General features: G+C 48.8%; 2 protein-coding genes across 2 annotated transcripts; both read left to right on the forward strand.

Moving 5' to 3' along the window:
* Positions 1–9510: 9510 nt before the first annotated feature.
* On the forward strand, positions 9511–24711 carry RNF114 (ring finger protein 114). The gene is made up of 6 exons (XM_082857752.1): positions 9511–9656; positions 13733–13883; positions 15977–16083; positions 16403–16517; positions 22058–22165; positions 22899–24711. Exons 1-6 carry the CDS (start codon positions 9517–9519, stop codon positions 22962–22964), a joined length of 687 nt encoding a protein of 228 aa, XP_082713878.1. The 5' UTR covers positions 9511–9516; the 3' UTR covers positions 22965–24711.
* Positions 24712–36591: 11880 nt separating this feature from the next.
* Positions 36592–42400, forward strand: SNAI1 (snail family transcriptional repressor 1). The gene is made up of 3 exons (XM_082856903.1): positions 36592–36695; positions 37440–37967; positions 42047–42400. The coding sequence occupies exons 1-3, from the start codon at positions 36614–36616 to the stop codon at positions 42229–42231; spliced, it is 795 nt and encodes a 264-aa protein (XP_082713029.1). The 5' UTR covers positions 36592–36613; the 3' UTR covers positions 42232–42400.
* The last annotated feature ends 28189 nt before the right edge of the window (positions 42401–70589 follow it).

The following is a 70589-nucleotide window of genomic DNA, read 5'->3' on the forward strand; positions in this document are numbered from 1 at the left end:
AGTGCCTAGCACATACTCAAGACTTTATTGAACATATTTACCATTGAACCACTCATTCTATCTCTCTAACTTACCCCAGACTCAGAGCCCACTCCGTGCCAAGTTCTCTTTCTCCAACATGGTCTTGGCTGTCTGTACCTACCATACTCTTCCTCCCCTCTGGCCTCTATGCCTCTATATTGCTGTTTCCTGGGTTTGAATGTTCTTCCTTTCGCCTCTTCTCTTCCTTGTTTTCTTGGCTTCCAGCCCCAGCTCAGTCCTCACATCCTTTCTGAAGCTTTCTCTGATTTCTCCAGGCAAAGACCCACCTTCCTCTGGTTTCCCACCCCATAACACTGTCTTTCAATATTTTATCTCAGCTCTTACTATAAATAAGTATATATATATATATATATATATATATATATATACACGCTTAAACCTGACACCCCCCACAAGACCTGGAGCTTCTTATTTATCTGTGTTTCCTGTGAGCTCTGCACATGATCAGAAGGTGCCCAACAGATGTTGCTTGATTGCAGGATTCTCTCTCAGCCTTGGGGTCCCCAGCTAAAGTCAGTGGGTCTTGTCTCAGGAGTCAATGACATAATACATGGGAGAGCATTTAGAGAACCAACAACCAGCTATTCAAACAGCAGCAATTACTGTATTTAGCTGTTGCTGTCTGAGCATCACTTAAGGTCTTCGTATACTTCAGCTGTTATCAGCTCATGTTTAAGCTTCTCTCTTAATCACCTGTAAGGTGATGGTGTTTACAGGAATTCCAGCTGAGAAAAACTGTCCTACCCAAACCCTCTGCCTTTGCAACAACTCAAAACTGTCCTTTGGAAACTGTTAAAAGACTGCATGAGGCTGCTAATAAGTCCCTTCCATCTCTGTGGTTCTGTGACAGCAAAAAAGAAAACAGATTTTTAAGAAGGCTTTACCGGTAGGAAACCCTGGCCATTGATTCTCGGTGACATTTCGTATCAGAAAAATACCAAAGTCTCTGAAGGGAGCCATGTTTCTCATCTTTTAGACAGGGCTGGAGGTCTGAGAGTTCTCTGCTTGGTGACATGGAATCACGGGAGCATCCTTTTCAGATTTTATTACATAATGATTAGCAGATTATGTAACAGTCATGTAACAATGATTAGGCACCTCTACTTTCTAAAAGCCAACAACATGAACCATCTACCTACTTCTTTCTATTTTTTAGTGTTTTTTTTTAAATCACAAAAGTAATGCATGAATTCTAATGACACAGACGTGTAGAGCAAAAAATGAAAAAAAAAAGCAATGGGGCTTCCCTGGTGGTGCAGTGGTTGAGAGTCCGCCTGCCGATGCAGGGGACACGGGCTCATGCCCCGGTCCGGGAAGATCCCACATGCTGCGGAGCGGCTGCGCCCGTGAGCCCTGGCCGCTGAGCCTGCGCGTCCGGAGCCTGTGCCCCGCAACGGGAGAGGCCACAACAGTGAGAAGCCCGCGTACCGCAAAAAAAAAAAAAATAAATATATAAATAAAAGCAAGCCTATGACCCATCAATTTGATTTCTTGTAATCTACCAGAGAAAAAGCGTAGGTGCACAAGGAGACCTGTTGCATCATTGTTTGTAATGCAAAAACAAAACCCAGAAACATTCTAAATGTCCATCAAGGGAATGGTGTAGCCATACTAATGACTACTGTGTATCACTTAAAAAGGATAATGTAAACCTACATAACTCTGCAAGACATATTTTGGAAGGAAAAAAGAGAGACATACCCTGAAATGGAAAACAAAACATCAACTGATACTATATATTTTCTAAGGGTGCGCATGTATGTATGCATATGTATGAAGCCAACTGTGGACAATAATGCAAATACAGATCATGTTTTTTATATCATTCTACAAATACATATTATATGATTTTTATTAATATCTTTCTCCCCTAGAAGTCAGTTAGCTCTGTGAGGACAAAACTAGTATACCTGTTTTGCTCACAATTATATTACTACTACCTGCCATACTACACTACTACTAGTAGCACACCCATTAGAGAGCATTTGTTTCCAACTGAAATTTTCATTGAATGCCTACAATGTGCCAGGATTGATGTTCGATTTAAGGGGCAGAGACAGACACAAGCAAGACAGATACAGCCCTTGCCCTCAAGGAGCATACAGCCTCCTTATCAGAAAGAGAATATTAAGGCACTTCCCTGCTGGCACGGTGGTTAAGACTCCACACTCCCAATGCAGGGGGCCTGGGTTCAATCCCTGGTCAGGGAACTAGATCCCACATGCATGCCACAACTAAGAGTTTGCATGCCACAACTAAGGAGCCCGCCTGCCACAACTAAGGCCTGGCACAGCCAAATAAATAAAATAAATAACTTTTTAAAATGAGAGAATATTAATAAATTAGGAGTAGGATGAACTAAAAACCAGTGATTCAGGATAGAAGGTGGCGAATGTTATGAGAGGGATAGAGAGCTTAGAGAATGGAGAAGTGACATCTGAGATGGCAAATTGGGGACAGCCTCAAGGAGGAGGTGGCATTTGCACTGGGCTTTGAGTGACTTGGACATGTAAGCATGTCCAGCTTTCCTTGCAGCTGGAGGGAAGAAAGCAATAAAAAGTAAGGACTGGAAATTGAAACTCAACTGCCTACAAGCATATAAGGTAGGCATAACTAGTACTAGAGTACTATCATCTCATACTATATAGTACCAGAAATTAGTAGTAATGTAATACAACATAGTACCTGGCTCACAGTAGGCATTCAATAAATACTTCAGTGAGAAAACGAAAATTATTGAACCCCTACCATCCTCCAGCTGATTGTTGCCAATTTCCCAGCTGATCGTGATCAGATATTCAGGTTTCTGAAGAGGAGCTAAAAGTCCAGATTTTTAAGTGAAATTTTGCAATTATAAACACTATATGTAGGTATACTTCCTAGTTCTGTCTACTGAGTGAGCCTATGAGAAATGACACCACTGTTAGAAAAAAAAAGCCGGGGGGAATTCCCTGGCAGTCCAGTGATTAGGACTCCCTGGTCCCACTGCAGGGGCACAGGTTCCATCCCTGGTTGGGGAGCTAAGATCCCACAAGCCATGCGATATGGCAAAAAAAAAAAAAGAAAGAAAGAAAGAAAGAAATGACACCGCTGTAGCAATAAGCACTGACCACCCATATCTTGCTTTCTAAATACCATTCTCCACTAAAATGAACCAAGTCTTGAAGAAACAACTGATTGTCAGAGCTGGGACAGGGAAATTACAATGTGGGGCTGGTACATCTTATTGAGCCGGAAAGTAAGGAAGTGCCAAAGCATGATGGGACTTGTGAAAAGAAGCCAAAAGGCCTGAGTTCAGATCCCAGTTCTGCCACTTTCCAACTATATGTGACTTTGTACAAGCTAGTTACCTCGCTGGGCCTCAGTTTCCTTATCAGCAAAATGGGGTTAATAGAACTAACTACCCCCAAGGATTGAATGAGCTAATATAGGTGCCAGTGTGGAGTGATAGTTCAACACAAGCTAGCTAGGATTATTTTTGACTCAGACTCATGGGGCTTGCTAGGCTGGGGTGTACAGTAGGCCTCAGATGTTTGGGCAACGTGGTTGTGCTTGATGTCATTCTGCTCAATCCTGGGCACCTTGCATTTATGCTGCTCAGAAGAGTAGAATTTATAATATCCAAAATATATAAAAAACTCCTAAAAAAAAAAAGAACTCCTACAATTCAACAACAAAAAGACAACTCAATTTAGGGACTTCCCTTGTGGTCCAGTGTTTAAGACTCCGAGCTTCCACTGCAGGGGGCACAGGTTTGATCCCTGGTTGGGGAACTAAGATCCCACATGATGCAGGGTGTGGACAAAAAAAAAGACAACCCATTTAAAAATGGACAAAAGACTGGAATAGATATTTGGGATAGATATTTCTCCAAAGAATACAGACAAATGGCGAATAAGCACAGGAAAAGACATTCAACATCATTAGCCATTAGGGGATGCAAATCAAAACCACAATGAGATACAACTTCACACCTACTAGGATGGCTATAATTTAAAAAAAAAAAGAAAAGAAAAATAACAAGCGTTGGCAAGGATGTGGAGAAACTGGAAAACTTGTACCTTGCTGGTTGGAATGAAAAATGGTGCAACTGCTGTGGAAAACAGTTTGGTAGTTCTTGAAAAGTTAAAAAGAATTACCATGTGACCTAGCAATTCTAGTCCTAGGTATATACCCAAAATAATTGAAAAACATGGACTTGAGCAGAATATTGTACACCAATATTCATAGCAGTATTATTCACAATAGCCAAAAGGTGAAAACAACCCAAGTGTCCATCAACAGATGAGTGGATATACAAAATATGGTATATGCAAACAATGGAATATTATTCAGCCATAAAAAGGAATGAAGTTTAGACGCATTGCTACACCATGGATTAACCTTGAAAACATTATGCTGAGTGAAAGAAGCCAGTCACAGAAGGACAAATATTATGTGATTGCACTTACATGAAATGCCTATTGTAGGCAAATTCAAAGAGACAGGGACTTCCCTGGTGGCACAGTGGTTGAGAGTCTGCCTGACATTGCGGGGGACATGGGTTCAATCCCTGGTCTGGGAAGATCCCACATGCCGCAGAGCAACTAAGCCCATGCACCACAGCTACTGAGCCCATGCTCTAGAGTCCGCGTGCCGCAACTACAGAGCCCATGTGCTGCAATTACTGAAGCCCGTGCACCTATAGCCCATGCTCCGCAACAAGAGAGGCCACCGCAATAAGCCTGCGCACCACAATGAAGAGTAGCCCCTGCTCGCCGCAACTAGAGAAAGCCAGCGCACAGCAACGAAGACCCAACGCAGCCAAAAAAAAACCAACCAAAGGACAGAAAGTAGATTAGACATTACCAGGAGCAACCATAATATCCATTTTTCAGGTTTAGTTCTTATCAGATCTTGCTGACCCTTGATATAATACAAATTGTAAAATGCTGTGCAAAAGCAATGAGCTGGTGGAGTGACTGATGAACTGCAATTTTCTGGAAGCAGCCTTTTTACGTGGTCATCCCCCGTGTCTTTCCTGTTTATATCCAAATCATTCTCTGCCATAATTCCAACACCTATCAGGATACCTGACACCTAGAAGTTATTGGTTAAATAGACATTTATTTATTATTAATTTACTTATTTATTTGTTTTTGGCTGCATTGGGTCTTCGTTGCTGTGCACGGGCTTTCTCTAGTTGCGGCGAGCGGGGGCTACTCTTCGTTGTGGTGCGCGGGCTTCTCATTGCAGTGGCTTCTTTTGTTGCAGAGCACGGGTTCTAGGGGCACAGGCTTCAGTTAGTTGTGGCACGCGGGCTTAGTTGCTCCGCAGCATGTGGGATCTTCCCAGACCAAGGCTCAAACCCGTGTCCCCTGCATTGGCAGGTGGATTCTTAACCACCGCGCTACCAGGGAAGTCCCTAAATAGACATTTACATGCCAGTGTCACTCATGTTAAAACTCCTTGCAATCCGACACTATGTCCTTTTTTTCCCCAGTCTTTTTTTTTTTTTCTTTTTGGTTTTTACTTCCATGCTAAGTACAGTAAGCCATAGAGGTAGGGGCAGTAAACATTTAAGGAACTGTAAAGAACAAGGGAAGCCATGATCACCTAGTTGAGCCAGGCAAGGTGAGCCTGTGAGATACTCCTACGCCCCCTAGTGGTGCAGATGGGAATTCCTCCTGGCTCTCTTACCAGTTTGGCACTTTTTTTTTTTTTTAAGGTTTAATTTTAGGGCTTCCCTGGTGGTGCAGTGGTTGAGAGTCCGCCTGCCGATGCAGGGCACATGGGTTCGTACCCTGGTCCAGGAAGATCCGCAGAGCGGCTGGGCCCGTGAGCCATGGCCGCTGAGCCTCCAGTTCCAGAGCCTGTGCTCCACAACGGGAGAGACCACAACAGTCAGAGGCCCGCGTATCGCAAAAAAAAAAAAAAAAAAAGTAATGCATGAACTTGATAGAAAAGTTTAGACAATACAATAGGGAAGAGAATGACAAGTAAGTCTTGCTCCAGGCCCAGAACCTAGGCCCCAGGCCCTCAGTTTCACTTCCTGATAATAGCCACTTGTACTAGATTCTCTGTAATCCTTCCAGTAGGGTAATCAACTCATCCTGCTCTGCCTGGGACTTTCCCAGCTTTAGCACTGAAAGCCTCACATCCTGGGAAACCCCTCAGCCCCAGGCAAATTGGGATAGTTGGTTACCCTACCTTCCAGAGACATCTATTCATCATACACAAACATATTCACATATTATTTGCATTACTCAGCATCCTGGTGTTATTTTAATCAAAACTATATTTCAAACATCATTCCTTATCAGCTGTATATTCATTTAACGAATACTTATGGAGTTACCTACCATGCTCTAGGTACTGTTTTAGAAGCTGAATATACAGTAGTAAACAAAATGGGCCAAAATCCCTTTCCTCATGGAGTTAACATACCAGTAATTATATCTGTTGTATTAATCACTTTGCTATTATGACCAATGCTGTCCTGGACATTTGTGTGTACGTATCTTTCCTACATGTCAGTGTGAGTTGGTCTATAGCAGCACCGTCCACAGAACTTTCTGTGATGACGGAAATGTCCTCTATCTGCTGTGTCCAGTATATAACCACTAGCTACATGGGCTATTGAGCTCTAAAAATATGACTAGTGAGCCTGAAGAATTGAATTTTTAATTTTGTTTTTTAATTTAAATTTTTAAATGTAAATAGCCACAGTATTGGATGATGCAAGTCTGTGGGAGAAAGTCCTAAAAATAGAAAAGATAAATCAAAAGATGTGTGCTCTTGTAAATTGGATAATTATAGGCAAATCGCCCACGAAGAGGTTGTATTAGTTATTCGTTGCTGTATAACAAAAGACCACAAGCTTAGCAGCTTAAGCAACACACACTATGTCACAGTTTCTGTGGGCAAGAAGTGTGGGCATGGTGGGACTGGATCATGGCATAACAAAAGATTCCAGGAGCAGATTTCCCATTGATTTTCCTTAGGATCACTAGTTAGTTGAATAATTTTTTAAACCGTCTGTCGCCACCCGCCTGCCTCACTGCCTATTAGAGACCATGTCTTTCTCCCTCACGCCATATCCCCGGCACTGGAGGGCCCAGCACACAGTAGGCCCACAGGGACTCTTTGTTGCCTGAATGAATGAGTCTCCCTTGGCAGTAAAAATCAAGTTTGCAAAGCCTTTGAGCAGGACGCCTTCCACACTCCAGGCTCTCATCAGAACCCCAAGAGGGTCTTAGATGATGTAGGCCATCTGAGAGAGGCTGCCAAAAACTAAAGAGGAAGAGATGATTGTGGGAAACATTTTCCTCAAGAACATTAAGGGAAAACGGGAGGAGAAAGATCCATTCATTGGACACACATTATTAGGTTGATTGTTTTTGAAAAACAGCCAGTGTGACTGTGGGGAATGAGGGAGGGCTGGCAATACATTTGCAAGCTAAGAAAGGGAGAGTGGGGACATTTTCACGGAGAATGCCCAGAAAAAACAGGAAGGGATATTGCACATTTAGTCTAGTCTCAGCATTGACCGGGGCTGGGGTTGGGGGACAGGGGTGGGGGGTGGGGGTGTATAATGTAGGTTAGTGGTTCTCAAAGTACAGTCCTGTCCAGCAGTGGCTGCATCACCTGGAAAAAATGTTAGAAATGCAAATCCTCAGGCCACACCCTAGATTTACTGACCTGCTGAATCAAGAACTCTGGGGGTCTGCCCCAGCAAATCTTGTTTTCAGAAGCCCTCCAGGTGACTCTGATGCACGTAAGAGTTTGAGAACGACTGGCACTCTTAAATGCACAGGTACCAAAGCCAGACTGCATGGGTTCAAATCCTCACTCCGGTTTTCCATCTGTGTTAAAAGGTAATTTAATCTCTCTGTGCTTCGATTTGCATAGTTGTAAAATGTGAGTGGTAGAAAGCTAAGTCACAGCTTGCTCTGAGGATTCATTCATGGAAAGTGCTTAGAATAATAAGCACACAAAAAGTTCACTATTAATATAGTATTATTTCAATCCTGTCCTCCTGTCTCTGTGACTAAGTGTATGAGCTCATGGAAAGTTCATTTCAAGAGCCCAAACTGGAGGCACTCAGTGGATTTGAAGCCCGGGTCTGGGACTCCCCTGCCCTCACCGTCCTCCCCGCTCTCAGCACAGGGTCTGGTGGCAGCTACAAAGCCAACACAAAGGCTTATAAATACCCACAACACACCTCTGCCCCCACTAAAGCACCCCCATCCCTGGAGAGGAGAAAGGGCACTTTTGGCTGGGAAGAGGTCAGATGCACAGGTGCCTGGCATAGGAACAAGAAAAAGAAATGGTAAAACATAAGCATTGGCCCTCTAGGGTTGCTGCCTACCCGCCACGTTATTCGTTTGTGAAAAGATGCCCACATGGCAAGCTAAAAATAATCCTCCTGCTGCCAGCAGGTCAAGCAAAATCAACCCAGAGGACTGAGAACGGGACACATGAGGCGCAAATTTGCATTCAATTAATCTGGTTTAGCAAACGTGGTTTATTTGTCCTGTGCAGACTCCTTACTGTGAGGGCTTTGTGGCCTTTCAGGGTGGAGTTTAATTGATCATTGACTTTCCTGGTTAAGAAAACCACACAGACTTGTTAGCAGAGCCTGCCTTTTAAAAAGATGTAGCTTTTGTTAAGTGGGCTATATACAAGAGCCAATATGGTGCAGTGAAAAGTGGAGAAAGTTGAGATTCAAAACATCTGGGTTTTAGGCTTGCTCCTTTCAGGATTGAGGTTTAGTCTCTCTTCACACCCGAGGCTCCCCATCTTATACAGAGCTGGAGCTGGACCCCATGGCCAGGAGGCATGTGGACACAATTTTAAATAGTTTGACTCTAAGGGAGATAGAGATTACTTCTGCTTTCACTACGAAGTCTCAGTGTGGTGGTAGTCTGTCTTCAGCACCTCTCTACTCATGCTTAATCTCCCTTTTCAGCGGCAACAGTATCCAGCATGAATTTATAAGATTGTATTGTTTCCATTGTATTTTTCCAGTGTCCTGTAGAAATGTGATACTGATTTTCTATTTGTAGCTTGGGAGTGATAACAGATCTCCCTTTAAAATTTGTTTGCTGAAGTTTAAAAAAAGAACAACTCGATTGAAGAGAAAGATTCAGTAATAGTGCATAAGTAAATTTTAAGTAATAGTAATAACGATTTAAATTTGGGAAACAGTGGCTGAAGCACAAAGCCTGTTCCACAAAGCCAGTCTCTGGATCGGGCTCCACATTTTCCAGATTTCCCTCCCTCCCTCCCGTCAGAGAGGCCAGGAGGCGCTGCCCACCAACTAGCCCCGCCCCCAGCCCCCGACGCACGTTCCATAAGTCACGCCCCCAGCCCAACGCACGTTCCGTGAGTCACGCCCCCAGGCCGACGCACGTTTCATAAGCCCCGCCCTAGCCCCGCCCCCGCGTGCTCCTCCTTCTCGGCCGCCGTTGCCCTGCGCTCAGCGGCGGCAAGATGGCGGCGCAACTGCAGGACCGTGATGGTGGTTCGCAGCTGGCAGGGCCGGCGGCGGAGGCCGACCCCCTGGGCCGCTTCACATGTCCCGTGTGCCTAGAGGTGTACGAGAAGCCGGTGCAGGTGCCCTGTGGACACGTGTAAGTGGAGGGTCAGGGGCCGGTCGTGGGGGCGCCTGACTGGGAGGAAAATGGAGCCGAGGAGCGAGGCCTCGGCAGGGAGGGTCTCGAGGAGGGAGCGGGAGGACACGGAGTTCCTGGAGGCCCGTGGAAGTTGGCGGGGGTGGTCTTCTCTTCCGCCCTGCTTACTCCCAAGTATCCCGCTCTTCTGTTGAGCGCCTGCTGTGTTACAGGCCGCCTGCCAGGCTCCTTCCCACGCGCGATGGTGGAGTCGCACCCTGCTGGGGGTTTGGTAGGGTCTAAAGTCGGCTCTTGGGGAGTCAATTTCCCTTAAATAGTCTGTACGTGGCCCCTGAAGTACACTGTATATGGCGTCATGTGTCTACCTGTGCCAAGTAATGCTAATGTTCACTACAGTTGGGGAAACGCCGGACTAGACCAAAAGAACAAAAGGGAAGTCTTGATGTAGATCTGACCAGTCTGCCCTTCGCTGTGAAAGAGGTGGGGAGTTGGCAGATAGGGATTGTTAGCATTCCTACTTGGGTACGAGGTTTGTTTCATTGTATTTGAAATTATAAAGCCTCCATATTGCTAATAGACTGCTTATGACGACTGAAGGGGATGTGTGTGAAAATGTCCAGTATAGGTTCTGGGGTAGGTGCTTTGAGGTTGGCTGGCTTTGAATCTAAGCCTTGCTCCATCAGACACACATCAGACGCTTAAGTTGAAAGAACTGTAGAAGATGTGGCTACCTTCCTCTTGCTACTGGGAGTTGGAGTTTCCTCTGTGGCCTTCCCCAATGCTCGTCACGGGCATCATCTTGGTATTGGTCTTAGGACCCCTCTGTTGGTCAGTAGGCACAATAGGCACCTACTGGACCTCATGGGCATTCTTATTTCTGCAGCACTACAGCAGGGGAAGAGGGTTGGAGGCCATCTTGCAGGTGAGGGCACTGAGGCTCACTTAGGGCAGGTTCACCATTGTCTACTCTCCCCAGATGGACTGCAGGTGTCTGTTTGCCAGTTCAGAGAACAGTTGGCACCTGGCAAGGGCTCTTCAGGCACACTGACTGCTTTTTGCTTCTTCAAGTGCGCCAAGCTCTTTCTAGCTTCAGGCTGTTCCTGTTTGCAGTTCAATTAGCCTGGAACTCTTCTTGCCCCATTTGCACCTCCCCTGTCTCTATCCCAGATCCTTTCCAGACTTCAAGTCCCAGTTTAAGTTACCTCCCTTGTCACCATCCCCATTTAAATTACCTCCCTGCTTCTTTCCTGGGGCTTCTTTCTCCAGCCTTGCACAGAGCAAAACTTAGGGATCAGGAGGGTAGTGATCATGTCTGTTTTGCGCCTCTTTCTGTCCCAAGTGCCCAGCGTAGTGTGTGAGCAACCATCTTCCAATCTTATGTTCAACTGGCTAAAATATTTGTGTGCTCACTATGTGCCAGATTTGGGGGCACAGTAGGAAACAAGATGATTCTGCCCTCGGAGTTCACAGTCCAGTGAATTGATGATAAATCAGTACTAATAATGCTCAAACTTTTGTCAAAACTCATTGTGCAATGGGAAGGTATTATAGAGATCAAACCTGGGATGGGGACAGGGGGAGTGATCAAGTAAGGAACGAATGAACTAAGAAATTAGTGGTGGAAGCAAACCTTGTGAAAGTTGAAGTGGAGCCTAGGTAGCTTTCTGGTTGAGTCCTCTTTTCCTTGGATCAGTCCTCATTATTATGTTTACCCAATTTTGGATTAATTCAGTGGATTTCATTTACAATTAACATTTATAAAGAGGATTGACCCAGCACAATTTGCCAACTGAAGAGAAGCACAATTTGAGGTTTCCTTGAGCCAGATGGACCTTTCCTAGGTCAGAGGTCAGGGGGCAGTACTGGGATTCAAACCTTGGCTCTTTTCTTTACTCACCATACTAGCTCCGTGTGTTCATCAGTTCAATGTTGATTAAAGACAGATGGCTACACCTCTGTGAGGGCAGCCAAGTCTCCCTTAGCTCCAGCCAAGTGCTTTTTGCTCTGCCTGGTTGATTTTTGCTAACTTTTGTGCTTGGAAGTGAGCAGCACTGCAGCTCTGGCTGCGTGGAGCGTTGATCTTTATAAAACTTTATTTCAAGCCCTGAATTTTACATCCCCCTCCAACTTAGTGGAATACAGCTGGAGAATGGCAGGTGGCTAGGTGCCCAAGAGAAGGATTTTCTAAGTAGCATTATAACAGGAAGTGGAGCATCTAGAAGGCTGAACTAGAAAAAGGCCCATAAATAGGAAATGGAAACTAAAAGCCAGTCCAAGGTACAGGGGCCATTTAAAAGCAGGCTTGTTCGTCGGGTATGACTCAGGCACAGAGTGGTTTGTGAACATTGATCTCTGAGCTGAATCTTGGTGTATGCTTGAAGGGAGGCTTTGAGCCGCTTTTATCTACAAGCTGGGTTTGATTTCATTATGCTCTCTGGGATCTTCTGTGCTCTCTTGGGTACTCTATTGATCTGCCTTTGAGAAGAGGTACAACAAGTGGTGGCCATAAGGCCCCATCTGCCTCTTTAACCTCATCGCTTATCCTCTCCCCGTGGTCTACCACATCATGGCCTCAGAGACCTTCCTTTCTACCTTTTGGTTCCCGCTTTGCACTTGGTGTCATCTCTGTGGAACTCTTTTCATCCACGTCTGTGCGGCTATCCTCATAATTTTAGGTCTCAGCTCAACTGTTACCCCTTTAAAGACGCTTTCTATGACCCCCTTCCCCCGCAGCTGATCTCTTTGCCTTGTTTTATTTCCTTCATATATTTAATCACTATCTGAAGTTAACACTTGTGTTTTCCCCTACTCTGGAATATAAGCAGCATGATGACAGGGATTTTGTTTAGTTCACCACTGTGCCCTCGGTTGTGAATCATTAGACCCCCTCACTTTCTCCCATCCTGGTTTAGAATTTTGTCTAGCAGCATTTAACATCTAGCTAAATAACAAAAAGGAAGAAAATTTTTAGAGACAGTAAAAAATGGTCAGATGCACAGATTACCTTTGATTGTATGTCCTGAGTTCTTCCTGGCAGATTTTGTTATCTTGTCTGTCAGGTTGAGTATGTAGCCAGGGTATTTTCATGCTTTATTATTCCTTCCTTCTCTGTACCATATCTGAGTATCACCACCTATCTAGGCTTCGGACAGAAAGTTGGTCATCTTTGACTTCTTTTCTTTTCCAAATTCAGTAAATTACCAAGTCCTACTGATTCTACCCCTGAATCATTTCCTGAATTCTTTATTGCCTCACGGTTTCTTGCCTTTGGCCATCTGTTTGGTTTCTACATCAAGTCTTTTCTGTCTTTCCTCATCTAAAAAAATTTTTAAACCAGCAACTCTATTGTCCTTGATAACACCAGAGTTATTTTTCTAAAACTTGAATTTGGTCTGGTTGCTACCTTGTTTTAAACACCTGGCTCCCTACTGCTTATGAGGAAAGGTGTTAAACACTCACGATGCATCTGAGGAAATAAAAGTCTAAGTCTAAGGGCCTGGAGTATTCTTCCCCTCCTGTACCACTGGACTCTTTCTTTTAAGGCTCTTTCGCGGATGCTGCCTCTGAAGTCTTACCAGCTCTGTCCTTCTTGGGTCACAACTGTTGCTCTTGACTTTGTGTTTCCATAGTGCTTTGCATTCACCTCTAATGATAGCCGCGTCTGTTTGTGGTGCATTTCATATGTGCTAGACACTGCAGTAAGAGTCTGCTATGCATAATCCATCCTCCCAGCAATCCTAGAAGGAGGTACTACAATCTCCACTTCACAGAGGAGAAACTGAAGTTCAGGAGATCCCGCCAAGATCCCTCAGCGGCAGGGGCTAAGGTCTGAAGACTGTGCCGTAGCACCTTCTGCCATGTCATGGGAGTTTGCATTTATTTCTGTTGCTGGACCTGTGTGTTCGTTGCAAGGAACACCCTCCCCCCCTTTTTCTTGCCCAGAAGGACTCAGTATTTGAATCAAGAGCAGGGAGCAAGTTGTTTTTTATTCATTGATGTCATTTTAAAAGTTTATCCATTTTTGTTGTCTTGTCTCCACAATGCATGACGCAGGTTCTCTGTATGTCTTGTTCTAGCTTTTGCTCTGCATGCCTGCAGGAATGTCTGAAGCCGAAGAAGCCTGTCTGTGGGGTGTGTCGCAGCACTCTGGCACCTGGCGTCCGAGCCGTGGAGCTCGAGCGGCAGATTGAGAGCACAGAGACTTCTTGCCATGGCTGCCGTAAAAATGTATGTGGAAGTAATACGGAAGAGTCAGTGTCTTTCTATTAGATGGGTAAAATGTAGATCTGTTGCCACGTTGTTTCTGAAGTTAGAGCGTGACTAAGTGACTAACAGCACGTGTGCATGCTGGTTATCTGTGGCAGTGGCTGTGCTGTTGCATTTTGGTAACCTTAATTGGTTGTGGTGGGGGTTTTTTTTCCTTTAAGAATTGGTTTAGTATATTACATAGTTTAGCTTTGAAAGCCATAGAAATCAGTTGTCCCGGTTTTTTCCTGCAAAAGACCCATTTTCCCAAAGCAGCATACACAGTTTTAATTAGAATATAATGAATGATATTTCTTAATTTTTTAAAATATAAAATGAAGTCAGTGACTCAAAGTTACCTGCTGCAATGAGTTTGAGGGGAAAAATTTTTTTTTTTTGGGGGGGGGGGGCATGCGACCTGGCATGCAGGATCTTAGTTTCCCAACCCCAGGGATGGAACCCGCGCCCCCTGCAGTGGAAGCACGGAGTCTTAACCACTGGAACACCAGGGAAGTCCTGAGGGGAAATTTTATAATGTATATTACTAAAGATATAAAACTTGTTCAACTTTTTAGCACTTGGCAAGGAGGAATTGTAGTGCAAAGGTCAATATGAAGTCATTTGATTATAATAGCAATATCTAACATTTGAAGTGCATCCATACTCTTTTGTGTGACCATATTCGAGTCAAGAATATTTATCTTAACATCTGTTGTAACTGCACAGGTTACAACATTTTATTTTCAAAGAGATATACACAGCATTATTGGTTTTTAAATCATTATGATTTTATTAATTCCAGACAACACAAAAATATAAACTAATGTAGGCTTGTTCCCCGCTCCAGAGATGACCTCTTTAAACATGCTTCAATTTGGAAGGCTGCAAGATATTTTTCTGCCCATTGACAAACACAAGTGTGAGATTTCTACAAAATAGGATCATACTATAATATATATTTCTACAAGTTCTTTTCACTTTTGAAAACTTTTTTTTACTTAATGGACTTATTTGACATCCTCGCATTTTAGTTTCATTACTTTAACACCTTAATATGGATAGCCATAAAATGGATATACCTTACCATTTCTTTCCTTTCAGAGTGATTTAGCACTAGGGGTACCCAGTGGCTGCAGTTCTGAGTAGGACTGTTTCCCGTCCCTTTTAATTGGGAGCTCTTTGATAGACAGCTTGAGGTCAAGTTCTTTAGCTGGAGATAAGACAGAAAGAAGCATCATGGTAAGCCAGAGCTCAAATACTGAAACATATTTTTCCTTGTAGTTTCTTTTGATTTAGAAACTCAAGATACTGAAATAAAGTTTCCTGTTACCTTCATCTTTCTTTATGTATGCATGATGAGTTTTTAAAAATTTCTGTATGCTTTTGATTTTCTTCATTTTAAAGATTAGTGATTGTATTGTATTATACCTCCAGAAATGTTTATCTTCCCTTTACCTCCTCTTTCTTCATTCCTTACACTTTTTCTTTCTTTTTAGATCACCTGTGATGAAGCACTCTTCTGTGGGTTTTCTTTTCTCTTTCCATCTTGCAAAGACTAGATTTTATTAGAGGAATAGAGTTCAGATTCTGGGGTTTTTTTGTAAGATCGTTTATCACAATCTGGTGATAGGATATAATTGTTTAACTAGGATTACTAGCCTTTATCCCTTTTACGTAAATCATCACTTTTCTTTGCCGTACTTATAATGGAATGTGGTTCTTGGCTTGCATAAGGAGATTAGTTTAAGTGCCAGTGTGGAAAACTTTAAAAACTTCACTGGGTTTGGAGTGTCTCTGTGAGCAGAGAGCATATCATGAATAAAGCAAACCTCTCTGCGAGTGATTTTAGAGTGGAGGCAGATAGCCTCGTTTGGTCACGTAAAACATCAGCCTTGGTATTAACGGAAACCCTGCAACAGTCAGAGTTTCAGTCCCATCAGCATAGCCAGGAGTCTGGTGAGATTGTTTGCCAGGGTGACATAGGTCTAGTTTTCATCTTGCCTTCACTTTGGGACTGTGTTGGACTGGGTACAAGTTCCTGACTAACCTGTGGGCTCTGATTCTTCCTACTTAAGTTCTTCCTATCCAAGATCCGTGCACATGTGGCTACCTGTTCCAAATACCAGAATTACATCATGGAAGGTGTGAAGGCCACCACCAAGGATGTGTCCCTTCAGCCAAGGTAAATGACTCTGTCACTCTCTTAGGTGGACGTCTTTCTTCATGAGTTTTGGAAAGTGGCGGTATAATTGTTATGCTGGCTAAAGCTGACATAAGGTTTTGTTTTGGGATGGGTGTGGAGAAGGACTCTCATGTTCACTTCAAATATTAGCTGATCTGTTATTTTCAGTCATTTGACCTGATGCATAAGTGATCATCAGAACCCCTGTCATGACACATTGAGTGAACTTTGCTCCTTTTGGGAGGGTACAGTGATTTAAATTATGTGGAAAGTTACTCACAGAGAGGTTTCTTCTTTTTTCCTGCTTTTCATCTTCCAGAAATGTCCCAAACCGTTATACTTTCCCTTGTCCTTACTGTCCGGAGAAGAATTTTGATCAAGAAGGACTTGTAGAACACTGCAGGTTGTTGCATAGCACGGACACCAAATCTGTGGTAAGAGTAACTCTTTGAGTTTTTTGTTTTGTTATGTGGGTTTTTGTTGTTGTTTTTTGCATTTTTATGAGGAAAAAAAGTCAAACTTAACAGAAAAATTACAGGGTTAGTTAAATGAACTCTATGTACCCTTTACCTAGAGTCACAGATTAATAAGATTTTACCATATTTGCCTAACTGTACTCTATATACATATTTTATGCTAACCATTTGAGAATAAGTTACAGATATCATGACCCTTTGTCCCTAAATACTTCAGCACATATCTCCTAAGAAGAAGTAAATGTCTTCTTAGAAAACCACATTTTTTCGTGAGTTTGATTTTCACATTCAGGAATTGTAACATTGATACAATCTAATACCTACTTTGGGATTCATGTTTAAATTTTAACAATTGTAGTGTCCTTCATAGCAATCTCCCCTGACCCCAAAATCCTGGATCTGTGTGTTATATTTAGGTGTCAGGTCTCTTTAGTCCTCAGTTTTTCTTTGTCTTTCATGACCTTGACATTTTTGAAGAGGACAGGCCAGTTGTTTTGTAGAATGTCCTTCAGTTTGGGTTTGTCTGTTTCTTCATGATTATGAGCAGGGATGCTACATCTTCCGGGTATACATCAGGCGGGTCATGTGATGTTTGTTGTTCCCATTGTTGGTAATGTTAACTTGGATCCCCTGGTGTCTGCATAAAGCTGCCGTTTTCCATTTGAGTAGCTTCTTCATAGTTGTGGGGAAAGAGAATGTAGATGAAATTATTAGGATAGTGCTTATCAGTCCTTTGATATTTAATTTATATATCAAGGCTGACATGTAGTTTTCTTTTAAAAAAAAAAGAAAGTTTGAATTTGGTCCATCTCAGCAGTGTTACCCCTTCCGTCTTAATGTGATTGACAGACTAGGTCTTAATACAACTTTCTCTATAGTTTTGTTTGTTTTCCCATTTATCTCACACTGCTTCTGTTGAACTGTGTAGCTAGTTTTATGAGCAGATCTTCAGCTCCACTGCTATAAAAGATGGTGTACAGACTTGAGAATTTGCATGAGCTTTTGCTAGTAGAATTAGGCCTGATGGCACTCGGTGTTTTTCTGTCTTAAATCTTAAGATTCAGCTGGTCTGTTTGAGAATACCTTGAATCTTCTCTATTGAACTCCTTGCCAAGTCCAAATTCTGGTCAGTACAGCTACTTTTTACACTGGGCTCCCTGGACTCTTAATGTTGTGCTGTGACAGATTCCACAGATGAACCCCCCCCTCTCTGCTTTTCCCAACTCCCCAAACTAACTGGGCTGACTTGGCCCAGCGAGCACCCTGTTTTCAGCCAGGCCCTATTGCCACTAGGCACACACACACACTGTCTGGTGGCTGTACTGGGCACTCTCTTTTCATTAAGTTCCTGGCATGAACTATCCCCATCTTTTCCACAGATAATGGTGAGTCCTGCTTTTCACTAAGTTCCAAGTACCAGGTGTGTGTTCCTTTCTTCTCTGTTCGTTCTGTCTCAGGAGCTCTCTGATCTATCTCTGAGGTCACAGACTGGCAGCCTGTCTGGCCCATACCCATTTTCATTTCCCCAAACTTTAAAAATTAGCAGATTTCTCAATCTTGATACTCCACATTTGAGAAGTGAGAAGTTCCGGCAAGAGTTGACTGGCTCTGAGTAGTGCTGGCCCCTCTAGATGGGATGGCTCACAGACATCCTGCTTTGCTTGTTTGCCTTTCCCACCGGGTTCCTGTGAACGCTTGAGTGTGCACCCCTCCTTCTGTGTCCTTATCATTCCCTCGTGCTAAGGAAAAGGCTCCTTTGCAAGTCTGCCTCTTCTCTGCCCGCATCCTCAGATCCAGGCAGAGGACTGAGACTAGGGCCTTGCCCTGCCCCTGAGGCTTCCTCTCCCCACCATGTCTCTCCTGTCACCTTCAGCTTTTCTCTCTACCTGCTCCTAACACTTGCTTTCCTTCAGACATGCCCAATCTTCCCTGTCTAATTGGTGGGAGGAATATTTGGTCCACTGTTTTCTCTATATAGCCTGCAGTTTCTCTTTTCCTTCAGGCTTTGGTTTGTCAGCTGCTGCTGTCTCTTCCGTATTCTCTCCTTTATCCCTTTAGAGTCCAGCGTCCACTGCTGGCATCACATTCTCCATGGACCCAGCTGGTCTTCTTAAGTCTTGTTTTCTCTCACCTCGCTGCAATTTTTAAAATTTGTTTCTTTGTATGTAGTCAGTTCCTTGTATAAGAAGTGGACTGTGGCCCCTTCCCCTAGACTCCTGGTTCCCTCTATACCATCAGTTATTCAAGTATTTTTTATATTCTTGCAATTTAGTTTATGTTTGGATGTGAGAAATGCATTATATTACCACTTATCATTTTTGTATAATGGAAGTAAACCCAATGTAAAAGTAGAACAACACACCATGCCTGCCGACCTTGCATGAGATCAGTCACAAAGAACTGATTATTTTCTCTCAGAAATAAACAGCCTCATCATTTGATACTAATACCCATCCTTCTGAGATCTGTATCTTTATTACATAGATGAGTGTTGAGGTTTCTGAGGCAGATGCCAATCTGGAATGGCCATCGCACCCCAGAGCCATGTGGGATGAGCCACTTCTCAACCGCCATGTCTTCAGATTCATCTGCATTAAACTTAGTAAATCCCCACTCCTTGGAGATGCAGATTTCCTGGCGGCCAGGGTGCCTGAACTTGGCCCTGCACAGGGCCTCAATCACATGCTCCTTGTTCTGCAGCTTAGTGTGGATGGGCCTGATGACTTCACCAACGGAAGACTCTGGCTACTGTGCCCAAGGGCCTTCCCAAGGCACCCTGTACACCTGTCTGGAGCCTAGACTGGGGACGGCCTGAGGCCAGACATTTTCTTTTCCTATGATTCCAGAATAGCTGCTCAGTACACATTCTTTGTCTGCACTAAGCATGATATGTTCTATGAAAAACACCCCAAAGCCAGGTTTTCAGCTGCTGCTTCAAGATGTTTCAGTTATGGTTCTTAATAACTAATTACTAATTGAAAGAGCAAATGAGCTTAGACACAGACACACAAACACCACCACCTGCTCCCACTACCCATTTTCCATTTTAAAGTTAGCCAGATAAGCTCAACTATTTTAGTAATTATGAAAACTAAAACGGATGTTAAATCAAATGATAGAGCTACTCAAATTCATTTCCTACCACTGTCTCCCCTGCACTCATTTCTGGAAGTGAATAAGAAACCAGCGTACCACCCGCGCTAAGTGGATTGCCCACATTGTGAAGCTGGTTAGTGCAGAACCAGTACTGGAACCCAGTGTCCTGGCTCCTAAACCAGTTCTCTCTTAACAGCATCAGAGACACCTCTGTCGGGTGCTCATTGGCCTCTGAGTAGTGCTCAACTGTGTGTGTGGAAAATACACAGTTATGTCATCCAGTGACATTTCTAGCTTTCAAATGTATGATTCATGTGCGTCTTGCTTTTTTGTCCCCCTTTGGATGCAAGTGACAGCGCATATCTACACACTGTAACCAATGTTGTTGACATCTGTCCACATCAGTACGTGTAGATCTGATTCTTTTTTAATGAGCTTCTCAGTTTTCCATTACTTGTCTGTACCATGATTTAACTGGTCCCTTATTGATAAACGTCAAGGTTACTTCCAGACGGTATCAGAAAATTTGATTAAAGACTGGATATTAAATGCTACTAAAAAAAATTGATCGTTGGGTGAGATAATAAATAGTACTGTATTTGTAAAGGGAAACACATATTTTTAGGACTGTTCTGAAACAATTAAGGGTGAATTGTTGTGTCTTATTTTTAAATGCTTCATTTTTTGCTGAAGTAAGTATGCCAAACTTAAATCTAGGTGTTGAGGATAAGGGATGGTTTATCAAACTATTATCTACTTTCCTATAGTTCTGAAGTTTTTCATAGTACATTTGTAAAGGCTGTCATAGATTTTAACATACCTTTGCCTGTATTTACGTATGTCTGAAAAATAAAGTCTTAGCCTGCAGCCAGTTAAGCCGACCGTGCTCTTTTCTCCATGGGGGCCCGGTGTGCAGTGGCTGCAGAGAGCAGCCTCCTTGGTAGTGTATGCAGCCTGTTGCCTGTACGGGTTGCCCTAAGGGACCTTGGAGACAGCCCTTTCCAGTGGACATTCGTGTCTGGCCTCAGGCCGTCCCCAGTCTAGGCTCCAGACAGGTGTACAGGGTGCCTTGGGAAAACCCTTGGGCACAGTAGCCAGAGTCTTCTGGCGAAGTCATCATGCCCATCCACACCAAGCTGCAGAACGAGGAGCATGTGATTGAGGCCCTGTGCAGGGCCAAGTTCAGGTACCCTGGCTGCCAGGAAATCTGCATCTCCAAGGAGTGGGGATTTACTAAGTTTAATGCAGATGAATCTGAAGACATGGCGGCTGAGAAGTGGCTCATCCCAGATAGCTCTGGGGTCAAATACATCACTAATCGTGGCTCCTGGACAGAGGCACTCATGAGACCTTGACCCTGTCCCTTCCTCACTGAGGCCCATCAGTGAATCCCACTTCCTAACAAAAAAAAGAATAGTAATAAAGTCTTAGATATGGATTAATTTGGTCAAAGGTTAAGTACATTCATAATTTTGATAGATATTGCTAAACTACTCTGTGGTATCTGGTACTGCAACCTAATTTTTTGTCCTTTTTTTCCCCTCCTTTGGCTTCTTGAAATCCCTCTGATTATTTTGTCTCTGTTGAAGCCTCACTTCCTTCAGCCCTTGGTCCTCTGTTCTGCCCCTCTCCTTCTGCAGAACTCCTTAAATGTCAGTGTTTCAGCCCTTCCCTTTGGAAGCCTCCTCCTCCCCAGACTCTGGTTCTGATCATGCTCTCCTCCACAGCGCCAGCCGCCTGCCTAGCTCCTTAACCATTTCATATTTATCTTATGTCAGCCCCCTTTGTCACATATCTTCCTTGTAGATGGTGGGGTTCCGTTGGCAAGCCAGACCGCTTATGCCTGCTTCTCCCCCCCTCCAACTCCTCTCTGCCCCTCGCCGTGAATTTTCCATTCTAGCCAGACTAATTGGCTTCTTGCCATGTACTCTTTGTCTTTCCAAATACCTCCCGCTCTTCAAAGCCCAAATCAACCTCTTGTATGAAGGCTCTTTAGCCTGAGCCCCCTCATCTGAGCATTTACTTTATAAAAATAGCACATAAGTCTGTGTTTTACTTCCTTGGGATGTCGCTCATCTGTCATTTCCTTGGTTTTCTTTGTGCTTTTAGATCATTTTGTGTGCTGGGTTGGAAGGTCGTAGTCTAGGCTCCTCCTAGGCTGACACAGTGTTCTCACCTCAGGAGGGGATCAAAAATGGGTGGTATCATGGCCTAAGCCTTTTGACTCAAGTGGGAGACTGACAGTGTCTTCTGGGATGTGAATGTGCACTTGAAGATGTGACCAGGCCCTGGACTGGTGGTCAGGAAAGCTGTCCTGGAAGAAAGGTGGCCGAACACAGGCCACAGAGGGCTAATGTCAGCTCAGACATCCAGCACCTGATACCGTGCTTCTTTATTGAAAGGTTTGTCCGATATGTGCCTCGATGCCCTGGGGAGACCCTAACTACCGCAGCGCCAACTTCATAGAGCACATCCAGCGCCGGCACCAGTTTTCTTACGACACTTTCGTGGTGAGTCTGGAGCCTGTGCTCTAACTCCTTCCCCCGGGGGGTGGCACAGCTCCCTCCCTTCTCTTACCTGGAGAACTGTGGGCCCCCTTGGTGAGTTTTGTCACTGATGTGATGGGCTCCCTGGAATGACAGCTGTGTGGTATTTAAGAAGATGAACTGGCCAGTCATCTAGACTGAGATATAGTAAGCTTGCTTTTATTTTATGTTTTCCAAAACTCTTGTCTACTTCAGTATGTGGTTTCTACCTGTTATGGAACCTGGTTTAGGATCCTTAAGCTCAGGTGCCCACGGGAACCAGGCAAGTAATGGAAGTGATTCTGCTAAGGAATTGCAAGCTGGGCGGGTGTGACTCAGGTAATGCAGCCAGCAACGCCAGCTGCAATTCCCAAATAGATAGCTTTGCCTCATTGAATCAAAAAGGCTGCTTTTACTTCGGAACACTCCAGGTCTGAATGCTTGGTCTGTACCAGGCTTCACTCAGGTGCTCTCTGGTCCCCACCCTTCCATCTGAGGGAGCTGTCATCATGGTCATCATCAGGATGAGGCAGCCAAGGCACAGAGAGATCAAGCACTTTCCCGGAGTCATGCAGCCGGCATCGCAGACCGTGGAGCTGGCCCCTGGCCTCCGGCCCCTCTCCAGAGCCACCGCTCACATGCCCTGCTTCTCCAACTGAAAGTGAGTTCTTGCAGCTGCGCACAGTTGGCTGAGGCCGAGCGTCTTTTTTGCCCGTAGGATTATGACGTGGATGAGGAGGACATGATGAACCAGGTGCTGCAGCGCTCCATCATCGACCAGTGAGCAGGCTCTGCTGGGGCTCGTGTTCCAGAGCTTCCATTACATGTTCCGCGGGAAACGTGTGACTCCTCCACCTAAATGTACAACAGACCTGGAAGTGAGCCGTGGTATTAGGACAGGGTCACTTCCAACGGGGAACAGGTCCCCAGATCAGAGCCCTCCTTTCCTTTGGTCTCTTCCCCTACTGTTTACCCTGCTTGTCACATGTCTGGTCTTGCTCCTCAGCCACATCCTGCAGCTTCTGCCTCCTTTTTGGAAGGGAACCCAGCTTCTCCACCTGTTCTTGTTTCACATTTGAGCCTCGTGTTCGATGTTGACCTCTCAGGTCCTCTGAGCCAGCCAGGACCTTTTCTGGGTCATGAATAGCACAGATGAGACAAGCGTCTCCTCTCCTTGTCCCCGGGGTGTGAGCTCTGGCAATAACGCATCTGATCAGTGATGGAGCTCCTTCTGTGCTGTGCAAGTTCCTGTTAGTTGGTCCTTGGCAGCAGCTGCCAGAAGCTGGAGTTACCTCATGGGAAACATTTCACGTCCTGTTGGCCTGAATGTTCTGGACTTAACATGGTCTGGTGCTGGAAGTTTTGCTTAGTGATATTTTCCTACCATTCCTGCACACCCTTAGGATTAACTGGTTCAATCTTAAATGCCTGCATGGTGCCTTTTTAGGATAAAGGTGTAACCACATATTTTTAGTGAAAGTAAGTGTTTCTGGCTTAGGAAAGTTAAACTCCATTTATCCATAAGTGGGGAGGAGGGTCAGCTAAGTGAGGTGGGAGGGCCATAGCTTTTTGGTTCTGATTTTCAAACTGATGAAGTATTTTCCGGTGACTTGGTTATGTTTGCTTCTCTACTGGGGAGCCTGCTTATGTTCCTGTCCTTGAAGCACAAACAGGAGTCCTCAAATGAATAAGAAGTCTGGGGGCTCCAGTGGATGCTAGTTCTTTTATTTGGTAATTCAGATTAAACTGTGTGTTGCTTTTCTGTCACGAATGGCTTCCTTATAAAACTGGTTTCAACACGTAAGTCGGTGTGTGAAGACCTGCCTTCTAAAGCGGAGGGGTTGGGGAGATCTGGTATCGCCGCTGCTGTCTCTGACAAGACACGCTGTTCAGAAGGCACAGCACACTTCCTGGGAGCAGTTGGTAATGGAAGCTGTCCACTGGAAACTTGCTTTGCTAATACCTTCGGAAGCCTGAAGTTCGACTGTTTCACGAATATTAATAAATACGAGGCTAAGGGCTGTCTAATCTGTAGGAGCAGAGCTTCTGATCCACCAAAAGGCATCTGGGTCTAAGTTCATTTTTCCTTGTTAGATCGCTTGTCTGAATATGGACATTGTTTCTGGTCAGTGGCTGAGGTTTCAGATGACAAGGGGCTCTGGGCCTGTGCACTGAGCTGTGGGCCTTGCGCTCCCTGCCAGCGAGAGCTGCACGTGCCCAGGGCCCAGCAAAGACGGGCCTTTTGGGGGCAAAGTAACTTTTTCTAATGTGTTGTTGCTTGGGAGGGCCCCGATGTTATGGTCAGATTCTTAACTAATTTCTGGAAGAAGTTCATCTCAGTCTAAGTTTAGAGGGAAATTTGACAAAACCTTCATTTGCGGGACCTGATGATGGTGGTCTCACTGGTGATACCAAGAAACTGAGTTCCTTGTATTAAGTGCACTTCATGTATTTCTAATAAGACGACTTTCCAGAAAGTGACATTTGTTATGTTCTGGCTTTTAAAAGGTGAAATATAAATAAATTTCATAATTTATCCAACTGGTAAGCTGTAATGCCTGTTTTCATTAACCACCATTTGCTGAAGTCTGGGTCTGGGGGGCTCCCGGAAGATTGTTGCTCTTTTTAAGGGGAAGTTCTTGTCTATCATGAGTGAGTCCCATCTGGCTCTGATCTCAGCTCTGACACTTCGCCGGCTGGCTTCACCGGGCCTGTGTTGTCTGGAGAACGAACCCCCTTCCCTGCCGAACCCCCCCCTCGCCCCCCATGTTGGGAGGTCCCATGAGGCAAGAAGTCGCTGTGTTCCATGAAACGACTTCAGATGCCTTAGCGGCAGCCCTGAAACATCATAGCAGAGGGTTCCACACGTGAACATCTGAGGTCATGGGCGTGTTTCTGTTCTGCACTCTGCCGCTGGCTGTAGGATGTCTGGAAAATACTTCCCCCTCCCGATTTAAATAGGTTTTAATAGGATCTATCTCCTACATGTGGAGAAGGGACAACAGGGGGAAAGAGGGGAAGCAGAGACCAGGGAGGCTGCTGTTGGCGGTTCCGGGCAGGAGCCAGCGGCTGCTTCGGGCCGTGTAGCCATAGGGGTGCCGAAGTTGTCTGATTCCGTCAGATATATTTTTGATGGTAAGGTGTGAAAGCAAGAGAGGAGTTGCAATGAGAGAATGACACCAAGGTTTGGGGCTTGAATGACTGCGGGGTGGAGTTATCTTTCTGAATTGAAGGGAAGACTCCAAGAGGAGCAGCTGTGGGGGAATCAGATGTTTTAGGAATGGGTACCTAGGCCTTGGGATAAGACTTCAAGTTCTAGCATCATGCACAAGATACAGGAAGTGCCAGCCCTCGAGCAACTCAAATAGGACTAGGATGTGCCTGGGGCACTTAAATAACTAAAAGTTACTCTGATATTGTCAGTTACTCTGATGTCAAAGGTGGATGTGGATCAAACTATTTCTTAAAATGTATGACTAGACAATATATTTCTACACTTGTTTTAAATATAGTGTAATTAAAAATAAGTAGGCATTAGAAGTATTTCATCTTCAGTGCTAAAAGCTCTCACATTCAATTTGGCCAAAAAACTTTTGATTTCCTTATATTCAGGCATATATGGTGTTTACTAAGCACCCATTATGAGCCAGGATTGTGCTAGCCACTGGGGATTTATACACTAATCAAATGTATAATTACAGGCTGTTAAGTCTTCATGGTAGGGGATTAATAAATGGTAGCTATTTTATAAATAGTAAATACCTCCTACTTTATAAAGAAACTAGAAGCCAGAAGTCCAAAGGCTTACAGAAGCATCTAGACCTTTTATCCCTTCTCTACCTGTGCCTTCTCCCTTTCCTATAATATTGCATGGGAGTGTAATTTGCCCAAGTTAGGAAGTGAACACCAGGAATATTCATACTAAAAAATTATTTGTTGTTTGTTTGAAATTCATATTTAACTGGGTGTCCTGTATTTTTATCCATTGTCTGGAAACCCTAGTCAATGTATATTAGCAGAATAAATGTCCTGAACATCTGCTATATGCCAGGCAGCTCACACCTTGTCATTAAATCATCATTTGTGCAGTTACTTGTTTTAATGGCTGCCTCGCACACTAACAAGCTCTTGAGGGCGAGGACCATACCTGTCTCGTGCACCACTCTCCTCCATACTTGACCCCGAGTATACTCAGTAAATATTCCTAGAATTGAAATGGAACTAAAGGGAGCCCTTTTACAATGATACTTCCTTTCCGTGGCGACTCTTCCAGCCCAGAATTAGGGGCCGGTACGGTGGCAAAAAGATCCTGAAAGAAGCTGGCCCCGCTGTCCAGCGCGGGGAGGCGGGTCCTCAAACCGGAAGCGCAGGAGCCAGGACTTGCCGCGCAGAGGGGGCGAGACTGGGGGCAGGTAAGATGGCTGCTGCCTGGTGGGGACCTGACCTGCCCAGGCCCTCGACGTGATCCCTGGAAGCTCTCTTGCCTTTTTCCCTCTCTCAATATCCCCTGGCCTTCCGCAGTATCTGCTGAATGTCCCATATGAGGCTCAGCTGGGCGTTAATGAGTACAGGAATAACGACAATAGATAACCATTCTCATCCTGGGTTCCTGACACAGCGCCTGCCCTCAAATAATTTTTATTTAACCCTCTTTCCTGAAAGGTGACCAAAACCAGGCATTCAGGATACTCCAGAAAAGTCAATCTGATCGAATCCTTTTAACCAGCCCCGCCATTACACACATGATGGAGTGGAGGAGGGAAAGGGTGAGTAATTTTCCCGAGCGGAACAGGAACAACTCGGTGGTACAGCATAGAGGTGTGAATAGACGCATGGTCTCAGGCACACTGCACAGTCCCCAGCATCTACACTATTAGTTGTGTGACCTTGGACAATTTTTTTTTGGTTTGGCCGCGCCGTGCAGCTGTGGGATCTTAGTCCCCCGACCAGGGGGTCAGACTCGGGCCCTGGGCAGTGAAAGCGCAGAGCCCTAACCACTGGACCGCCAGGGAATTTCCTTGAACAACTTACTCTAATCTCTTTGTGCCTTGGTTTCCTCATCCGTAACATGGGGTTAATAAACGTGTCTTCCTCACAGAGTTGTGGGAAATCTAGTGAAATAGTCCACATCAAGCCTTAGAACAGGGCCTGGCACAAAATAAGTGCTTAATAAATGTGAGCTCCCAGTGCCACTACTGTTTTTCTCCATTCTTGAGACCACCCAGCAGTGCCCAGCCTCACCCAAGCAGCTAGCAGCTGTAAATGTTTGATGACTAAGTACTACTATTAAGTGAAGTGTTTCCCAAACTTGCCCTGAAGACATGAATTACCTGGGAGGCAGTTGCTCCAAAATAGATTCTCAGGCTCTTCTCTTAGAGATTCTGATTGGCAGATGTGGGTGGGGCCTGGGAATCTGTATCTTTTAAAAAGAGCCTCAGGTAAAACGCATCCTTAGGCTAGCATAGGAAATTCTATTCTGTACACAGGCTAGTGTTACAACACATCTATTGCAGCTGGGGTGGGGCAGCCATTCAGTTGATGGTTAGAACCAGACGGACAAGCTCAGTTCTTACAAGACTTTAGGGATAACTCTTCTGCTTATAAAAATCATCTAGACTGTTTGGTCTCACATGATGACCCCACAAAGGGAAAATTAGTAACTTTGTAGCGGAGAAACCTAGCAGACACCTTCTTTACCAAGGGATCAGACTTAGTATCCCCGATAATGGGACAAACCGTGGGTGACATGATGGGATGCACTCGAGGACGCAGCACTTCCGAGGTTCCTGGCAGAAAAACGTTTAACCTGAGTCTAATTATAAGGAAACATCAGGCAAGTCATCCAAACTGAGGGACATTTTTCGAAACTCTTGAAAAATGTCAAGGTCAGATTAAAGAAGACTAAAGAGGCAAGCAATCGACTGCAATGCTGCATGATCCCGGGTTGGATTCTTGATGGGATAGGGGTTGCCCTAAAGGATGTTAATGGCCCAGTTGCTGACATTTGAATATGGATTGTGGAACAAGTAATAGTATTTTATCGGTGTTAGGTTTCCTGATTTTGATAATTACACCACAGTCACATAGAGAATGTCCTTATTCTTAGGAGATATGCATAGAAGAGCATATCAAATTACTCTCAAACGGTTCAGAAGAAAATAATACATGCCTGTGTATAAATAGATAAATAAAACGATAAAGCAAATATGCACAATGTTAAAAATGATAAGGCTTATTGTTTTAAAAAATAACAGAAGACAGGTAAAGCAGAAAAATCTGAAAAAGAAAGTGGAAACCACTCCTCATCCCACCCCAGACAGCCAGGGATCATTTCTTCAATGAAATACTTACATGTCCTTGGATCACCACATTTTTGATTGAAACTTAAAATGGGCAAATGCTTTACTTCTGGTCTATAACCTGCATTTTTCACTCCATGATATATCTCTCAACATCCTTCCTGTCATTGTGGTGTCATTTCTAATGACTGCATGATGCTCCTGGTGAGGATGGACCATACTTTATTTATTAGTGGGTATTTAGGTTGTTTGCAGTTTGACTGTGTCAACCTAAAACAATAATACAGCCAGTTATTTTAGCAACAAAATGAGTTTATCCAGGAGCAGCAAAGAATTGCAACTTGGGACATGCAGCTATGGCAAACCACATGCCAGTCTGGTAGAAAAAAGGAGAGGAAACTCTTTTATAGAGGAGAAGGGGAAGTTGGGAGGGGCTGTTATAAACAAAAAGTCCATTGGAGGAAACTGGGAGTTCAGAGTATAGTGCCTTGTCATTGGCTGCATTGTGAAAGTCTCTCAATGGCTGAGCTATTGTCAAGCAAGGAGAAAATCTTTCTTCCTCCTGCTAGTACTAGTAAAATACTGTCACTTCCTGCCGGAGATGCAAGGTACATCCCCTGTTGGGATTTGTATTGACTTCTAGTGGCATATGCATGAGAGCTCCCCCTTCTGGCCTCCCAACTCCATTTTAGTGAGGTTTCCCTTTATTAATTTTCACAACTGTTATGGACTGTGCTAGAGTGAGCATCCTTCCAAATATGTCTTGCCTGCTCATCTAAGCATTTTATATACAGAGCTGCCGGGTCAAATGGAGACAGGTTGAGAGAGGCAGAAATAGGGAGAAAGACAGAGAGACAGAGGCAGGCAGAGTCCAGGGAGACAGAGAGAGACATGCCCAAGGTGAGACAGTGAGAGAGAGAGAGAGTCAGAAAGAGACTCCCAGAGAGACAGAGAGGGAAAGAGACAGAGATGGAGAGAGACAAGGAGAAAGAACAAGGTGGAGGGAGAGACTGGGATAGAGAAGGGTTGCTGCTGTCCGGGGAGACTGAGAGGGAGCTGGTCTGAGGCATGGAGGCCCTGACAGCCTGGCCACAGGAATTCAGGCAGAGAATGACAAAGCGACTTTTAGGAACACACCCTCCAGATACGATTGTAGATGAGGTCAGTGTCCTTCGTGCAAGGATTATCATGGGACTATTGTTCCCGGTAAGCAGAAGATGAGAAGCAACCTCATTGCCCATCAGCAGCAGGGGACTCGTTATATAGATTGTGCTCTAAGTGCTGGTCGGAGCCAGTCTCCAAGTAGGGCTGCCAGACTTAGCAAATAAAAATACAAGAGATCCAGTTAATTTTGAATTTCAGGTAAAGAATTAATCCTGTTCCTTGCAGTCTGATACTGAAAGTTTATTTGTTGTTTATATGAAATTCTAGTTTAATAGGGTATCTGTATTTTATTTGGCAACCCTATCTCCAAGATCAGTGAGAACAGCCAGGTGAAATCAGGATAGAGGGTGTGTGTGTCTCTGTGTGTGCCTGTGTGTGTCTGTGTACACGTGCCTGCGAGGAGGGCTTCTGGGGTGGCTTGTCCAGGTTCTAGGTCCCAACCTACGTAGTAGTTGTAGTTCAAGGGAAGGGACCTATCCAGGGTCACACAACCACAGGTGGTAGGGCTAGGTGGGACCCCACCTTTGTGCTTTGCAGTAATGTGCGTGTATATGTCTTAAGAGTGTTAATGTGTTAACTAAAAATATTAAAAACAAACCATAGTTTTCTAAACTCCAGTTGAACATTTCTAATTTCAGAAAAGACTGGCAATCTCAAAAACTGCAAGGGCCATCTGTGGGGAAGATATTGTACAGAATGGGAACACGACATGCCAAGTCGCTGAGACCGGAGCATGCCTGGTGTGGTCTGTTGTGGCTGGAGCCTCATGGGGGAGGTGGGCTCAAGGGGCCCCCAGAGCCTCTGCCATCTGAACTAATTTCTCATCCTGGAACACTCGTCTGCCCCTGGGCCTCTTAATCATGGTTGTCAGCGGTCACTGCCGCCTGGAATGTCTTCTCACTTCCCTTTCTCACCTGCCCATCCTTGTGACCTCAGCCTGGCGTCTCACTCCTCTGACTCACCTGGGTCCCTCAGCGTTGGCGAATTGCCCGCTACCACGCTTCCTCCCTCACCTGTGAGCTCCTCGAGCATAGGGGCTTGTTTGTGTCTTGCTGACTTATTACAGTATCCTAGCCTGCTAGGCCAGGGACATTCCATCGCTTGCTCGCTGTGACTTGAGCCTGTTACATGTCACCTCTCTGAGCCTCGGTTTCCTTATCTATAAAAAGAGGCTGATAGTCTTGCCTACCACTCAGGGCTTGCCATGGAGGTCATGGACCAATGTGGCGGCAGTGGGAAAGGGAGATGACATTAGCATCTGGGAGGTGATGTATGAACTGAGAACAGCTCTGGGAAGATCTGGGGAAGGCCGTTGTGGGCAGAGGGCACGGCAAGGGCAACGGCCCTGCTATGGGAAAGAACCTGTATGAAGAGGAAGCAGGAAGTTCACTGAGGCTGGAGCAGGTGAACAGCGGGGACAGAGGAGGAGCTGAGCCCCAGGTTAGGTAGCATCTTGTGAGCCAAGAGCAGGGTTTGGATTTTATTTTGAGTCCGAGACTTAAGGTAGCTTTGACCTAAGGAAATAGTTTGTTCTCACTTTCCCCTCCTTGGCAATATCTGCCACACTCAGTGGTCCAGAGATGCACAAAGGTCTCCAGGTGCGAAAGGTGGGCACAGGTGGGGAGAGAGGAGGCCCTGGGGCCTTACCTGGAAACAGGCTCAGCCTTCTGCCAGGAAGTGGAGATAACAGGGCGATATCAGTGCAGTACGAGGGGCGAGGCTGCCAAGGCAAATTAGTGCGCAGAAGATAGTCTTCGAGATAACGGATGTCAGCCCCTGTGGCAAACGCACGATTAGCCAGGCAAGATGCGCTCTGCACCTTAGCGAGATCCAGGGACCTGCGTCAGGTCTAGAACATCAGTGGACCTCCAGGGGGGATGCCGGCCCAGCAGGTGTGGAGAGGTCTAGCTTCAGGGTGCCACTCAGCACCCACACATCCACCCACCACCCTCAAGGCCTTGGACACCTGCCTTTTACCCCGGGAGACCCCCTCTTCCCAGCTGCCTGGGACCATCCCAGGACTCCCTCAGTCCTGGACAAGCCAGGATGGTTGGTCACCCGACTATTTACCCCTATTTACTAGATGAAGAAACTGGGTCTCAGCGGCAGGCAGGCAGTATTTGCCTGGGTTTTGTGGTTGGGTTTGTTTTCATGAAAAAGTATTTTATTTGAAATGGTGACACATGCATCTGAAATAAAACATTCATACCCTTCAGAAACGGTTTGGAGAAAAATCTTCCCACCCCTGTCTGCTTCCCTCCTCAGAAGTAACCAGAGTCTTGGGTCTAACTGTACAGTCTGGGCCTAAACTTATAATTTATTAAGTTCTGCACAACAGGCAGCCTCTGAGATATTCTGTTCACCTGAATTTTTTTCACATAAAAATGGGAATTCCCTGGCAGTCCAGTGGTTAGGACTAGGCGCTTCCACTGCAGGGGGCCCAGGTTCAATTACTGGTCAGGGAACTAAGATCCTGCAAGCTGCACAGCGTGGCCAAAAAAAAAAGTATATGAGTTCTTTCATCCATTCAGCTAATATTTGTATCATTTGATACATTGTATTTGCTACATTGTAAATGTATCAACTTTTTTTTTTTTTTTTTTTTGGACACACCACATGGCTTTTGGGATCTTAGCTCCCGACCAGGGATTGAACCTGGGCCGTCGGCAGTGAGAACGCAGAGTCCTAACCACTGGACCGCCAGGGAATTCCCTCAACATTTTTTGTAACATATCTTTGCACTTCAGGTCAAAGATGTGTGTACAAGACATTCATTGAAATTGCCACCTTGTTTGTAGTAGCAAAAAATTATATTCTAATCTAAATGCCTATCACAAGTCCCCTTGTTAGATAAATTGTGTGATATGGTATAATCCATGCAATGAAAAAGTCTGCAGCCCTGCAACAGATGAAGGGAGCTACATGTAATGATATGGAACAACTTTCAAGACCGTAGTATAGTTACTTGGGAGGAAAGCAAGTAGGCTAGCGTATAGGCTCCCATTTGTGTTACATAAAAAAGGGAGGTACATATTATATTCACATATGCATATATCTCCTTGCCTCTATAAAAACCATCTCTGGAAGGTCATACAAGACACTGGTAAAAATATTTAGTTACCTTTGCAGAGGGAAATGGAGATCTGGGATGGAGGGGCGCTTTCTTTTTTGTTTGGTTGAGTTGTAAATCACATTTTTAGTTATCGTTCTTTTAGTGGGGGATGGACACCCGTGGAAAATGCAGGCCTTTATTCAAATTTATCTTCTCTCAGAGGCCTTTCCTGGCCGTATTAGATATTCCCAAACTGCTCTCCAAGGCAGCTGTACCAGTTTTCATCCTCGTTGAAGGCGTGTGCATCCGGCCCCACGTGACGGCCAGCAGAGGGCGCCGTAAGGCCGCGCCCCGGGGCGAGGGCGGTGGGCAGGACCGGGCCGGCCGGGTCCGCTGCAGCCCAGCCGCAGAGCCAGTACATTTCCGGGAGGACCTGACACCACAGCATCAAAAGTGTCGTCTCGCCTTCACCTGCAAGGAGGCCGGGACCGCACCTCCAGGAGCTGGCTCGCCGTCCAGGGCCTCGCCTCGCCCAAAACCCCCTCCCACCTCGCTGTCTCCGCCGCCTCTTGGAGGGAGGGTTGTGAGGGTGACCCGGGAGGAGAAACCGCCGGGACAGTTCAATCGGAAGGGAGGGGACAGCCCAGATCTGAGAAAGGCCCCTCCCCCACCTTACACCTCCTCCAGGGCGCAGGTGACCGACCGAAGGAAAATGGAGGGCGGCAGGCCCAGGCAATGGTGTTTTGAGTACCAGCCTCTGGACTCTGCCCATCCTGGCATCTCTCGGAGACAGAACACCCACCTTTTACAGTTGAGGAAATTGAGGCTCAGAGAGACTGGGTAACTCGCACAGGGTGACCCAGGAGGAGGAACAGCCAGTAATCATTCACCAAATACTTGAGCCCCTACTAAGTGCTTTGAAGGTAATTGAATAGGGTACTGGAATAAACAGTGACGTTGTGAGTGGGGCAGGGTGCTACTTTGGCTGGGATGATCAGGGAAGCCTCCCTTGAGGTGACATAAAATTTGTGTTAAATATATCATTCTTACCAAAAGTGTTTAAATTGTCTACAGTTTCAAGACTACTAATAAATAGCTATCTGTGCTTAAAACAACATTATCAAGAACTCTCTAGGAGCACCTTCTCCCCCAGCTAACCACTCTCCAGAATTTTGTATTAAACATTTCCTTGCTTTTCTTTATAGTTTTACCGCCTCCATGTACATTCCTAGACAATAAAAGGTTTCATTTGCTTGATTTTGAACCTTATGTAAATCCAACTAACTGTATGCATTTGAGTTGGTTCTTTTTGCTTAACATTATGCTTTTGAGATTTATCCCTGTTGTTGCATGGAGTTGCAGTTTGTTTTTATTGCTGTATATGTTCCATTATGGGAATGAACCGCAGTTTATTAACCCTTTGTACTGTTGATAAACATTAGAACATTACGGTTGTTTCCACTTTTTTTGTTTTTTGTTTTTGTTTTTGTTTTGCTGTTAGGAACAACGGTGCAATGAATATTCTCTTGTTCCTTCTGGGATTAGGGCTGGGCAGGAGTTTTCAACCTTGGCTGCTCACTAGAATCACCTGAGGAGTTTTTTAAAATGCTAATACCAGAGGGTCCCACCCAGACTAATCAAATCAGGATGGCTCTGGGGGTGGGGCCCAGGCTAGGGTGTTCCCTGAGGGAATCTAATCTGCGGCCAGGGCTGAGAACCTCTGCGATGCTGTTGGCCTGGAAGTAGAATTGCTAGGAGAGTCACCTGTTATTAGCTGATGCCAAACTTTTCCGAAGTGGCTTGTACCTATGACACTCTCGCCAGCATGGAACGAAAGTCCTGCTGCCCTCACACCCTCAACACTTGCTAGTGACCAAATTTTAACTTTTTATCTTTCTGATGGTGTGAAATGGTATCTCACTGTGGTTTTAATTTGCATTTCTCTCATTACTAATGAGGCTGAGCAGTTGGTGAAGTTAATGCTGAAACAAAGAAAAGGAGCCAACATGGTGAAGATCTGGGGGGAGAGATTTAGGGGGCAGGGAAGATGAACGGTAGGTGCCAAGGTCCTGTGGTAGGCAAGGGCTGGGATGTGGAGGAACAGAAAGAAGGGGGTGATCATTGTGCAGGGGGAAGGAGGAGAGTGGCTCAAGACAGGATCAGCAGAGGTCAGATCAGCAGGGTGGAGGGCCGTGGTGAAGACTTTGGTTTTTACTCTGGGTGAGATAGGAATATGGGAGGTTTTGAGCAGAGGGACACAGCCTTACTCCTCCCTCTGGATGCATGTGGAAAATCGTGATTGAAAGTAAACAGACGTAGAAGAGGCTATATTCTTCGTAATGACTGTGCATGGCCTGTCTCCCTCACCTTACCCTCCCCTCACCAGTTAGAACATGGTAAGGATTGTCTTGTTCACAGCTGTTATCCCCAGCACCTGATGACCAAAACAGACAGTTGTCCCTGCCCTCATTCTAGGTGGTGAGTGGAGGGACTTACAGGTTTTCATCGTCCTTGCTTCACAGGTGGAAACCCGTGGGCAAGACCTGTGGATTTATTTCCGTGCCACAACCCCACTCCAGGCGGGGCATGGCCCTCAAAGTTGGTGGGCTCACAGGAGAGCTGAGGATGAAGTGTCCCTCCCCTGGGCCCACCCCACAATGAACCAGTCAGTGCCTCCCTTGGAGCCCAGCCTTAGGTCCTTTAGACACAGTATTGACGACCCCAGACAAGTGAGGAGACCACCTCAGCCCCACCCTTCCCCACTTCTTTCTCCCACCTGCCCAGAGTACTCTTTCTCAACCATTCTAAACAGGTCCCTCCTCAGCTGAAAATTCTTCCTTGGCTCCCCAGTGCCCTTGGGGCAAAGTCCAAACTCCTCCAGGCCCTGGAGGCCAGGCAGATCTGACCCATCAGCCCTGCCCACCCCACCCCCAGCCCTGAGAGCTGCTCTCAGTGGCTCTGAAATAGTTACTGATTCTAACCTCAGGCCTTTCCCCTCGGTATTTCTTCACTTCCTCTGGTAAGTGCCCCCCCCGCGACCCCCTGTCAAGTGACCCGCCTCTTGACTGTCACAGTGCCCTGTGGTCTCCCCCCATCAAAGCACACTTCCCTTTGCATTGGAATTGTCTGTTTACTTCGTCTGTCTCCTCCGCCGGACAGGGAGCTACCCTTCGGCAGAGACCCCGAGTGTTTTGTTCAGGGCTCTATCCCCAGCTCCGGTAACAGTGCCTGGCATGTTAGTGGTCACTCAGTAAACACTGAGGGAACGAATGCATTTTTCTAGATGATGCCCGTTTGCTTTGCAAAAAAGGCTGTGGCACTGCACAGTCAGCAACCACGTGCAGAAGTCCATTGCTCTTCCCCGTCCCCGAACTGTGTATTGTCCCTTTCATTCCCACGTTCTTTGCGAGTTACCTTCCGGGCGAAGGCACCCCTTCCCAAACCCGAGGAGGTGGCAGTATCGGAACGTCAGGTGTCCAGACTCGCGGCGCGCGGCGCCAGGGGGCGCCAGAGGCGGGCTACCGTGCCGCGTCGAGCTGGCTGGAGCTCGGGTCCCGAAGGGGGTCCCGCCTAGTCCGGGGTTCCCGGCGCCCCGCCCCCGGCAGCCCGCAGCCGGGTGATGAGTGCAGCCCCGAGGCCCAGAGCCCGAGCGGCCCCTCCCGGCTCCCAGCGCCACGCGGCGCGAGCCCCGCCAGAGCAAGGCGCACCTGCTTGGGGCGTGGCCTCCGGCGAAGGCGCGCCTCGATTGGCGCGGAGGTGACAAAGGGGCGTGGCCGTAGTCGGCCCCCGCCCACCCGCGGCTGGCGTACTTAAGGCAGTTGGCGGCCAGACTCCACTCACAGCGCAGCTGCACGGCCTCGCGTGTGGAGGGTCTTGGTATCCCAGCACGACCCGGCTCCCCCCGCTGCTTCGGCCAGCATGCCGCGCTCTTTCCTCGTCAGGAAGTCTGCCTGCTCCCGCCGGAGACCCAATTACAGTGAGCTCCACGACTCTTCTCCAGGTGAGTGGACGGGGTGCCGGACCCCAGGGAGTTTGGGGGAGGCAGGCGAAGGCTGCATGGGGGGCACTTGAGAGGCAGGGCCCTTGGGGACAAAATGGAGGGGCCAAAGTCGAGGGACCAAAGTCGAGTCAAAAGATAACAGTCTGGGTGTGAATAGGCCGGGGCAGGTGGATCCGGGAGATTGGGAGAGGGCTTTTAGAGGCCGGTGGTCTTTGGCCGAGGGGACTAATTAGCCGCCGAGAAGCGGGGCGCCCCGAGAGCACAGAAGTGAGAGGAGGCGGCTTGTGTCTGGATAGACGCCGGCCAGGGGCTGGAAAGAGTCCGGAGTCCACAGGATTTGGGGGAGGGGGTGGGAGAAGAGATGTGTATGGAAGGGGGACAGGGGTGGTGCCTCGGCAGCTGGGGAGATTAGGGGCCAGGGAGCTGGGGGTCTTGCCTCAGGCTGGGGACTTGGGCACCGCAAGAGGAAGGAGACCTGAGAATGACCTCCTTGAGTTGGAGCTGGGGAAGGGGGTGTCCTTCCTGTAAGATCTGGAGGTTGAGGTGGGAGAACCAGGTGACCTGGCTGAGGAGGGGGCTCTGCCAGGGCAGGAACCTGTCTGTCCTGGTCATGAATCTTTTTTATTCATCTACTAAGCATTGAGTGCCAGCCCCACTCAGCCCCTGGCCCACATCAGGCTAATGTTTGCTGACTGACTGAATGATCTAATCCCTGACCTTGCGCTTTTCCCTGTCTCCTCACAGAGTTCACTTTTCAACAGCCCTATGACCAGGCCCACCTGCTGGCAGCCATCCCGCCACCCGAGGTCCTCAATCCCACGGCCTCACTGCCTACGCTCATCTGGGACTCTCTCCTGGCACCCCAAGCCCAGCCGATTGGCTGGGCCTCTCTTCTGCCCCAGGAGATCCCCAAGGCCATCGAGCTGACCTCCCTGTCTGACGAGGACAGCGGGAAAGGCTCCCAGCCCCCCAGCCCACCCTCACCGGCTCCTTCGTCCTTCTCTTCCACCTCAGCCTCCTCCCTGGAGGCCGAGGGTTATGCTGCCTTCCCAGGCTTGGGCCAGTTGCCCAAGCAGCTGGCTGGGCTCTCCGTGGCCAAGGACCCCCAGTCTCGCAAGGCCTTCAACTGCAAATACTGCAACAAGGAGTACATCAGCCTGGGTGCCCTTAAGATGCACATCAGAAGCCACACGCTGCCTTGCGTCTGTAGCACCTGCGGGAAGGCCTTCTCCAGGCCCTGGCTGCTGCAGGGCCACGTCCGGACCCACACTGGTGAGTACCCCTGCAGGCTGGCTGCCCTTCTCACTGTCCCACTGCTTTTGCTACAAGCTCTTGTAAGATGGGCTTGCTGTTACTTTCAGATTGTGGAAACTGACCCCCCCACCCAGTCTCCTGACTCCTAGCTCAAGAGTTCAGGGGCCTGGCTCCGAAAAGTTTGGCAGAAACATTCGTTCATTCACCAGCTAAGCAGATGGGCTAAGGAGATAATTTTACACGTCCCTCTGCAGGCTCAGTTCTCAGCCAAATGGGTTGGAGCTGGGTATGGGAAAGGTGTAACCAGCACCTTGCTGTTGGGGCCAGGTGTGAAGGGGCTCACCCTGCTCCACTTCCCCCACCCGCCCCCCAGCCAGACAGGATGTTTGTCAGACTCCCCACCTGCCTCCGACTCCTGCTTTGGGATCTTCCCAAACTTTGGGCTGCTGTTTCACCTCTCTAAGCCTCAGTACCCGCCTCTGTGAAATGAGCATAGAAACACCTTGTGGGGTTTTTGCTCTGGTCAAATGAAAGAAAGCATGCAGAAATCACCTGGGACAGTGCTTGGTACATGATCAGTACACACAAACATCATAGCTGGTACTCACTCTGCTTCCATGCTGTGTGTCTTTGAGCAAGTGATTTAACGCTCTGAGCCTCTCCGATTATAATATAATCATATAGGGTGGGTTACGATAGCATTTCATACGGGGCTGTCTAGATTCAGTGGCTCCTTAATCGCTTTATAATATCATCATGGTTCTCAGATCTGCTCTCCCCACCCCCATTCACACTGCTGAATAGATAATCTTAATCCTATCATGCAGACCCAGGAACACGTTTGCTGGCAGAAAACACAATTATGTCTTGGTGTTTCAAAAAATGCAATACTGAATGTGTAGAAAATTATGAAATGGAGCCTGTTCTAGTCTTTAGCTTTCTGGGAATGCAGAAAAGGTAGCCACTCCACCTTTTCAGAACATGAATGGTGGAGGCCACCCTGCTTGGGGCTGCTCTTTGGAGAGTGTCTGTTGAGGGAGAAGAGGGTTCAAGGGTCATGACTGTTGGTTTTGGGGGTCAGGTTGGCCAGGTTGGAGACTCAGTTCTGGCATTTCCTCATCCGGTGGCTGACCTCTGAGTGAGCCGTGAGGGTCAGTGAGGTGGTTTGTGAAGCCTGGCATTTTGCAGGCATTACTGGTGTCATCGTTACTCCTACGGGGGTGGGGGGCATCCTCCACACCTTGCAGTCTGTGGCTACTACCCATGTCTCTTACTTGGTGCACAAACAGCTCTGATTTTAACATGGAAGGGTCCAATTGCCTGGCCTCTGTCCTGGGTGCCTGCCCAGCTGATGGGGTCTCTATTTGGGGGGAGTGGAAGCCCTCAGATGCTCCCCTGGGCCCCCCAGCTTCTTTCCCTTCCCACTCGGACATTATTTTAATGTAAAGGCATGGCTCAGACACAAAAAGCCTGTTGAAATGCACCAGTGCCATCCTCATCAACTCCCATTGTGTGCCTTAATGGTGCGCCCAGGGGGCGGGGCTGGGGGGTGGAGCAGGTGCACAGGGCAGCGGTGCCCAGCACCTGTTCCAGGCCGCAGCTGCTGGCCCGCAGTGTGTCAGGCCGCGTTAATCCAGGGAGTATTGCATGTACACTGCCCCCCTCGGCGGCCTTTGTCCCGCTGGTCTGGTGCCGATTTCACACTCCAGGAGCACCATAAAGACGTGGCTGGGGTGGGGAGGGGGAATCTGCGAGGGATGGAGATCTGCTGCCTCCTGCTGCACCCCTCACATCCCATCAAGCCTGCCCCTTTGTTCAGGTTTGTGTCTAATCATAAGAAACATAAAGATAACGTTCACTGAGCACTTGGCAGTGCGGGAGGCGGGGGAAGGCGTGATGCTCAGGGCTTCCTTCACCTGGTCAAGGCGGTAAATCCACCAACAGTCCTAAGAGAGACGTGCCATCATAACCCCCTCTTACAGGGTGTGGAAACTGAGGCATAGAGAAGGAAGTCACTTTCCCAAGTCACAGCCCATGGGCTGGAGCCAGGGCTCCTTCACCTTGGCCGAGGGGGTGAGGGGGCAGTGGGGATTACAGGACTCCATCCCCTTTTCCGGACCTGCATAGCGTGGGCCCTGAGTTCACAAAGGAGTGTGTGAGTGAGGAGGAAGTTCCCTTGGACCTTGTAGACTGCCGTCATCAAACCCTTCCGGCCTGGTGTGCAGAGGCAGCTCAGTACGGCAGAGCAGGTCACTCAGGTGTCCCTTCCCCAGTCCTCTGGCCAGGTCCCCGCTCTGTGCCCCAGGAGACTGAGCCCATGAACGTGGTTCCACAGTGGGCCGCAGGCATCTGACTTCTAGACCCTGCCCTCCCTGCTCAGCTAGTGCCCCAGGCACCCAGGAGGCTGCTGGAATTCATTCATTCCCAGCTCTCAATTCCAGCACTGGGATTTAACTAGAGGGCCTTGGCCTAGGGGCATATAAGGCTGGGAATGGAAGGATAGGAGAGTGTAGTTTCTTCTGGAAAAGACTATTCAGTATTACAGAATAGTGCCGGGCCTGTGGTAGGAACCTGATTAGTATTTGTGTAATGCGTTACCCTTCTGACTTTATTTGGGAAATGCTGCAGCCCCAGGAAAAAGTGAAACACAGCATTTGACGTTTCTGGAATGTGAGTTATAGTCTCTTGATTGGGGCAGGAATTATGAAAAGTTGGTGAATGGTGTTTTCTGGTGGTGATTGAGGAGTCAGGCTCTTCTGAGACCTTTATAAAAAAAGACTTATTGTTGTACAAGCATTTATTGAGTTCTCACTGTGTACCCAGCCCCGAGTGCAAGACTCTTCTCAGTACAGCCTGGCCAGGCAGGTGAATGAGGGCCACAGGTAGGGTTTTTTAAAAAAAATAAGTCATAAGGTAAAAGGTTTCTGTAGCCTCTTGGGGGTTCTGGGCCTTGGGCTGGAAGCTTGGAATGGATTCGGTGTCGGTGGCGGGGGGGATCCTGCCCTCATGGGGCTCAGTCTGATTGGGGGACGAACAGACTTGAAACTACCCTGAGTGTGATCCGAGTCGATGGGGAAGCAGGATAAAGGAGTGACCTGCTGGGGGATAGGGGTGGGCTGGGGCTTTAAGGCTGGCTCTTAAGCTTTGTCCCCAAGAGGAAGTAAATCCAGGGGTTAATAAGGAACATCCATTACAGCCCCCTTAACTGAGGGGCAGTCTGTGTAGTGCTTAAAATCAAGGGCGCTGGGCTTCCCTGGTGGCGCAGCAGTTGGGAGTCCGCCTGCCAATGCAGGGAACACGGGTTCGATCCCTGGTCCAGGAAGATCCCATATGCCGTGGAGCAACTAGGCCCGTGCGCCACAACTACGGAGCCTGCGCTCTAGAGCCCGCGAGCCACAACTACTGAAGCCCCTGCGCCTAGAGCCTGTGCTCCGCAACAAGAGAAGCCACCACAATGAGAAGCCCGTGCACCGCAACGAAGAGTAGCCCCCACTCGCTGCAACTAGAGAAAAGCCCACGTGCAGCAACGAAGACCCCAAAACAGCCAATAAATAAATAATAAATTCTTTAAAAAAAAAAAAAATCAAGGACGCTGGAGTCGGGCTATTTGGTCTTGCTGAGATGCTGCATATTCCCTGTGCCTCAGATTCACCATCTCTAAACTCAGGACAAAGGTGGGGTTAAATGAGATCATGTAAAATGCTTCCACTGTCCCTAGCACAAAGTGTTCAGCAAACACAGTTGCCATCACTGTCATCATTGTTGAGCACTTCCTGCTGGCAGGGCAGGAAAAGTACTTGATTCAGCCTTCTCTCCATTACCAGCCTCTATGAGTGGGGGATGAACAGCTCCATTTTACAGATGAGCAAATGGAGGCTCAAGAGAAGCCAGCTGACTTGCTCACGGCCACACGGTGGGAAGCAGCAGCGCTCCCTGCCAAATCCAGGCCTTTGGACACTGTATGGCCTGGCTTTTCTGGGTCGTGGGAGTTCCTCAAGGTTGGAGTGAGCCCGGGGTGGGTGGGGATTTCAGTAGACGTCAGCTGTTCTCCCAAGTGGCTGAGTCTCACTCAGCTCCCTCCTGTCTTCTCTCCCCAGGTGAAAAGCCCTTCTCCTGCCCCCACTGCAGCCGCGCCTTCGCTGACCGCTCCAACCTGCGGGCCCATCTCCAGACCCACTCGGATGTCAAAAAGTACCAGTGCAAGACGTGCTCCAGAACCTTCTCCCGAATGTCCCTGCTCCACAAGCACCAAGAGTCAGGCTGCTCAGGGGGGCCCCGCTGACTCTAAAGGCTCCTTGCACCTCTCCGGGCCCTACCCCAACTCCAGAAGGAAGGACCCGGCATCCTTCTCGCTGCCACCGAGTTCCCTCCTGAGCTCCGCCTTCTGGCTGCATTGGCCCCCCAGGACTCTGAGGACCACTTCCCAGTCCTCTGCTCTGAGCGCCCCACCGGGCTCTGAGGGGGGCCTTTCTTTGGACAGCTGATGGGAGGGTGGCTTGCAGCAGAGACCCCCTCCTGGCAGCCGCTGCTCCAGAGTGTTCTGGAGTTGGCCTTTCTGCATGGGTTTGTGTATCCAGAGCTGTTTGGATACAGCTGCTTTGAGCTCCAGGACAAAAGCCAGCAGACTGATGAGAAGCTCCCACCCCACTCAGGGGACCCCAGCCTCCCCTACAGGAACCCTCAGGCCACCCCCTCCAGAAGGTGCAACTTAACTATGCAAACACCCACCCCCAGGTGCACTCGCGGGGGTGGGCCCTGACACAAGGACAGCGTCTAGACCCCAGGATGCCCCAGGGCCTGGGCAGCTATTTCAGCCTCCTGTTTGTCATGGTGGCACCTGTTTCACGGGCAATTTAACAACGTCTCCAAAGGGACTGTGAATAATTGCCTTCACTTGTCCGGGGCCCAAGTGGGGTGCTTCGGCTCCACTGATGTGTCTCCCGGAACTATTTTCGGGGGCCCGACAGGTGGGCCCGGGAGGAAGATGTTTACATTTTTAAAGGTACACTGGTATTTATATTGCAAGCGACATTTTGTACTAAGGAAACGTTTTGTATAGTTATATGTACGGTTTATTGATATTCAATAAAGTGGTTAATTTATACATAAAAAAGTCTACTTGGTTTTATGTGGAGTGGGTATTTTAAAGGGCCTTTAGGGAGGGAGGAGAGGGGCAGGGATTCGTGGAGCTCGGATACTCCTGACACAGCCTCAAATCTTGGCCTCTTAAACATCACATGGCTTTGGACCTCTGGGTTTGTCAGGGACCTTGTTTGTGCAGATGGGTTTTCCTCGGAGCCTGGATGTCCTGTCCAATACGGAGGTTGGGAAACACCTGTGGGCCAGTGAGCAGTAGAGCTGTGTGTGCAGGTTTCTACACTGCGGCCCTTACTCATTCTCTCGTGCTCCTGTTTTGAAGCCAACCAGGCCCACAGGGTGAGAAGCCAGCTCCCTGGGTCTTATCAACTAGGCCTGCTGTGGGGCCTTCCCCAGCACTGCAGGTCTTTTGGGGAGGGAGCGGCTGCTGCCCCCAGATGAGGGAGTGGAATGCGATGAGTAAGAAGGGGACAGAGGACGTCCTTCCTGTTTCCAGGGGCTCCAGGCCCCGCTCCGGCCTCCCTGTCAGACCCACACCTCTGTCTGGCCTCTGGGTACCAAATGGCCTTTGATGCAAGGAAATTGGCTGGCTGGAGTCGGGAGGGTGAGAAGCCAGGCCAAAGGGTAGGGGTCATTCTGCTTCCTGCTCGAGGACAGGACAGGACAGGAAGACGGTCAGCTTGCGTCCCGTCCCGGGCTGAGCTAATTCACTCACGGCAGGCTGTCATGGTGACCTCACCTCTGGGGCCCTCCTGGGGCCAGGAGAAAATGAGTGTCCTTTTTGAACACAAAAGGTGCCGAAGGTGCCAGTTTCCTGCGGGGAGCTGAGCGGGCGTCCCAGAGCCCCAGAGTCAGGCTGGGGGCGGGGGAGCTTCGTGTTCCAAAGGAGAGATGATTCTTTCTTCTAAACAGGAAATGGTGACCCACAGGCCAGGAGCAGCCCTTAATGACTTGCAGCTTTCCTCCCAAAAGAAAAAAAAGACTTCTCTAACAATCGCCAAATTGTAGCTGGCCTCCCTGAAGGGAAGTTAGGGAGTCGGTGGGGGGCTGGGGGTTTGGGCGTCAATTTGCTGAAGGCCTACTGTGTCCCACGTCCCTGGGTGTCATACATCCACCCGTAGTAGGTGCTGACATTGATGGTGAATGTATAATTGATTTCATACACTCCCAGAGGGATGGGCCTCGTGGAAACTCCCAGCTGGCATTCAACATGGGTGCACGAGGCTCCGATCATTCTGGGAGTCAGGTACCAGGCTCATGCTCTTGGCTCGCAAGGCCTTGGAGCAAGGCTCTCCGCCTCTCGGACCCCCAGTTGCTGCCTCTAAAATAGGGTGATGATGGCGCCTTCCTCCCCGGAGACTGTAAAGGGATGTCCATCCAATCAGTTTTGATGAGCCCCGTGTGTGCCAGGCCCTGTTCTAGGCCCCGGGGTTACAGCCCTGAACAGAGAGACAGTCCCTGCACTCAGGGAACTAATGTTTTAGCAGGGGAGACAGAAAACAAACGAGTGATTAAATAAGCCGCTTTCCTACAGTGATGTGCCAAGATGGAATTAAAGAGAGCGCCTACTAGAGAGCGATGGGGTAGGGCACCCTCCGATAAGGCGGGAGAGCTGCAGCCCAGTGCCCATTCCAGCGGAGACCTGGAGGAGGAGAGAGCTCCAGCCTCTCAAGGAAGCAGCAAGTGCAATGGCTCCGGGGCTGGAATAAGCTTATGATGCCAGAAAAGACCAGGGTGGCAGAGAGTCTGGGGGGACCAGGTGGGATTGATGAGCTGGTCCAGATCCTGCAGCACTTGTGCAGGTGGCCAGGAGTTCTATTTTGTTGAGCCCAGAGGGCAGCCACAGGGACATTTTAAGCAGGGGAGCCATGAGGCCTGTTTTACTTTTGCACTGATTCCCCCCACCCTGGTGGAGAATGGAGTTAGCCAAGTCAGAGCTGGGAGCCAGTGAAAGGCCCAAGGCAGAGGGATGACTGCTGGCCTGGCCCAGAGGGGTGGAGGCCTCGGGGGATGGTTGGATTGAAGAATCTGTGGCAGCTGCACCTCCAGCCCTGTGCCAGGCACACCTGAGCGCTGGTGGGTGCGAGTTACTAGGGATTATTTAAAGGAGATGTTGGACCCGGTAGCGGGGTGGGGATAAAAAGAAGGATGGTTCCTGTGTTCTGATGTGGACAAGCCCCCACTCAGCCACATTTAGCTAAGTGAGAAAAATAACATGCAGACCACGCTCCCTTTTGTGGGAAGAAGGGTGGAATTGAGCATGCTATTCATTCTTGTTTGTATTTGCATACAGAAACTCTGGAAGGATCTACAATAAAACAATCAAAGCCATCTCTAGGCAGGTGCAGGGGTAGAATGGGGTAGATGGAGGTGGGCAGGAGAGAGCAGGGAGCCAGGTTTTTTAGATTTCTTTAAAACTTTTGATTTTGCCATAGTTTCAACCTGACAGAAAAGTTGCAAGAAAAGTACAATAAACTGGAATCTTTTGATCGGCATCTTATCAAATGCAAGTCTGCATTTTCTCTCTCTGTATATGCACATACACATACCCACTTTTTTTTTTTTTTCTTGCGGTACGCGGGCCTCTCACTGTTGTGGCCTCTCCCATTGCGGAGCACAGGCTCCGGACGCGCAGGCTCAGCGGCCATGGCTCACGGGCCCAGCCGCTCCGCGGCATGTGGGATCTTCCTGGACCGGGGCACGAACCCGCGTCCCCTGCATCGGCAGGCGGACTCTCAACCACTGCACCACCAGGGAAGCCCACTTTTTTTTTTGGAACCATTTGAGAGGAAGTTGTAGGCACGATGCCCCTTTACCACGAAGTATTTCAGTGGGTATTTCTTAAGGATACGAACGTTCTTTCATATGACCACAGTTCAATGATCAAAATTGGGAAATTTAGCGTTGGTGCAATGCTATTATCCAATCCACAGTCATAATCAAGTTTCCCCAACTGCCCCAGTGATGCCCTCCGTAGCACTTTAGGGGGTGGGGAGAGATCCAGATCCCACGTTACATTTACTTGTCCTCTTTAGTCTCTCTTATTCTGAAACAGCTCCTTCCTTGGTCTTTTGTGAGTCTGACTTTTTTTTTTTTTAAATAAATTTATTTATTTATTTTTGGCTGCATTGGATCTTCGTTGCTGTGTGCACGCTTTCGCTAGTTGTGGCGGGCAGGGGCTACTCTTCATTGCAGTGCGTGGGCTTCTCATTGCGGTGGCTTCTCTTGTTGCGGAGACCAGGCTCTGGGGCCTGCGAGCTTCAGTAGTGTAGCACGTGGGCTCAGTAGCTGTGGCTCGCGGGTTCAGTAGTTCTGGCGCATGGGTTTAGTTGCTCCGCAGCATGTGGGATCTTCCCAGACCAGGGCTCGAACTTGTGTCCCCTGCATTGGCAGGCGGATGCTTAACCACTGTGCCACCAGGGAAGCCCCTGTGACTCTGATATTTTTGAAGAGTTCAGGCCAGGTATTTTATAGAACGTCCCCCAGTTTGGATTTTCCCAATGCTTCCTCATGATGAGATCTGAGCTGTGCACTTTTGGCAGAACCACAGCGGTGGGGCTGTATCCTTCTCAGTGCAACGTATCATGGGGCACATGACGTCAGTTTGTCCCTTTCCTGGTGACGTCAACTTTGACCACTTGGTTAAGGTGGTGTCTGCCAGGTTTCGCCTGGATAAAGTCCCTCTTTTTCCCCTTTTGTACTGAATCCGTATCTTGTGGGGAGACCTTCCAAGGCCACGTGAATATCACGTTACTCCTCAAACTTCCACCCAGGAGGTTTAGCCCTCGCTGGTGTTTTCTGCCTAAATCAATTATTATTATGGTGGTTGCCAAATGGTGATTTTTCTAGCTCCATCATTCCTTCTGTTTTTACTGGTTTGCTTTCTACTGTAGGGAAGAACTACCCTCCTCTGTCTGGGCAGCAGCTCAGAGCTGTGGGTTGGGAGAGATTGGGTGGGGAGGAGAAGGGTCTGGCCAGGCCCTTAGATCCTCCCCTGGGTTTTTCTTTAAAACGAGTCCAGGAAATAAACTGGCTGTAAAGCTGGTCTCCGTGCAAGTGTCCAGGCAGGCAGGTCTGGGGCCAGGGCCACCTCTGGGCACATCTGGGCCCCATTAGTGATCCGGTGGCTTACTCATGGTTGTCCCTTGAGCTGGGATGGGGGGGTACTCTGGCGAGCAGGAATCTGGGTCCTCCTTGATCTTTTTTGCTTTCAAATTGTCAATTTCACAAATGTTAGGAAAATTTATTCTTTCATTAAAAAAGAAAAAATGAAAAGATTAGATGTGAGGCTCAAGTGATATGTGATCAACACACCCTATCCTGATGCCTTTACTGTCTCCAGCGTGCCGTGCCACTGTGAAGGGCTTAGTTTATATCTTCTAGATTAAAACAATAAATATTTACATGCACATATGGCTCCAGTCTCACTCACAGGAAAAGCGAAAGTCCTCACCTTGGCCCACAGGGGCCTGCACGATCCGGCCCCATCACCTCTGCCTCATCCCCTTCCCTACCCCCCTCACTTCCTCCAGTCACGAGGGGTCCTCTGCCACCTCAGGGCCTTTGCACTTGCTGTTCCTCTACCAAGAAGACTCAGCCCCCAGAGAAGCTCACGTGGCTGGTCTCCCCCACCACCCCTCTCCCTTTTACATCCCAGCCCCCATACCCTGCCCTGTTTTGTTTTGTTTTGTTTTCTCCATAGCACTTGTCACCATCCAACAATCCATATATTTCACTATCCACAGTTTCTCTGTTGACTGTCTTCCGCACTAGAATGGCAGCTCCACGCAGGTGGAAATTTTGTCTGCTTTGTTCATAGTCCAGTCTCCCAGTGCCTCAAGTCTCTCTCACAGGAGGAGTCCACTCAGTAAAACTTTGCTGAATGAATGATGAAAGAATATATGTGTGCCCCTAGGAAGTACAACGTTGTCACCATTCTTATGGGGCACTTTCTATATGCCAGGCCCTGTGCTGAGTGCCTCGTATAGATTAACTCATTAAACCTTCACAACTGACTCAAGAAAGAGGAAACCAAGACCCAAAGAGGTTAAGTAACTTGTCCAGGGTCACACAGCAAGTAAGCGGCAGAGCTGGGATTGAAACCCTGAGTTCTTTTATTACTGTTGTTATTTTGTTCCTCCTCCCTTTGCAGTGGGTGTAATTAAAAGTTTTTAAATTGAAGTAGAGCAGAGTCTGGGTCTCTACCTACTACACTCGTCTGCCTAGACTCTCTCACATAGCGGGGCCCGTTCTGTCCTTTAACATGTCTTCTAGAAACACCACACATCCTTCTCCATCCAGGTAGGCAGCCAAAGGTGTGTGTAGATAGAGGGGTGGTGTAGGACCAGGAAAAGAGAGTTCAGTCCCCAACGGTACCCAGTGGGGTGGGGTATCCTGTGTGGTCCCTGAAGACCAGGAGAAGTTTCCAGACTAGGAGCTCCATGAGGGCAGGACCACCCACCTGGCAAGAGCTTGTTTGGTCCGACTTCCCTCTGTACCTAGGGCCTTAGACCCACTCTGGGTGCCCACAGTTGGGTGAAAAATTAGTTTCCTGTGGCTGCCATAAAAAACTACTGTGAGTTGAGTGGCTTAAAACAACAGAAATTTATTCTGTCACAGTTCTGGAGGCTAGAAGTCCAAAGTCAAGTGTCAGCTGAGCCATACCCCCTCCCAAGGCTCTAGGGGGAGACTCCTTCCTTGCCTCTTCCAGCTTCTGCCGGCTCCCGGTAGCCTCGGCTTGTAGGCGCATCACTGGTCTCTGCCTCCATGTTCACGTGGCCTTCTTCTGTGCCTTTATTTCTCTGAATGTGAGCCCACTCTTCTTATAAGGACACCAGTCACTGGATTTAAAGCCCACCCTAATCCAGTATGACCTCATCTTAGTTTGATTACATCTACAAGAGCATGATTTTCAAATAAGGTCATATTTACACATCTGGGGGTTAGGACTTGAACATATCTTTTTTTTGGTCACAGCGGGTGGTGGTGGGGCAGACCCAATTTAACCCCCTGCAGGTGTTTACAGCCAAGGGTGTGACAAGTCTTTCTCAGGGCCTGGAATGGATTTGGGAACTTTTTATTATTCACCCAACAAACCCTGAGGGAGAGTTAGGAAGCTGGCCTGGAGGATGGGGACACTTAGGAGGAGATCTGAGGAGTTGGATTTTGTCTCTGTGGTTCTTGGAAGAGAGAGGTCTTTAGACAAATTCTCTGCCCACCAGATCTCAGAAGTTACTGTGTGAGAGGGGCAGGGGGATAGAAGGAGCCAGGTGAGAGAGGTCTGCTGAGATTAGGACCAGGGCCATGTAGGCCTGGGGGGCAATTTTTTCTTTTTTTAAGATTTATTTTTATTTATTTATTTAATGTTTTATTTTTGGGCTGCGTCGGGTCTTCAGTTGCAGCACGCGGGCTTCTCTCTCTTTGGGGGCGCACAGGCTCGATAGTTGTGGCGCTCGGGCTTAGTTGCCCCGCAGGATATGGGATCTTGGTTCCCCGACTAGGGATCAAACCAGTGTCCTCTGCATTGGAAGGCGGATTCTTAACCACTGGACCACCAGGGAAGTCCCTGGGGGGCAATTTTGAACTTACCCTGGGGCAGTCAGGAGGGGTGGGAGGGTTTGAGCAGGGGAGGAACATGAATGAATACATTCTTTAGGAAGATCCCACGGGCAGCTGTGTAGGGAGCAAAACCAGCAGTACAGATTCCCTGCCCTCTTGGTGTCAAGATGAGGCAGAGGAAAGGATGCAGTGGAGAGATATTTGGGAATGAGGGAGCGGGGGCAAGGACAATGCCTTGTCCGGATTTTGCAGCAACTGCGGGAAATAAAGACTCAGTGAGGCAAAGAGCAACCAGTCAGGCAAATAGTAATAATAACAATGATAATAATAACAACAATAAACAGCTCATGACAGTTCACTATCTGTTTTGCACAGATTACCTGATTTCATCCACATCCCTAGGTCATACAGGTATAAGGCTCTGGAGCCAGACTGCCTAGGTTCACATGTCTCCCCCATGGTCCACCTGCTGTGTGATCTACAGCATGTTGCTCAATCTCTCTGTGTCCATTTCCTCATCTGAAGGACAGCCCCTTCTTCTGGGGGTTGTTGTACAGATTAAATGAATAAATATTTATAAAATTGCTTGGCCTCGGGCCCGGCGTAGAGGAAAGCCTCTGTAAACATTGGCTATTATCGGGACTTCCCTGGTGGCGCAGTCGTTAAGAATACGCCTGCCAATGCAGGGGACACGGGTTCGAGCCCTGGGCTGGGAAGGTGCCACATGCCGCAGAGCAACTAAGCCCGTGCGCCACAACTACTTAGCCTGCGCTCTAGAGCCCATGAGCCACAACTACTGCAGCCCGTGTGCCTAGAGCCTGTGTCCCGCAACAAAGAGAAGCCACCGCAATGAGAAGGCCGCACACCACAACAAAGAGTAGCCCCCGCTCACCACAATTAGAGAAAGCCCTTGCACAGCAACGAAGACCCAACGCAGCCAAAGAATAAATAAATAAGGTATTGCAAAGTTTTTATTTATTTTTTAAAATTTATTTATTTATTGATTTGGCTGTGCCAGGTCTTAGTTGTGGCATGCAGGATCTTTAGTTGTGGTATGCAGGATCTTTAGTTGTGGCATGCAGGATCTTTAGTTGTGGTATACAGGATCTTTAGTTGCCGCATGCAAACTCTTGGTTGTAGCATGTGGGATCCCAGTTCCCTGACCAGGGATCGAACCAGGGCCCCCTGCATGTGGAGTGCAAAGCCTTAGCCGCTGGACCACCAGCTAAATCCCTCCCCTGGAGCCTCGAGTGGCCAGATGGCAGGGCCCAGGGGAGCTGAAGACTCTCTGTGAAGTCCTATGTTCCCCATCCCTCTGTGGGTACAAGCTGGAAGGGCCTCAGGTGAGGGGAACCCGTGCTCCCAAACCCGATTCTATTTAGCTGGTGCTGTGGCCTGAGAAAACATTTTAGAGGTGCTGAAAAGGTGACAGCAAGGAGAAATGAACGCTGTGTATCACCCAGGAGGGTACTTAGGGTGGGAATCCCCCAAGGAAACCCATTTTTACCTTAGGGAGATGAGCTGGGACTGGGCTAGGGATTTCCTAAGAAACTCGGTCCTTGCCTTGTGGGTCCAAGTGCCACCAATACCTCACTCTGTGACCCTGGATGAGTCCCTGTCCTCTCTAGCCCTCATTTTGCACATCAGCAAAATGTGTTCAACTTTTGACCCAATCATCAAATAAAAAGTACATAAACACATTCCGCCCTGAGCTTTTCAGAATAACAGGATGCTGTAAACAGCCCAAATGCCCAGCACCAGGAGACTGAATGTGTTAACTGGGGTCCTTGTGTATCCTGAGAACTTTGCAGCTACTATAAATGTCCATACAATCTTTAAAATATATATTGTGTAGGTAGCATGTGAGTGGAGAAAGACAAATGTCTGGCACACAAAAAGCACTTCAAATATTTCTCGAATGATGAAATGAATGAATGTATGAGTGGTTAGTCCTCACTGAATAGTTGTTGACAGGAAAGAGAGAAAGAAAAGAAAAGAAAAAGTAAAATAAAAAGGGCTTCCCTGGTGGCTCAGTGGTTGAGAATCCGCCTGCCAATGCAGGGGACATGGGTTCGAGCCCTGGTCCGGGAAGATCCCACATGGCGTGGAGCAACTAAGCCTGTGTGCCACAACTACTGAGCTTGCGCTCTAGAGCCTGTGAACCACAACTACTGAGCCTGCGCACCTAGAGCCTGTGCTCTTCAACAAGAGAAGCCACGATGAGAAGCCCACGCTCTGCAACGAAGAGTAGCCCCTGCTCGCCGCAACTAGAGAAAGCCTGCACGCAACAACAAAGACCCAATGCAGCCAAAAATAAATAAATAAACTTATTTTAAAAAAAGAGAGAGAGAAAAGAAAAAGAAGGATCTGTAAGAAGTGTACCCACTGCTCATCGTGATTGTCTCTGGGGGTAGGTTGAGGTGCTGGTGAAGAGGAGGGCATTTCATTCATAATTTTTTTTTTTTTTTTTTCCGGCGGTACGCGGACCTCTCACTGTTGTGGCCTCTCCCCTTGCGGAGTACAGGCTTCGGACGCGCAGGCTCAGCGGCCATGGCTCACGGGCCCAGCCGCTCCGCGGCATGTGGGATCTTCCCGGACCGGGGCACGAACCTGTGTCCCCTGCATCGGCAGGCGGACTCTCAACCACTGCGCCACCAGGGAAGCCCCATTCATAATTTTTAACCTTTTCCACTGCTGTGTTATTGTTGTTCCCCCCGGTGAGCATCTCTTGATTTACAGTCAATCAATGAATATTTTCATGGATAAACCCGATGCTCACAGGTTGACTTGAAAAGGAGCCGACATGTGCAAGAAGCAGCTCACAGATCAGCCTGAGAAAAAAAAGTACGGTCCCATTTGGGTAAAAAGTTCCTCCATCTTTATCCATCTTTGCCTTCACCGAGAGGGACGTGTGTGCCCTGGGGGTCAACCGTGGTTCCGTCGGGAGGGCGGAGTTGCTGAGGTTTAATTCTCTTCTTCAGAGATCTCAGAATTTTCTATAATGAGCGTGTGTTTTTCTTTCTAAACAGAAACACACACACCCACACACAGAAGAACGACATTCAAGACTTGGCAATGTCCCCAGGTGAAGGAAGTCACGCATGGTGATCACAGCCACCCTGTCACTTTCTCGAGGGCTTCGGGGTGATGTCTGGGTGTCCTCGGGTGCCTCCCCCACCCCGGGCACTGCCCGTGAGCTGAATTCATCCTCGGCCTCTGTGTCTATGGGCAGCCCATCCTCCAGCCCCGGTGGGGCCATTATTCACCGAGAGCCTGGATGGTTACCATGCAGGGCTGTTTACTGGCTATGAGTTGGTCAATCCTTTGAGTGAGAGAGGCAGAGCCTGGGCTCAGAAAGCGCAGGGGACTTTCCCAAGGACACACAGCTGTGAGATAATTGGTGGCACCAGGATTTTCTTTTTGCAACGGCTTTATTGAGATATAATTCACATACTATGCAATTCATCCATTTAAAGGGTACAATTCAGTGGTTTTTTTGTACATGCACAAGGTTGTGCAACCAACCCCACCATCTAATTCCAGAACATTTCATCACCGGAAAAAGAAACCCCGTGTCTGTGAGCAGCCACTCCCCATTTCCTCCTCTCCTAGCCCCTGGCGACCATTAATCTGTTTTCTGTCTCTATGGATTGGCTTACTCTCAACATGTTATATAAGTGGATCATACAATTCAGCACGTGTCCTTTTGCGACTAGCTTTTCTCACTTAGCAGATGGTTTTTGGGGTTCATCCACGCTGTAGCATGTGTATTTCGTTCTTTTTTATGACCCCGTAATATTCCACAGATGGATATACCACATATTGTTTATCCATTCATCCATTGACGGACATGTGGTTTGTTTCCACTTTTTGGTTCTAATGAAGAGGGCGGCTGTGAACATTCCTGTGCAGGTCTTGTGTGGACCACAGCAACCTATGGGAGAGATCAAGCTGTACTACATCCTTGCCAACGTTTTGTTATTATGGGTTCTTAGTTTTTATTTTAGCCATTTTAGTGCATAAAGGTGTGTGTGCGTGTGTATGAGTGTAAGCGTTTTCTCAAGATGTAATCGACATGCAAGCAACTGCCAGGTATAAAGTACACATTTTGACAAGTTAGTCTCTTGGGAAATAAACGAGTTTGGGGTCATGTGGTAACTCTGTTCCGGCACCGGTATTTGAACTGGTGTCTGCCCTGCCCATAGGCCGGGGGGATTTCTGCTGGCGGGGCCCACTGCCTTGGGAAGGAGAGGCTGATGTGCCCCCAATGGGCCTCAGCCCTGACTCTGCCATCGGGGTCTTCTCTCTGAGCAGACAGCAGGTCTACAGAAGGTCTGCGGCTCCAGACGTGAGCGCCCGCGACTGGAGCTCAGTCCTGTCTGCATTCAGCACGTACACTGAGCACCTACTGTGTGCCAGGCCCCATTCCAGGCAGCGAACAGATAGTCGAGGTCTGTTCTCAGAGAGCTGACAGTCCAGGGAGGGGAGTGACTTTGCCTGGAAAGGGTGCAGGGTGCCGAGAGACAGCAGGAGGGCGCCAGCTTAATCAGGGTTGTGGAGGTATTTGGGGGGCCGTCCCAAGGTGGTGAAAAAGCAGGACCGAGCCAGGCAAAGAGAACTTGAGGGGGATGAGGAAGCTGCGGGCAGAGGGAACTGCAAGTGCAAAGGTCCTGGTGTGGGCATGTGCTTGGTGTCTTCATGATGTGACAAGGAGCTCAGTGTGGCTGGAGGGGAGCGATGGGAGAGGGGGTGGGAGACATGGGCAGGGGCCGACCCTGCAGGGCCTTGTAGGCCAGGTGTTTGGGTTTTATTCTAAGCTATGGGAAGCTGCCAGGGGATTTTATGCGGAGGAGAGACTTCCCCCTGGCTGTGGGTGGGAAATAGACTGAGGGGACTGAAAGGAAGTGGGAGACAGAGAGGAGGCACCTGCAGGCTGTAGCTTCCGCCTGGAGAGACGGCCAAGAAAGAATGGGTGGGAGGTGTCTTTGTGCATGGGTTGGGTGGGGTTGGAGAGCGACTGAATGAGGCGATGAGCAGAGGAGGGATTCCAGCGCTACTGGCTGGAAAAGAGAAGAGAGATAACATGGAGAGAAGATGGAGAAAGTCTTTAGAATTGTCTTCTTGCTGGACCCTCCCCCAGCCATCTCCGCTACAGCCCCTACCCCGCCTCGGTGTTCCTCACCCCAGTCCTGACCTGCGATGCGATGCCTCACACTAGCAACCAAACGGACAGCCCCCCGCACTCTACGGATCTTCCCCCCTCAACTCCCTCCCCTGGTCCCACCTCCTTTCTCAGTGAGCTTCTCTCACCAGACAGCAGCTCTGAGACGGCAGGAGCAGCACCTGGTACGCTGCCTGGCACATAGCAGGCTCTCCGTAAATATGTGGTGAATTAATTAAAGAAGGCTGTGAATGCCCTTGGCGGAGAGTATGGTACTAGGGAGCCAGAGAGGAGTTCGGAGGGAGGGAGGCTGAGTTCTCTCGCTCACTCTCTCCCTCCTCACTCAGGCCTGTAGAAGGGCAGAGGCTCTCGGGGATCTTGACCAAGGTGGAGCAGCCGGTTCTAGAGCCCAGGAAGGAGGTTATCACAACAGCCCTTGGGAGATGCAAATGCTCTTACTATCACATCCCTATTTTAAAGATGAGGACACTTGAGTCCCAGAGGAAGGAGGCATTTGCCCAAGGTGCCCCTCAGGTGATAATGGCTGAGCAGGGATTCAAACCCAGACCCGTCTAACTGCGTAGGTCCTTATCTAATCTTTTTGTTCTCAAAAAGGCTTTTTAGAAAACTTAAAATTTAAAAGTTGGCCAAAAAAAAAAAAAAAATTGGGGCCTGGGGCGGGAAAGAATTCCTTTAGGTAGAGGTCCTTCTAGAGCCTTCCAGGCATTAATACAGACATGTGTTTGGTGGCCTCTATGGAAGAGACCTGAGGGCTGGATTACAAATAAAACTGCTACAGACATGGACAAGTCTTTGTGTGGGCGTATGTTTTCGTTTCTCTTGGGTAAACATACAGGAGTGCAATTGCTGGACTGAATGATGAGTATATGCTTAACTTTTTAAGAAACTGTCAAACCACTTTCCAAAGAGGCTGCACCATTTTGCCTTCCGACCAGAAGTGCACGAGGCTTCCAGCTCCTCCGTGTCTTCACCAACACTTGGTACGGCCAGTCTTTTAGATTTTAGCCATTCTATTGGGTGATTACTTGTTTCTCATTGTGGTTTAATTTGCATTGAACCTCTTTCCACGCACTTATTTACAATCAACAGATCTTAATTAGTGAAGATATACAATATTCAAATCTTTTGTCCGTTTTTAAATTGGCTTCTTTTCTTATTATTGAATCTTAAGAGTTTTTTATATATGCTGGATACAAGTTCTTTACCAGATATGCGTGGCAGATAGACTGAAGAGAGTTTGTAATAGACGCTGGAAACACTGGCTGGCAGTTTTATTGCTATCATTTTCATCACTGTGGTTTAGAGTACAAGTGTTAGGATTCAAATCTCAGCTCTGCCACTCCCTGGCTGCATGACCTTGGGCAAGGGACTTCTGTCTGTGTCCCAGTTTCCCCATCTGTAAGGTGGTTCATATGACGGTTGAATACTCGAATGCAGGTAAAATGGAGTAAAGGCTGGAAAAAAAAAGTTAGGTATTATTATTACTATTATTATTTTAATGAAAGTCAGACAAGTTCAGTGGAATATCAGATTTTTGATTTGTTGTGGCAGTGGAGCTGAGGGAGCCGGTCTGTGTCTGAACAAATGTGGGGATTAGGTGACCCTGCACCAGCATCACCCTGTCCCCTCACATGCATCATCTTCCTTAATCCTCACAGCAGCTCTGAGTGATCAGAACTAATCACTGCATTTGACAGAGGAGGAGCTGAAGGCCAGGGTCCTTTATGGCCTCACCTGCCTCCTCTGAGACCCACACCAGAGCCTGGCCCATGGAGCGCGTGCTGGGAAAGTGCATGTCTCCTCCATGGCTGTCTGCGGGCTGAGGAGGCTCCGAAAGGGGGGGACACACTGGGACTCGAAATATTACTGAGAGTGAGGATGAGGGTGGGAGTCGACGATCAAAGGTAAATGAGGGGCTTCCCTGGTGGTGCAGTGGTTGGGAGTCTGCCTGCCAATGCGGGGGACACGGGTTCGATCCCTGGTCTGGGAGGATCCCACATGCTGCGGAGCAGCTAGGCCCGCGGAGCAGCTAGGCCCGCGGAGCAGCTAGGCCCGCGGAGCAGCTAGGCTCACGCACCACAACTACTGAAGCCCATGCTCCACTACAAGAGATGCCACCTCAGTGAGAAGCCTGCACACCACAGCGGAGACCCAATGCAGCCAAAAATAAAATAAATAAATTTATTTAAAAAAAAAAAAAGGTAAATGAGACCGAACATTGTTTAAAATAAGTAAAAGAGGGGACTTCCCTGGTGTTCCAGTGGTTAAGACTCGAGCTTCCACTGCAGGGGTTGTGGGTTCGATCCCTGGTCAGTGAGCTAAGATCCCACATGCCATGAGGCGTGGCCAAAAATAAAAAAATAAATAAGTAAATAGAATAAAGAATAGAGAGAACTATAGCTGTGTCCCTCTGGTGTTAAAGATGAGAATTATTTTAAGAAACTCCTGTGTCATGTATTCACACAAAAGCAAAAGCTTACAATGGCCTTGTTTGTCCTAAGAACCAAGCGCTTTTCTCTCAGTTATTTTCAGCCGCACTTGGCCTGACCTGCCAATATGTGAACACACTGTCAGTGTCACACCTCATCAGGGATATGAACAAGGCCTGTATTTCACTTTACTGGTTGCTTCTAAAAGTCATCATGAAACATTGGCCAAAGCTTACAGGCCTTAGAAAAATAAAAATTTAAAAGTTTGCAAAATTTACAAGCTGTCACTACAGGACAGTTGAGTGAATATCTTCTTGTGGGCTCTCTTGGTTGAAAGTCTATCAGTCACTTGAGATATAAACATATATTTACTGTAAAGGAGCGAAACACAGTCCTATTTTAATAATTATTGTGAACATGGTCGACTGTTTTAAAAACAAGAAGGTTCAAAGAAATCAAAAGTAAGGAAATAGATAGATGGTTAATACAAAAGTGATAACTTTGGATGAAACATCATTTTTTCTCGAGCAAATGATTATAAATAATTAAACGATAGCAACAGAGCAGTAGCATTAATTCTACTACTTGTACCATTACGTGGTTTGCTAGCTTTCATAACAAATCATAAAATTCATGATAAGAATATAACCTTTAAGAATGTAATAGTTTCAGTTATTTCATTTCCTCTTTTAGGAGTCTTTTAGGAAAACATCTTATTTGGGCATATTTAGAAAATGAAGGAAGATTTAGAGAAAATGAGGAACCACATGATCCTTTGTCCTCGCCGATCAAACTGCAGAACCATGGATATCCTGCAAGAGCTTTAGGTACATACTTTCTATACTATTTCCTGTCTTCAGGCTACAACGCTGTACAAGCAACGTGCTATAGTTATTGCTATTCATGCAAGTACTTCAGTAGCTGAAAAGGAAGGACGTTTTAAATTTGCCCAAATCATGAATCCTGGGTAAAAGTTCCATCTTGAGAACATATTACGAAAAAGTGTGTCTGGGAATTCGTGGCCCTGGACCCAGAGACCAGTGATAGCCTTCCACGTGTCTGCTGAGAGGGCCCATCTCTTCAGTGTGGTGCCCTGGGCGCAGGGAAAGGGTCCCCGAGCAGCTGACAGAGTGAGAGAAACTGATCTTCCCAATGAGCTCAAAGTTTAAAACTGACTACTAATCATAGTAATAATAAAATGGACGGATAGTTTTAAATTGTCCGATAGGATTTTACATTCCCCCTTGTCTTTCAGATGCATTCCATGGTGGTGATACTCAGCTTCAGTCAGCGTTCAGAAAACAGAGATTTTAACCCTCAGGAATTTTAATACTGAGCTGAAATGTATACATGGGGTTAGGACGGGAGAGTGTGTAGCTGGTATGATAGATAAAAGGGACAGGGCAGAAAGGTGGTCCAGGGACAGAGAGCAAAAGGGGAGGTGGCAGAAGATGTGGAATTAGTAGGGGGTCTGAGCAGGGCTGGGAGACAAGACCGTACAGTGGGGGGAGGACCCTACAAGGTTGAGGCAGAGTGGGATGGTGGACTCATGAGGGGATGGGGCTCATGAGGGGATGGAGCTCATGGGGAAAAGAGCTGGTGCAGAGATGAAAGTCAGGGTGGGGTTGGATAAAGGCCAAAGATGGTGGAGGGAGGACCAGGGTGAATATAAATTTGGGAGATAAAGGACATAAAGATATCTATGGATCTGGAGGTGGATCAGGGCCATGGGGTAGAGGAAGGAAATAAGATGATGGGCTTAATTGAAAGAGAAAGGGGGCCTCAGAAGGTTGGAGAAGGGGAGGCTAGAAAGGGAGTAAAATGATGAGAGAGTTGCTGGAAAGTGAGAAAAGAGAAGAAAGAGATATGAACCTAAGACAGGGACTCAGAGAGAGATGAATAGAGACAACATGTTCCCTGAGAGGCTGGAGTCGGAGGAAGAATGGAGAGGAGATGCAGACACAGAGGGAAAGAGGGAGGAAGAGGAGGCAGGACAGAAGGGGCCACTAGGAGAGAGCTGGGCTTTTAGCCCCTTTCCTGGGAAAACACAGAGGAAAGCCTGGCCTCCGGAGAGGAAGAACAAAAGCAGCGATGGATGCCATCAGAGAGGTGCAAAGGCGGGGAAAGGGCAGAGCACAGAAGAGGGGGCAGTGGCCAGACAGCGAGAAACCAAATGAGGAGGGAAAGATGGTTTAAAATTGTCGAGAGACACTGGGAGGCTGAGAGGTGGTGTGAGGGAAGAAGGTGATTCAGTAACTGTCTTGTTTTCTACCAGTTGCTTGTATGTAAGCGAGGGGATCATTGCAGCAGTGACGCAGGTACACTGGGGATACAGGGTCCCCATCATCTGCAGTGTCACCCAAAAGGACACAGGCAAGCCGGGGAGTCACGCTGGCATGGACCCCAGAAGCCAAGATGTCGGCAGGCAGGAGGGTCCCACTGCACAGAGGAAGGGTGACAAAGGCCAGGGTGGTGAAGCCAGCCATTAGCTGGTCTCCTCTGAGAGCAAGTGTGTGTGAGGGCGGGATGCAGGAGGGTTCCTTCTGCAGGTGGGTGTGTGACTGTGACGGGGACATGGAGAAATAGGCATGACACTGGCTTATGTTGGCCCAAACCTTGGTCACATCTTGAAGTAAAAGAAGAATCGTGGAGCGTGGCTGTGAGGTCCCAGGTGTGTCAAGTGGGAAAGATAAGCATGGGAACTGGAGGACGTCGGGGAGGCACTGCTGTATAAATGGGGGAGCAAAAGGAGTAACCCCCTAGGTCTGAGCCGACAGGGGTTTCCTGAGTCATGGACTGACTCACACAGAAATCTGGGGATGGCTGGAGAGTAGCTGGGTGACATGGGTGACTCTCGGAGAGCTGGGCATGAATTCCTAAGTGATGGGAGTAAAAAAAAAACATGGTATATTGATGAGCGCAGCGATTCTGAAGAATGCCCAGGGGAAGTCCAGGTAGAGCAAAATGACTCTGCTGGCATCCTGGCTGGCATGGAGAGGGAAACGTGAAGTTGTGCAGTGGAGGTGGTAATGCAGAGGAGGCTGGTGTCGCTGGGGGAGAATGAAAAGTAGGCCAGGGTCACTGGTCAAGAGTTGCCTCTTGGTTCTGAGATGCTTGGAGAGCCAGGGAGAAGCTGGCTGAGACTGACGTGTAGTCTGGGGAGTCAGGACTGGGGGACCCTTCACAGGAGGACCCCACTCTCCTCAGATGTGGACATGGTTGAGAAACCCAACGCTCCCAGGATACCCGACCCCTCTCTGACAGCAAAAATGGAAGGTAGTGTGGGGTGTGTGTGTGTGTGTGCCCTTGAAACAAACGTGGATACAAACAAAGCAGGCAGAAGGACAGAGATTCACTTACCAAGTGTTCTGTCCTTCTGTCCTCTGAATTCCCTTGCCGGTCGCAGGACCCTGGAAGCACCAGGTACAGGCGGCTCAGGCAAACTCGTCCAGATGCTGCCCTCCTCTGAGACGATCTAGGTATTATTTACTGCATGCATCTTCACACAGAGATGAGCCGCCAGGAGGAATCCCACCACTAATGGATGCAGGGTGCACACTGTTCTGAAATTCTTCCTCCCTTCTGTCCCTCCCCGACTGCCCTGGCCAGTCCCTGTGCTAAAAGGTGGAGAATCAGACCTGTCTTTGCCCATGTCACATCAATGTACCACATCATTATGAGTGCAAGTGACCCTAGTTCAAATCCCACCTTGGCCACTGACCTGCTAAGGGACCTTAGGTAGGCCTCTTAACCTCTCTTGGGCCTCAATCTCCTCAGCTAGAAAAAGAGAATTATGTAGATTCCTAGACTGGCCAGAGTGGTTGAAAGGAATGGAAAAAAATAATGCATGAGAGATACCTGTAGTAAATGATCAAGAAATGCTGGCTAAGCATGCTCCTGCCTCAGGGCCTTTGCACATGCTGTTTCTCTTGCCTGGAATACCCTTCCACTATCTAATGGAAGCCCACATGACTCCAACCTTCAAAGAGACCTCTCCTGACCATCCTATTGTGCACCATTTCATGCACTCCCCACCCCCCTCACAGAGCCCTCCCCACCACATTCACTCCCCAGCCCCCCTTCCTGCTTGATCTTTCCCCACAGCACTCACCACCCTCTGACGCTTTTAGTTTATTTGCCAATGTCTGGCTCCCCTACTGGAACATCAGCCACAAGAGGGTAGGAAGTTTTGTGTTTTGTTCACGGCTCTATCCCTATCTCTAGAACAGTGCCTGGCACATAGTAGGTGCTCGCTCCATAGAGAAGCCTGAGCTGTGCTCGGATTCATTAAAATGATCCCACACCCTCCTGTGTGACCGTGGTCAGTTTATTTCAACTCCCTGGGCTCCGTCTTCTCTCCTGCAAAAACGAGGCTCAGAGAAGCCTTTCCACCTTGAGTTTGCTAGGAGGGTCTCATGGGACGTGCTGGTTCTGAAGCTCTCTTGGTCCTTTTAGCAGGGTTCCATAAATGCCGGCTGGGTTTTTTTTGTTGTTGTTTGCCTTTTTGAAATGGATATTTACGAATGTGGAATTCTCGAGGCTGCGTCCCGACCCGGGAAGGGGGCCCTTGCTGCAAGGAGCAGGCGAGGTCCCCGCCCGCGGGCCGCCGGGCGCCCCTCCAGGCCGCGGCCCCCTCCCCCGCCGGCCCCCAGCGAGACGAATGCAGCACACGGCGGCCTTTATGGGGCCCGCAGACAGCGCGTCGCCAGGCTAACCCTGCGTGGAAAATTCGGAGGTGGAAGGCAAGGCGCCTTAATGAGGGGGCCGCCAGCAGCGGCGGCGGCGAGGGGGCGGAGGGGGCTGCCGGCCGGGCCGGAAACGTGAGCCGGGCTCTGCGGGCGCCCTCCGCCCCCGCGCATTCCCCGGGCCCCCCGGGACCGCGCTGCCCGTGGCCGTGGTCGGCAGGTGGAGGGAGCGGGGAGCGCCGTGCGCCTGGGCTCTGCTCGTTTCCGTGCCGGCTGTTCCTCCCTTCCAGGCGCCTTGCTGCTCTGTGCCTTGATTTCCTCCTCCGTAAAATGGGCCCTGCCCTCTTAGGGTGGGTGGGAGGATTAAATGAGCTGATGGATGCAACGGTGTCCAGCACATGGGAAGCCCTGGACAAAACTAGTAATTTATGGGTACCGTAAACTTTATGATTTCATCAGCCACAAGCTGAGGCTGAGGTATTCAGGAGACCACGGCACATTTGCATTTGGGGGCTGTTCCCCACCGCCTGCGGTGAGACGGGAGACAGGCTTGGAATAAGGGCAGTCCCCGAAGAAGAGGCCATCAGATTAAGGTTACGGGCCCAGGACCTGGAGTCTGACACAGCTGAGTCCCCAGCTGCAGAGCCTCCATGGCGAAGCTTGAGTCCGCCAAGGTGTTGCTCTGAACTTCAGTCTCCTCAACTGTCAAATGGGCACAGGCCAGGCACTGTACCAGGTGCTGGGGAAGAGCAAGAAGCAGGACCCCCAGCCTCTGGACTCCTGGGCTTCCACTCCAGTGGGGGTGACGAGGCATTCCCTTGAAAGAGGGAAACAAATAATGACATAGGTGCTTATGTAACACCCTGGGCCCTTAGGGTGGAAGGAGAGGGAGGGAGGGAGGAATGGGAGGATGAAGGGAGGTGACCCCAGGACGGGGGAATTGGCGAGAGGGCAAGCTCCTGAATGCCCAGTTTCAGATTCAGACTGGAAGAAGGCAGAAAGCAGAGCTCAGGGAAGCCAGATGGTAGCGGCCCTTCATCTGCTCCTTCCTCCACCTGGATATTCCACAGCTCTCACTTCCTCCAGGCCTCTACTCGAAGGTCACCTCCTTAACGAGGCCTCCCCAGACCACTATCTAAACACACTCCTGCCCTGGGCTTTTCTCTTTGCCCCCTGCCCTGATTCATGTCTTGTTATTATATATCTTTTTGTTCGCGTATTTCTTGTCTGAGACCTCCACTTGCCCCGAGCTCGACCAGGATGGGGACTTTGTTCACAGCTGCAGCCTCTGCTCCCAGGCTGGCTCCCAGGTGCTCAAGAGATGACTGAGGAATGAATGAATGGACAGTGCCAAGCGGTGGAGGACACAGAAAGCCTCCCTTTTCTTTCTGGTGACTGTTTCTGGCTTGCAGGGGACAGGTTTCCTGAGCTGCAGGCAGGCAGACAGAGAGAGGGTCAGGTGAATAGAGGGACAGGGGACAGAGGGCTCCAGGGTCCACCGGCTGTTCCCTCCTCCAGGGGCCCTGCAGAGGGAAGCTCATTTTCAACTTCTGCGCAGCCCCAGTGGCAGGCGGGCTGGGAGCTGGGAGCTGGGAGCCTGCTCTTCCTGTCATTGCCACTGGTGAGAAATCTCACACGTTGTAAAGGCAGCTAGGCTCCCTTCTGGCTGGGGCAGCTGGCTGGATCTGCCCTGGGCTGGCCGGGACGTTCCCAGGGTCCCCAGGCTGGGCGGTGTATCTGGTGGGGCCTCCTAGACCCTGGGATCCTCTCCCTGGGGGCGGGGCACGGACCCTGCATTTTCACAGACCCGATAGCATAGAGCTCAAGGTGAGTCAGGCTGTCCAGGTTCAAATCCCAGCTCAGCCATTTGGAGCTGTGTGATCCTGGACAAGCTACCCAAACGTACTGTGTTCCTAACCATAAAAAGCTATAATAATATTAAAAATGTGAAATAATACAGTACCTGGACCTGGTTCAGGGGCTCCTATCTGCTTTCATGCCATGGACCCCTTTTATGTTTGTAAATTTAGATTTAAATTTATAAATTAAAGTGTATAGGATTAAAAGAAAACCAATTATATTGAACTAGTCGAATGTTCGATACGGGGACAGCTGTACTTCTTTGCTAATGAATTTAATGATAAGATCGGGCCTAATAACTAGGGTAATTTTGAAGTTGAAAAGAGGATAAAAGCTGTTTCTTAGACACTGTAGAGGGGCGTGGGACAGCATGTGATTTCTGAGGGACAAAGCCACGGTCCTGCTGAGGTTCATTTCCCAAGTCCACCTGTAAGAGCAGGAAATGCTGAATTTCAGGTGGTTAGTGAAGATGTACCTTTCTTTCCCAGTCCAGGTTCATGGGCCCCTGAATTCCACCTTGGGCCCCTGGAGGTGGTGGTGAATGATGAGGTCTCCTGGAGATGGACCAGGTGCCCAGGAGCCCAGGTGAGTCTGGTGGAAACAGCTTCAGGTGTTCTAGAAAAGGCACCGGATACGGAGTCCCCTGGGTCCGACTTCGGCAGGCTTCTAGGAGGGAAGATGGGGCAGGACGGTAGGTGTCAGATGGCCAGCACAGGGGTCTGGGCCCTCATAACACCTCCCAGGTTTGGGAGATGCTAGGGTGGAACAGGGCTCTGAAGGAGGGGAGTGGCCATTCTATGCCTGGTGGCCTCTCTGGGACCCGGGCCTGTGTGTGAGTCACCGTTTTGCGGTCGGTGTCATCTGGGTGTCATCTGGGTCAGGGCAGGGTGTGTGTGTGTAGGTGTGAGTGTGTCTTTGTGTGGGGGACACATTTGGGAGGGTGGGGGGTGTGTGTCAGTGGGTGGGGAGTGTAGAGCGGTTGCACGTGTGAGTCTGTGTGTATATTTGTCAGTGGGTCAGTTCTGGGAGTGGATTGTTGTGTGTGTGTCAGGGTTTGGGGGGGCTCTGGTGTGTGTTTGTGTGGGATTTGCAGGTCTCTGGAGTGTTCAGGTTGGGGGTCTTTGCTGTTAGCTGGTGTGAGCGTGAGAACACGGGTGTATTTGGCGGCGGAGGGAAGGATGGATTTTGTGTCCGTGCACGCATCAGGGCTGGTGGGGGGTGTCCGGTGTGTGTCTGTGTGAGCGTGTGTGGCCCTGTCACCGCCGGCTCCGGGCCCGGCCACATAAACTTCGCACCCCTGCGGGCGGGCTCTGGCGGCCCCGCAGTGGCCGCGTCAGGCAATGGGAAGCAGATGGGCTGGGATGGAGGCCATATGGGGCTGGGGGCGGGGGCGCATTCCTCCCTCCCAGAGCCGCCAGGAAGCCCCCTGCCTGTCGGCCCCCCATCAGGGCGGGAGCTGGAACTGACACAGTAACAAATGTCCCGCAGCCAGCGTGGAGCCGAGGGAGGCGGGGGAGGCAGCCCCTGCCCCACGGGGAGTGTGTGTGTGTGTGTGTGTGTGTGAGAGAGAGAGAGAGAGAGAGAGAGAGAGAGAGAGAGAGAGAGAGAGAGAGAAAGAGAAAGAGAAAGAGAAAGAGAGAGATGCGGAGTGGTCCAGGAGATGCTGTCTCGAGGGGAGGCTGTCTTGAGAAGCTGTAGCTGACCCTAGGGCTGTGCAACCTTGGGCATACATGCCTGCTTTGTGCCTCAGTTTCCCCAGCAGGGTCATAGCCATTTGGGATGGGATCCTGGGAAGTTTGGACATACCCTCCTTCTCAGGGTAGGACCCGAACTGCAGAAAGCTAGGCAGATACCAACAGTAACAGTGACAAAAACAGTAATGGCATCTAACCTTGACTGTGTGCAGGGTACTGGATAATGGTAAAGAGGTGGACTCTGGAACCAGACTGGCCTGGGTTCAAATCCCTGCTCTGCCCTTTTCTGGCTGTGTGACCTCGGGCAAGTCATGTCTCTCTGTGCCTCAGTTTCTCTTCTGTAAAATGGAGGTAATAATAACAACAACAGCAGCACCTCCCTTTTTCCAGGCGGTCACGAAGTTTAATCCGGGTAGCGCAGCGGCCGGTCCCACCCTGTGCAAGCCAGGCTTGGGGCTCCAGAGTCGGGGGACACAGCTTTTCAGTAAGTGCTAGTTGTGAGCATCAGCTTGACAACCCCACGGGGTGTCTCCTGGGCTTAGGGCCATTTTGCAAGTGAGACCCAGGGAACCAAAGCACTCACCTCACCTGGGCTTACACAAGGGTTAAGGGGCAGAGCTGGTTTCAAACCCAGACTACCTTCCAGGTCCAGACCCTGGCTCCCCTCTCCCTGCTGTGTGACCTTGGGTAAGTGCCTGAACCTCTCAGGGCCTCAGGTGATTACCCTTCCCCCCCAGGCTCAGAGATGAGGAGATGGACGGGACTGTTCTTCTCAAGACAAATGTCCCATGAGTCACCCCTGTTACCTCTCCTCTCCTGGAGGCTGAGATGGGAGAGGGCAGGAGTGGAGGGCGAGGGCTCAGGAGCTGAGGCCAGCTCTGGGTAGACTTGGCCCAGTCTGTTCACCTCTCCAAGCCTTCCCAAAAGGATATTTTCCAAAGGAGATTGTCAGGAAGATTAACAGGATCTTGTAAATAAAGTGGCACATGCTAGGTACGCTTCCCCTAGGGGTAGGGCATGTGACCCAGCACTGACCAATCAGAGCACTGCCTCCTCTCAGCAAATGAGAGGCAGGCCTGGGATTTTAGCTGGAACCAAAAAGAATGAAGTGCTTTCTATTCAGGTGGCTGGTTGAGTGGAAGCTTGGAGCATGGAGTTCATCTTGCTTCTATGAGCAGGGAGTTTGAATGAGAATGGAGGCAGGAAAAATGGAGAGAAAGCAAGTGCTGAGGATGAAATCTGAATACCTAGATGCAGCCATGCCTGGTACCATTATGGTTCCTGCTTTGTGGGTGAGGAATTGAGGCCAAATCCAGGGTCACACAGCCAGGCAGGAGCAGAAGAGGGATTTGAACCCAGGCCTACTGGCGCCAACGGCCGTGCCCTGAACCTCTAGACTCCACAGAGCCCTTTGGTGTAAATCCCTCCCCCTCGCCTGGAATTCTCTCACCCAGCCTAGTTTTTGAACTCAGCTATTTCTGATCATCCCGAGGGAGAACGTTTCCTGCCTCTGGCAGAAAAATCAGGGGAGAAATGAGAGCCCTGTGGTCTGGCCCCAAACTCAGTTTGGGCAAGCTTGGCGAGATGAGAATTCTTTCCTTTTCTCTCTTTCTTTCCTTTCTTGTCCTTTTTTCTCTTTCTTTCTCTCTTTCTTCCCCCTTCCTCCCTCCGTTCCTTCCTTCCTTCCTTTCCTTCCTTCCTTCCTTCTTTCTTTTTTTCTTTCCTTCCCCTTCCTCGCCTCCTCCCTCCCTTCCTTCCTTCCTCCCCAGCCCCTCCCTCCTGTCTGAAATAAAACATTGTTTACTCCAGCCCACCTCACACCTGGTTCATGCTCTCACCTCTGCCTGGATGACCTCCATCTCAGCCCTGCTCCTGATCTAGTTGGCTGCATTAGGCCCCAGTATAGCAACCATCAGCAACTCTTATTAAAATGCAGACCCCAGGGCCCTGCATGGACACAGGCATGTTTGCCCACTGGGGGCAGGGCCGGTGAAGATGAACACCCGGTGGAGATTGGAATGCAGGTGATTCATGGGACACTGCACAAGGGTGTCCTTGGAGGGCCTTGAAGATCACGGTTAAAAGTTGTGCCTCGGGTGGGGCGGGTGCTAGGGAGCTGGGCCCCTCTGAACTGGAGTGGACTGAGGCTGGGGCTGAAGGAGGGGCCCTCTCAGTCCTTTGGCTGTTTGGATTCAAGTTTCACCTCAACTAGTTTTTCACTTGGGCAGGTGCTGTAACTTCTCTGAGGCTTGGTTTCTCATCTGAGAAAAGGAGATTCCAGAGAAAAAGACTCAGTATGTGTTGAACTGTTAGCGTATACAAGGTTCTGAGTTCAGCACTTTGCATGGAGAAATGTATTCAGTCCTCACAACCCCAGGAGGTGAGTACTGTTACTCTTGTTAATTTTTCAGAAAATGAAACTGAGGCTCAGAGTGTTCAAGTTACTTGTTAAAGGTCACACAGCTGGTAGGTGGCAGAGCTGGGACTTAAAACCCAGGCATCTGGCTCCAGACCCTGTGCTCTTACCAGTACTGTATAAAATTTTTGCTTTGTTTGTGTTATTCACTGTTGTGCCCCCAGGGCCTGGCCCATGGTAGGTCTCACTAAATATTTGTGGAATGAATAAATGATCACCCCTTGAAGAGAGTTGACTCAATAGGTAATGGCTATTACCTCAGTAACGGCTCATTCTCCCTAAATGTGGGAGATATTAAAGCGAGTGCTAATCCTTGTTGTGAGCCTTGGTCATCTCGCCCTGCTTTGAGTAACAGGGATAGTAACAGTCCTACCACTGAGGGCTGCTATGGGGACCCTGTGAGATAACGCTGGGACCCCAAGCCCCATAGAATAGGCTCTGAGGGCATTAGCTGGTTCTAGCAGCTTCCTAGTCTCTTCTTCACTCTGATTTCCTGATGTGATCCTGTCCCCATCACAGGCCAAACAGGCCTATGGCTGGTGCCAAGCACACAGTAGGTGCTCAGAGGAGAAGGATAGATACCTGAGCGCTTGCTGTGTGTTGGGCTTTTTAAACATTCATCATCTGACCCACTTTTCCCCCCAACCAACACAAGAAAGGGGCCCGGTGCCTGGGCCTCTGTCTGTTGAATGACTGAATGAAATGCAGAGCTGGCTGCATTGGTGGAGCGTGTCTGGCTCAAGCCCCACCCGCCACCCACTGTCTGCCAGCTCAGAGCCAAGCCTGGGTTTCCACATCTGCTGCTGCTGCCAGGAGGTGAGTGGGCCTTGGGGGAGGCAGTTCCCGGCCATGGAGCTGGGGATTTGTGGGAAGGCTGCCAGGGGGAGGAATTTCCTTCGTGAAGTTAAGCCGGGTCTGAGTAATTCCTCGTCCAGCGGCGGCTGGGAGGGCAGGCATGGGGCCGTGAGACTCACAGTTCTAGCCGAGCCTGGAGCGCTGCCAGCTGTGGCTCTTGGGCCCCAGGTTCTGCCCCAGGATGAGAAGCAGCATCCAGGAGGTGCCACCAGCTGCTTGGACGAGTCCCTTCGCCTCTCGGGGCCTCACTTTCCACATCGGCACCGTGGGAGGGCAGCTGTCCCAGCCTGGCGGGGCTGTTCTGAGATTCAGAGGGGTCACATGTGCCCAGCTGGGGTGGGTTTTTTCATCGTGTGGAGGACAGGAGCTGTCTGGGGGTGCAGATGGCCTGGTCTCAGAAGCAGCAGGCCCTGAGGGCCTTGGGTGAGTCATTTTGCTCCGCAGGTCCCAACTTCCCCCAACAGCCTGAGCCTGGGACAGGAGCAGGAATGTTCTCAGAGGCAGGAACTTTTGAACCACAAGTGAGAAAGCAATGACAACCATAATAATAATGCCTGTACAACGGAGCTTTCGACCGCTCCCTCATTTGTTTCTGCTTTCAGCGAATATATTTTAGCTCCGTGGGTTCATTCAGTGAACATCGCTGAACACATTTCGTGCCTGGCTAAGGTTGCCGGGTTTAGCACCAACAAAAACAAGATCCATAACAACAGCAGAAAGCCCAGGATGCCCAGCTAAAGTTGAATTTCAGATAAACAGCAAATACATTTTTCATATAAGTATATCCCGTGCAATATCTGTTAGTTTAAGTATATCCCGTGCAGCCCCACAGCAGGACCTGTGGGAGGCCTCTTGCTCACACGCCCCCATTTCTTTTTCACACAGCCCTGTGAGGTGAGAATTATCACCCACGTCTACTCATGAGGAACTGGAGGCTCAGGGAAGTGTGCCCACCCGCCCAGGATCACTCGGGCTGGGCGTCCTGACTGAGGGCCGGGCCTCAAGTGCCACTGGGCAGCAGGGTGCTGGGGGGGCCTTCAGTAGAGCCGCACTGACTCTCTCACCCCCTACTCACTTCCTGGATGGCAATTTCAGGAACACAAGGTCAGATTGGTAACTGCCCAGCACTTTCTCCCTGCCCCAGACTTCACCTGTTGGGGGAAGTCCCTGTGGGTCACCCAGGGCTGGAGGCCGTCACAGCCAGGACGTGGGCTGGGGAGCTGGACGGGCAGAGCTCCCACACTGTGTGGGCAGAGTGGGCGTCCAGAGGGAGGAAGACAGATGGGGCTGCGGTCTCCAGAACTACCTTGGCCACAGCCCCTCATCAACAAGCAGGCCCTCACTGACACCCCGGCTAAGTTCTAAGCCAAGAAGGGACCACTAGAGTCACCCCTGTCCCCACTGCATGCCCTTGGGGCACTCTTGGCCCTTTTCTGGACAGAGCCCCATCCTCTCTGCAAAGAGGCATTCTTTCATTCTTTCACTCACACATTCACTCATTCATTTATTTGTGCTTTACTTCCACAGATGTTTCTTGAACACCTACTATGTGCCAGGCATGGTTCTAGGCTTGAGGCATAGGGGGATACACCAGAAAACAAGACAGATCAAAAGCCTTGCTGTCATGGAGCTGATGGTTTAACAGGGAAGACAGATAATAGACACATAAAAACATAATTTCAAGTGGGAAAAGTACTAGGATAGAAATAAAGCAGGGGGAAGTGACAGAAGATGACTGCTGGGGACACCTTGAGGCAGGGCAGTCCAGGAGGACCTCTCTGAGGAGGTGATGTTTGAGAAACGATCCAGAGAGTGAGAAGCAGCTGGTCCGGGGCAGATGTGGGGAAAGGGCTCCTGGCAAAGT

This window comes from Leucopleurus acutus (assembly GCF_964270905.1).
Source record: "Leucopleurus acutus genome assembly, chromosome: 16".
Classification (NCBI taxonomy): Eukaryota; Metazoa; Chordata; class Mammalia; order Artiodactyla; family Delphinidae; genus Leucopleurus; species Leucopleurus acutus.

Coding starts and splice junctions, on each gene's coding strand:
- RNF114 (XM_082857752.1), top strand. CDS start 9,517: ATGGCGGCGCAACTGCAGGACCGTGATGGTGGTTCGCAGCTGGCAGGG. Junction 16,084..16,402: donor GATGTGTCCCTTCAGCCAAG/GTAAATGACTCT, acceptor TTCATCTTCCAG/AAATGTCCCAAACCGTTATA. Junction 16,518..22,057: donor GCACGGACACCAAATCTGTG/GTAAGAGTAACT, acceptor CTTTATTGAAAG/GTTTGTCCGATATGTGCCTC.
- SNAI1 (XM_082856903.1), top strand. CDS start 36,614: ATGCCGCGCTCTTTCCTCGTCAGGAAGTCTGCCTGCTCCCGCCGGAGA. Junction 36,696..37,439: donor GCTCCACGACTCTTCTCCAG/GTGAGTGGACGG, acceptor GTCTCCTCACAG/AGTTCACTTTTCAACAGCCC. Junction 37,968..42,046: donor CCACGTCCGGACCCACACTG/GTGAGTACCCCT, acceptor TTCTCTCCCCAG/GTGAAAAGCCCTTCTCCTGC.